This window comes from Brassica napus, chromosome C3, assembly GCF_020379485.1.
Source record: "Brassica napus cultivar Da-Ae chromosome C3, Da-Ae, whole genome shotgun sequence".
NCBI lineage: Eukaryota > Viridiplantae > Streptophyta > Magnoliopsida > Brassicales > Brassicaceae > Brassica > Brassica napus.
This window is the reverse complement of record NC_063446.1, coordinates 71,657,246-71,725,045: the sequence shown is the minus strand read 5'-3', so window position 1 is coordinate 71,725,045 and position 67,800 is coordinate 71,657,246. Positions and strand designations below refer to the sequence as shown.

The 67,800-nt window shown below is 35.9% G+C and overlaps 4 protein-coding genes, 1 long non-coding RNA gene and 1 pseudogene across 5 annotated transcripts; 5 read left to right on the top strand and 1 right to left on the bottom strand.

Moving 5' to 3' along the window:
• The first annotated feature begins 3,235 nt into the window (after positions 1-3,235).
• LOC125575448 (homeobox-leucine zipper protein ATHB-15-like) lies at positions 3,236-7,396 on the top strand. The gene is made up of 7 exons (XM_022700246.2): positions 3,236-3,360; positions 5,732-5,813; positions 6,066-6,242; positions 6,316-6,395; positions 6,564-6,689; positions 6,774-7,200; positions 7,268-7,396. The coding sequence occupies exons 1-7, from the start codon at positions 3,236-3,238 to the stop codon at positions 7,394-7,396; spliced, it is 1,146 nt and encodes a 381-aa protein (XP_022555967.2).
• LOC106428605 lies at positions 5,678-10,663 on the top strand (annotated as a pseudogene).
• Positions 10,664-16,566: 5,903 nt separating this feature from the next.
• LOC106428590 lies at positions 16,567-17,609 on the top strand. Its single transcript, XM_048750548.1, has one exon. The coding sequence runs from the start codon at positions 16,745-16,747 to the stop codon at positions 17,357-17,359; it is 615 nt and encodes a 204-aa protein (XP_048606505.1). The 5' UTR covers positions 16,567-16,744; the 3' UTR covers positions 17,360-17,609.
• A 7,329-nt stretch (positions 17,610-24,938) lies between these two features.
• On the top strand, positions 24,939-29,442 carry LOC125583518. Its single transcript, XR_007320539.1, has 4 exons — positions 24,939-25,539; positions 26,006-26,080; positions 27,044-28,287; positions 28,686-29,442. It is a non-coding gene; the product is annotated as an uncharacterized LOC125583518 (long non-coding RNA).
• Positions 29,443-36,188: 6,746 nt separating this feature from the next.
• Positions 36,189-39,490, bottom strand: LOC106428584 (protein CHUP1, chloroplastic). Its single transcript, XM_013869336.3, has 4 exons — positions 39,235-39,490; positions 38,767-39,008; positions 37,638-38,411; positions 36,189-37,080 (listed from the first exon to the last, which is right to left on the bottom strand). The coding sequence occupies exons 2-4, from the start codon at positions 38,980-38,982 to the stop codon at positions 36,325-36,327; spliced, it is 1,746 nt and encodes a 581-aa protein (XP_013724790.2). The 5' UTR covers positions 38,983-39,008; positions 39,235-39,490; the 3' UTR covers positions 36,189-36,324.
• A 21,145-nt stretch (positions 39,491-60,635) lies between these two features.
• Positions 60,636-65,203, top strand: LOC125583515 (myrosinase-binding protein 2-like). Its single transcript, XM_048750545.1, has 7 exons — positions 60,636-60,817; positions 61,063-61,286; positions 61,381-61,842; positions 61,910-62,368; positions 62,466-62,873; positions 62,968-63,699; positions 64,073-65,203. The coding sequence occupies exons 2-7, from the start codon at positions 61,083-61,085 to the stop codon at positions 65,000-65,002; spliced, it is 3,195 nt and encodes a 1,064-aa protein (XP_048606502.1). The 5' UTR covers positions 60,636-60,817; positions 61,063-61,082; the 3' UTR covers positions 65,003-65,203.
• Positions 65,204-67,800: the final 2,597 nt, after the last annotated feature.

Sequence of the window (67,800 nt, the reverse complement as noted above, 5' to 3'; positions counted from 1 at the left end):
CTCTTGTTTCTCATTTTTTTTTGGGTTAAAAGCTTTTCGTGCATCTCAAATGTTGCAGGAAAGTGAATATATGAGACGAAGAAAATCATCAAATGCAAAATTTCTCTAACTTATCGTTGTGGACCTCACAACCACAAATACAAAACCAGTAGCGGATGGGGGCCATGGGGCATAATACAAAACACTATCTGGTTTCTTTATAAATTTGTATTCTCAACAGGGGCATTATTAAAAAAATCTATACAAAATTACACTAACTTAAAAATTTCATGGTAGGCAGCTGCCCCTCCGCAACCAATATAGATTCGTCAACCAAGTCGCCTGAGTTAAGTATCTCACTAGTCTCGTGTCTTACTTTTCTAGATAAGCTTTTTAATTTTATTATTCCCACTAGGCCACTAGTTTAGTGTCTTATTGGTTTTTTTGTTTTTGTTTTTTTTTTTGAAACACACTTTCGTTCAAAACTCTTAAACAGAGTTGGTTGAAGCCATAATGGCAAGTTCGGCTGACAAAACCTTCTTTCTCTCACGTCTAGTGTATTATTGTATTCTTCTTCTTTTCAACACCCTTTCTTGTTATATATTGAGAAATTGGCCTGAGTAGCCATGAAATAAAAAATAGTTAGATATCTAACAAAAAAAAAAACTCACTTCGATATTATTTCGATATATATTATATTACCTTTACTTGCCGGTTAATAAGTGTATAAAATTTTTTTTTTCAGTTACCTACCACCATCACTATTTTTTTCAATTCACCATCACTTTCAGTAAAAAAAAAACAATTTCAATCATCTGGATTTCTATTTATCACCGTAGCTATTGTCATCATCTTTTAAATTATTAAAATCTATAATATTCACTTTCCTATTTTTTCCTTCACATCCTTCAAAACAACCCCATCTCTTTGATATCAGTCACCACTTCTTCTGCCGTAACCACCACCATTCGTATATACTGTAAGTTTTCGGTTGTACTATTCTATTTGAACAATATGTATTATACTATTTCGTTGTTACTATTCTATTTTAATAATGTTTAATATTATGTACTATCTGCATGTTTTGATATTTGGATTATGGTTTATATTCATTTTTAAGGTTTAATGATTAGTGTTTTGGGTTTAGTTTATGGAAGGTTTGAGTTGACGTTGGGGTAAACATTATCTCCTTCCTTTTATATAGACATTTCAAAATTTGAAAAATATGTACTATGCTATTTTGTTTGTTACTATTCTATTTTGATTATGCTTCAGATTATGCATATAGTGAATATTTTGATATTTGAGTTAGGATTTATATTTCCTTTTAGGGTTTAGTGATTAATGTTTTGGATTTAGTTTATGGAAGGTTTGGGTTGACGTTGTGATAAGCATTACTTCATTCCTTGCAATCATAGACATTTCAAAATTTAAAAAATATGTACTATGCTATTTGTTTGTTACTATTCTATTTTAATACTGCTTCATATTATGTACTATTAGCATATTTTGATATTTAGGTTAAAGTTTATATTTTCTTTTATGATTAAATGATTAGTGTTTTGGGTTTAGTTTATGAAAGGTTTGGATTAACAATGGGTTTACTTTTGCTATTTTTGAATGTACATAGTATATTAATATATTTAAATCATTTTATAGTTTTATTAATATATATGAACTATATCATTTAGTATGTTCTATTCTATCTACCACGATACTCAATATCATTGTGGATACCATAACCACCATCACTCCAACAATACTTTTTATTTTATTTCTTATGTAAGTGTACAAATGCTCTTTATGTGTTTACCATCAACCGGGGTAGACAAAGGAGAAAACCGGAAAGAAAAGAAGAAAATGCTAGGAGATCAAATAATGTCAACATTAATGTTATATTCTTAATTTTGCTCTCAAAATTGGCTATTACACAAATTAACCCTTGTATATTCTCAAATAATTTTTTAAAACTACACAAATCCATATATACATAAATCAAAATAAAATATTCAATTCATCTATTAAACAATATAAAAGTCATTAAAAAGAATCCATGTATTTTGCAGAAAATCCTGGATTACACTTTTTTTTTGTGGGAAAATTACCTTTTGCCATTTGGATATAAAATTCAGTTATGTGAATCAAATGAAACCTGTTTTGCAGCTTAGTGGTCTTGGCGGGAAAATATGTTTCTTCGATTATGGCAAGAAAGCTCAGTTTTTTAGTTTTGACAGAAAAACTCAATTATGCGGTTTTGGTTTTTTTGGTGAATTTGACGAAAACTCAATTTGCTTTTTGACGAAATAATTCTATTTTGTGGTTTGGCGGGAAAATCATGGTTTTGAAGTTTTGGCGAGAGAACTCAAATTTGCAATTTTGACGGGACAAATCTTATGCGGATTTGGCAAGAAAACTCAATTTTCTGGTTTTAGTGGGTAAACTCATTTTACAGTTTTGCGGGAAAACTTAATTTTGCAGTTTTTGCTAGGGGTGTTCAATTTGATAAAACTGAACCAACTAAAACAGATACGAACCAAAACAGAGAAAGTGGTTTGAATTTGATAATACTGAATATATCGAATGAATGTTATTTTGAAGAAACCACGGTATGGGGATATAGTTTGGTATATAAACCGATTAAACCGAGTAAATCGAATAATTACAATATATTTTTATAATAAAATGCAAATTATATAATATAATTAGTAATATATACATAATTCATTTTATTGATATAATTTTCATGTTTTAAATATTGGTTTTAGTAATTTAATATTTTGTTTTAAGTTAAGAGTTTTTTTTTTGTCATCAGCAAACACATAGACTCATGACGACTATGCGAACCAATCTGGTAGTTCTGAATCCATATTAAACAAAAAGTATTTTTTATTTTTTTGGTTGCAAATACGTTTGCTAATACTTAGTTATTTAATAATATTATGGATTACTAATTTTTTTATTTTTATTCTATAAAATATTATTATTATAAGTTAATATGTTTTTTTAACACAAACTTACTTTCATTAAATCTCAATATTCTTCACTATAATATAATAAAACAATGGAATTATCCGTCCTTTTTGACAATACTCATAAACTACAAAGAAGGCATAATTAACTTAATATGTTTAATAATTATTTTAAATAGTAAAATAAAAAAAATAAAAATAGTCTATTTGAAAACCAAAATATATTCATGTTTTATTCAAGCCGATATCTGATTAAAGTCTTGAAGTTGGAAGCCACTAATGCAGAAATGTATGGAATTGCGGCTGATATCCTATCCTTGTCTTCCTCCTTTGATTGTATCACTTTCTGTTGGATCTCAAGTGAAAGAAACCTTGTGGCAGATAGACTAGCGAAACATGTCTTGTCTGTTGGGTTAGGCCTTAATGCCCCACCAAACATTTGTGTTTGCTTTAAATGAATATGTGTTTCAAAAAAAAATCATCTAACCATGTGTCAATAGTATACGAGAGCATCATTATCTCTGAAACCCACTAAAGGTTTTTTAAATTTGTTTTTTTTGTCTGATTTAAAAAAAAAAGGGAACCAATCGCGGGCCGCCACGTGTTAGTGGGGCCCGCGAACAGTGCAAGAAACGAACAAAGCACGTTCTTTATTTTGCATACAGAAGAGCCGTATATCTCCAATTTCTGTGGGGCCCAGGCCTCAAGAACCCCTTTTTTATGCGATAAAGATGTTCTAAGCACCTCTCTGTAACCCCTGCCCCAGTTTCATCCTCCATAGCTAGTACGAACATCTTTACACTCCCAAAATCTCACACGACCTGCGTCGATAATACATAAACACCTCTCTTTGTATCACACAATCTATGACATATGTATTATATATATATAACAATTTCTTAAGTCATTCAAATCAACCAATGGTTGAAGACTTTTATAGGTCGACCTCTATGCTTAAGGATACTCACACTTGAACTCTGATCAATGTTGAATATTGTAATCCCCTATATATTAAACAGAAACATTTGTAATAAATGTATTTACACACTAATTGACACATGACAGCCTAACAATCATTTAAAATTAGAATGTTGACATGATCGTCTCACAATCATTTAAAAATTAATGTGTTTACACACTAAATTTATTAACTCCATCGCGTATAATTTAATGTGTCCACACACTAATTTATAATAGCTTATTTTTAATCCCTGAATATTAACCTTTGTATTATTGTATTGAAGTTCACTCTGTGAAACTACTGAATAATACCATTGTTGAAAGAAAAAAATTACAAAATCATTAAGATTCGCATTAACTAAAATGCAGGAATGAGAATGCTTTTAGAAATTGAAAGTTTCGTACCTTACCGAACTTGGCCATAGTTGAGGCTTTTGTATACAAAGACTACAAATAATTGTGATTGGTTATGATTAAGAAAACTGAGGTGAAAAACACCACACACAAAATCAAATCTTTAGTTTAGCCAAGTATTGCTTTTCTTTAAAGAGTTTTCATATCAGACCAAGAATTAGAACATAATTAAATTGCATAAAAAAATCAGAAATCATAAAAGCTTTAAAAGAAAAGAAAATTCTCGAAATCGATTGAAAAATGTATTAGACAACAAATATAATTACAGCAAAACAGTCTTACTATGTTAGTGAATAGATCACATTATTTTCGACGCAACTTTAACCCCCTTTCATTCGACGCAACCTTAACCCCCATGCTATTCAATACATGGGCTAATCTTAAACTTGAGTATTAAATAGGCTTGTAGTGTGCCTGAGGTCTTGCGCCCTCTCTATGAGTCACCGAAAGTACCTGCACAGAAGACAACAATGGCAGTAAGTGAACTTAGAACCTGTCTAGTCCTAACATTGCTTTCTGATGTTTGCAACTATTGTACTAAAAGATGTATATAACATTTTCTTAAAGGCGCTGTGGAAAAAAATAGCTCAAGACAGTTCTCAGACTATCAATAGTAGGGGTGGGCGTTCGGGTACCCGTTTGGGTCAGATGTTTTGGATTTTTGGGTATTTCGGTATAGAGGTGTAGGACCCGTTCAGGTAGTACTGTAGTTCGGGTCGGGTTCGGGTATTTTTAGTTCGGATTCGGTTATTTTGGATCGGGTTCGGATATTTAGATTTTGAAAAAAAAATATTAAAATTTTCATTTCTCAAATTTCTTGTATTTAAATATATAACTTTCACTTAACTAATTTTTTGTTTTTAATAGATTGAATGATTAATAGATTTGGACATAACATTTTCAAACTAAAAAGACATTAATTTGGTTATTGTTTTTAAATTTTGGATGTAACTTTTTGTTAATTCTTGAAATAAAAAGTTTGACATGCATTTTAAGTGAATAGCAAATCATTTTCTCCGTAATTGTATGTATATCATATGAACTTAAAGTATGTGTAGTATCAATATAAATATTTTATATAAAATGAGAGATGTAAACTAGAAATATAAGGTTAATTATACATATGTTCGGATATTTTGCTACTTCGGTTCGGATTTCGGTTCGGGTTTTTCGGATCGGGTTCGGGTGCGGCTTCGGATATCGGGTAAAGTGCCCACCCCTAATCAATAGTGTCAATGGCTGGGGATGGTGTCCTGCTTCCTTACGAGCTCTAAGTCAGAGGCTAAGCAGGTTGGATACTGTTAATTCGTTAACTCTGGAAGTCTCTTTAAGTCTCTGTGCACCAGCGGCATAGTAGGACTGTTTTGCTGTAACTATATTTGCTGTCTAATACATTTTTTTTCTTACAGAGGCTTTGATGAGGCTGTTAATGGATTCACCGATGAAGGATGGTCGCTAATAGGAGATAGCATGGATGATGTCACAATCACTGTGAATTCTTTTCCAGACAAGCTGATGGGTTTGAAGCTTATGTTTTCCAATGGCTATGTTTTCCAGACAAACTCACCAGTGTCACCTTTAATATTTTTTGACCCCACACATATTTATTCCTGGGTCCGCCCCTGCGCGAAAGCCTCCATGCTTTTACAGGTCACTGCACCATCTTTTTTTTTTGTTATAAATCAATTTATGTTTGTTTCAAAACTTTTTCTTACTAATTTGTTTTGGGTTTTGCAACTTTAGAATGTCCCTCCGGCAATCCTGCTTAGGTGTTTGAGGGAGCAAAGATCAGAATGGGCTGACAACAACATTGATGCATATCTGGCAGCAGCTGCTAAAGTGGGGCCTTGTAGTGCCAGAGTTGGAGGATTCGGAGGGCAGGTTATACTTCCACTTGGTCATACTATTGAGCATGAAGAGGTCAGTTCGAGTTTCTTTTGCACTCCTTTGATTGTTTTCTTTTTATAATGGTTGGTATGTGTTTCGTTGTTAGTTCATGGAAGCCATCAAGTTAGAAGGTCTTGGTCATTCCCTGAAGATGCAATCGTCGCAAGAGACATCTTCCTTTTACAAGTAAGTACGTTAGTTTGTTTTTTCTGCATCAGTTTTGTTTTTTTTTAATACTAGGATGTTTCGGGCGGAAGCCCATAATCCCACTGGGTCCTAAACCACATCATGTAATATTATTTTCGTCCCAACGTGACCACTGATAATACATTCCTCTTGTGATCAGCTTTGTAGCGGTATGGATGAAAACGCTGTTGGAACATGGGCTGAACTTATATTTGCGCAATTGATGCTTCTTTTGCTGATGATGCACCTCTGCTTCCTTCTGGTTTTCACATTATCCCTCTTGACTCCTCAAAGGTTAGAAAAAATAATGTTTTCCCCATTTAAGTTTTTTCAGGCTCTTTAAGCTTGTCTTGAACCTTAAAATCTGGAAGTATCTAGTCCAAACCAAGCCTTGGATCTTGTTTCAGTACTGGAGATTGGTCCAGCCAGAACAACAAAAGCCTCAACTGACCAATCAGGAAACTCCGGTACATGTGCGATATCTGTGATGACAATAGCATTTGAGTTTGGTGTAGAGAGCCATATGCAAGAACATGTAGCATCCATGGCTAGGCAGTATGTTCGTGGTATCCTCTCACCGGTTCAGAGAGTTTCATTGGCTCTTTCTCCTTCTCACATCAGTTCACAAGTCGGTCTACGGACTCCTTTGGGTACTCCTGAAGCCCAAACGCTTGCTCGTTGGATCTGCCAGAGTTACAGGAGCTACATGGGCGTTGAGCTGCTTAAATCGAACGGTGAAGGCAGTGAATCTATTCTCAAGAACCTTTGGCATCACACAGATGCTATCATCTGCTGCTCAATGAAGGTACTAACTCAAATATCAAGCACATGACTGTTTTGTTCACTGATCCTTTTATAACCTTTTTGTTTAGGCCATGCCAGTCTTCACATTTGCAAACCAGGCAGGACTTGACATGTTTGAGACTACATTGGTTTCTCTGCTAGATATCTCTCTAGAGAAGATATTTGATGACAATGGAGGAAAGGTTCTCTGCTCTTAGTTCCCACAGATTATGCAACAGGTTTTCAACAATGTTCTGATCTGATTTGTGTAGTAGTTTGATATCAACTTTTATTTGACTTTAATTGGATGTTTTGGTTTATGGTTTCGGGATTCTTCAAGGTGGGATATGTATCTCAAGCGTGGGGAGACCAGTTTCATATGAGAGAGCTGTTGCTTGGAAAGTACTCAATGAAGAAGAGAATGCTCATTGTATCTGCTTTGTGTTCATCAATTGGTCCTTTTTTTGAGATTTATGTGTACTTTTGAATAATCTGTTTTTAATTTACAGAGGGACCTTTTGCCTCGTGGTTGTTATTGCAAGACAGTCTATGTTGTTGTTTTTTGATGTTGCTGTGAAACACATTGACAGTACTTTTTTTGTAAACTCAAGAAATGCTTGCTTTTTATTTGTTTATGTTATGTGATGATGATGATCTTTTTCTAGTGCATTTAGCTTTCCAAAACTTTTATGCAATTTCTTTACAAAAGATTTGCCCAACACAATTTTTTTTCTTTCGTTTTCTTCAGTTATGGCGATTATTACACTCAACAATGACTATCTCTAACTGGTTCATGTTTCTGTTTAGGATAAAGTTGACATGTAAATCGAAAATTTTAATGTTTAGGATAAGGTTGTGATTTAAACCGTGTAGACGGTGGCATTTCGGAAGTGAAAGAAAGAAAGTAGGGACAAGGGAAGCGTCTCCGGCACCGGCGGTCACTAGAACAAACGGTGGCTCCATTAGTTTGGAGAAAGTAAGGACAAGGGAAGCGTCTCCTTCTTAGTTTTGATAATTATAGTCCTGTACTCCTGTTACTACAACAGCTTTAACCAAGTACTGAATCATTGTTAAGATATTTGCGTGTCATCTAAATTTTACGGACCAAATAGTTTGTCTTTTAAGTAAATGGACATCGACATACACCTTATGAACGTGATTAATTAAGCCAATAAACTACAACATGGATTAGTAGTAATTAATAATTGTTAGTTGAAGTTTTAAAATGTAGAATGTGACACAATTGTTTGCGGATGATAAATAATACGGGAGTGGCATCATTGAAATCCTAATAGACCTTGTTATCCTCCAGGAGTCATCAATAAGAATGCGAAAGATGGAGAACAAAGTTTTACCTCTTACATGCTTAGATCTCGCCAACTTTGATCTTCTTCAGTCAGCTGTTTCGCTTAAACAGGTCAGTCTCTATTTGTTTATTTTTTTAACAAAGATGATAACAGTTTGTGATTTGTTATGGGGGTGTCATTTTCCAGGCATGTATGGATTGTGGATTTTTCTATGTCATAAACCATGGTATAAGTGAGGAGTTGAAGGAAGAGGTTTTCGAGCAGAGCAAGAAATTCTTTGATCTTCCTTTGGAGGATAAGATGAAAGCCTTGAGAAACGAAACGCATCGAGGCTATTCACCAGCCCTTGAGCAGAATCAAATCCATGGTTCGTGTAATTAATTAGTTTAATCAAAAATTGTTGTTGAAGTATCTCAATCTTGTGGTAATCTATGGTTTTAGGAGACTACAACAAAGAAAGTTTTTTCATGGGAACATAAGGTCTTAAAGATGATCCCCTTAAAGCTAAGCCATTCTATAGACCCAACATTTGGCCTGACTCTGGTTAATTTTTGCTATATCCTAGTATACTCTTCTTTAAATGTTTTTTTTTTGAATTTATACTTTAGATATATTTGGTAGATGTTTTGCCCGGATGGCGGATGACCATGGAGAATTATCACCCAGAATTACTGTAAGTTTCTTTTCTTCAGATTTGTATGTATGGATATCAAGCCTGCTTGCCTTTTTTGTGCTGGCCTAGATCTATAATTATAACTTTGAGGCAAGATCTAGAATTCTTAGCTCTAATACGACCATGTTAAATTTATCGAAACATATCTTAAACTCAATATTTACAATGAATATATTCATAATTGATTATGTCTCTTCCAATACGTGTGACCAGGAGGTTTGTAAGGCTATTGCAAGAATACTGGCATTGGCGCTAGACTTGGATGCGGACTACTTTAATACTTCAGAGATGCTGGAAAACCCAATCGCATATATGCGGTTGCTTCACTATGAAGGTGATGTATATTTTCTTAGCCGCACGCTTTGTACTCACACTACCAGTAATCTTCATCTTTCTTTTTGTTGCCTTATAACTAGGTGGGATGTCTGATTCTTCTAGAGGTATATATGGGTGCGGAGCACATACTGATCATGGGATGATGACTCTCTTAGCAACAGATGGTGTAATGGGGCTCCAGGTACTACACAGTTTGCACTAGTCATACAATTTTTGATGTGACCAGGTTAGCAAAAATTTCTAGTATCTGATGGCAGATATGTAAGGATAAAGACATGAAGCCTCAGAAGTGGGAATATGTACCTTCGATCGATGGGTATAATTAATGAGAATTGTTGGTTTTAGGTTCATTATCTATTTTAGGTTCATTATCCCTAACCAGCTCCCATAAGAAAATGTTGTTTTATCTGATTTGCCTTTTTGTACAGAGCATATATTGTGAATCTTGGTGACGTGCTGGAGCGTTGGAGCAACGGCCTTTTTAAGTAACTTTCTTTTGTTTAAGCTTAGCCTCCCTTTTTTATTCGCCAATTCTTTTTTTTACTAATTTGTTGCATTGTAAAGGTTTTAGCTCACAATTTTCTCAAGTTCTTTTTGTTTTTTACGTACAGATCCACAATGCATAGAGTACTTTCGAATGGTCAGGACCGATATTCCGTAAGTATCAAGTTTATGTTGACTTTTGTTCACATGTCCACTTTTTGTGTTTATTGTGGAAGAACTTTTAGCCACCGTGTCGTTTTTATCAGTCTCAACAATGAAAGATTGTGTTGAACGGGTTTAATCTTATCTCATCGCAGATTCCATTCTTCTTGAGTCCAAGTCACGACTGTCTAATAGAATGTCTTCCTACATGCCAGTCCGAAAACAATCTTCCCAAGTAAGGTTTCATCAACCTCTTCACCTTGTTATATTAAGACTTTCGACCAATAAAAGTGTATCTAAAACCTTCTTTGACTATGTTTAATGAATAGATATCCAGCGATCACATGTTCAGCGTATCTCACCCAGCGATACAAAGAATCCCACAGGGAAACGAGAGCATCTCCGGAAAATAGACCTAAGTGAATTTTAGGGCCAACACCTTTCAAACAATAAATGCTTTGTATTTCCTCGTTGTTGAAAGTGTTTTGTGTTTGGTTAATAAAGATCACCAGTTAAGAGATTTATTCTGGTTTGTGTTAAAAAAAAAAGATTTATTTTGGTTAACTTTGTGAAAATTTTACACACTGAAAACAAAAGTTAAGGCTCCAACAAGAAAGTAGAGTATGCAAGTAAACAGCTCTTCTGATAAACCTCGCGACCAGACCCTGACTGTCTACCTTCTCTGACTGAGGCTATGATGCAGCGTATCATCACGTCACCGACATTGTTATGGGCTTCTTTGTTGCAGGCTTTACTTGGGTTATACAAGCTATTGATTTCTTTCCTTTTATTGTTAGGATTTGATAAAAGTTAAATCTCCTTTTCTCGTTTAGGTTTAGCTTAATTCGATTAGTATAAATAGGGGCTCTGGTTTTTGTAAACAGACAATTTTGATATATAGAAGATATTGATTTTATTTAAGAGTTTCCACAAGCACTGCGAAGAGTATTCGCGCCCCTTAAGAGCTTTAACGAGCACTGCGAAGAGTATTCGCGACCTATCCATCTTTTTTTCGAATTAACTTCGAGGACAAGAAACCGATTCAAAGATCAAACCCTTGATCTTTGCGTTAATTAGCTTCCACTCTCTATCAGTTGGTATCAGAGCCAGAACGTTTCGGGAAGAACTTCACGTTTTCAATGACAAAGAAAACGGAAACCGGAGGTGGCGACATCGAATGATCCGCAATGGATTGGACTGAGTTACAAAGCGTACTTGTGGGGATGCAGCAGGAAAACCAAGCTTCTCTCCAGCAGCTAGGTGACACGGCGAGCACGTTGGCAGCACGCATCGAAGCCTTAACCACCGCCTTAACAGCTCGTGTGGATCCGCAAGGCCAACTGGGTGTTCAAAACCAACCAGTTGCTCAAGACCAACTTCAACATCCGCTACCACCACCACAACATCACCGTCCCCCTCCACATCGAGTTCAACAACAACCCCTTACACCGCAACAACAACACCCTCGAGCTCCACCTTGGCACCAACTCCATCAACAACAACACTTTTTCCCGCCCCCGCGTCATGACCAACGTCAGCAACATAGGATCCAGAACCAATACCCAATTGAAGACGACGAGGATGATCAACATCACCGCATTTTCCTTGAGGATCTACAACAACAAGATAACTATGATAACCGTTGGGAACGAAGTTTTCGGGTTGATATACCAGAATTTCACGGTGGCCTCCGTGGCGATAATCTCGTTGACTAGTTGATTTCGGTCGAAGAGATACTCGAGTTTAAGCAAGTACCTCCAGCTCGACGTGTTCCACTCATAGCCATGAGATTCCGTGGTCATGCAGCCACATGGTGGAAACAATTAAAGACAACACGGTCCCGAACAGGAAAACTACCTGTTCAAACATGGGAGAAACTAACCAAACATTTACGACAGACCTTCCTTCCACACAACTACGAACGCACCATGTATACGCGTTTACAAAATCAACGACAAGGCAATCGTAGTGTTGACGATTATGCGGAAGAATTCGCACTATTACTTATGCGTAGTGAGATCAACGAGAGTCAAGTCCAATTAGTGTCTCGCTTCATTGGTGGCCTACGGCCCCAACTACAGACGGCTATGGCACAATTTGACCCTTTGACAGTAGGAGAAGCTCACCGGCGTGCTGCATCCTATGAGCAACAGACATGATCATCGAACTGGTCGCAATCTTCAACTCGTTCTCGGCCACAAGAGCAATCGGGGAGCAACACCTCCGCAGCAAAAGAACCTGTTGACGCCGCGTCTTCCACACCCAAACAAACCATCCAAGACGAACAACCGTTGCGTAGGTATACGCGCCCCAATGCCATCCGTTGCTACTCTTGTGGTGAACAAGGGCACCATCAAACGGCTTGCCCACATGCTACACGCCGTGGTCTCCTTATTGACGATACAATCGATGAACAGGAGGTTTATGATTCACAGGAGGAGGAAGACAACACCGACGACCACACTGACCAACAAACCTCCGGAGATCATGGACGCCTTCTCGTCCTTCGTCGAGCATGCCTCGTACCAGTGACTTAGGATGACAAGTGGTTGCGCACTAATATTTTTCGATCCACTTGTACGATTAAGGACCGTATTTGCAGTTTTGTCATTGATTCGGGAAGCTGCCGTAATGTAGTTTCTGAAGAAGCAGTAGACAAGCTCGGCATCACGCGAGAAAAACACCTGTCACCCTACAATCTTGGCTGGCTTAATAATACGGAAAATATCCGTATTACGCAATGGGCAGTAGTACCATTCTCCATTGGGCCACATTACCGAGATCGCATGTATTGTGACATTGCACCAATTGATTTTTGTCACTTACTTCTCGGCCGTCCATGGGAATATGATCGACGAATTATACATGATGGCGCAAAGAATACTTACAGATTCATCTGGGATTCACAAAAGATCGTTCTACTTCCGTCAAAAGAGCCGTCAGCATCACTACCATCCCTTACTTCTCCAGCGCCAGACCCGCTTCCTACACCTTCTCTTCCTCCATCTCACTCGATACCGACCACCTCAGCAACAACTACTCTCCTCTGTTCTTATACAACATTCATGAAAGAACTTCAGACTGAAGGATACACATTCGCCATAGTCCCAACCACGGATCAACGGCATGCCCAGTCATCACCTCCACCGGCGTTGACATCAGTGTTTACTGACTTTGCGGACGTCTTCCCTACTGAACTACCGGAAGGACTTCCACCACTTCGAGATATTCAACATCAGATCGACTTGGTTCCAGGGGCGACATTACCAAATAGACCACAGTATCGCATGAGCCCACTTGAGCATGAAGAATTACGTAGACAGGTCGAAGATCTTTTGCGAAAGGGTCACATTAAGGAGAGTCTCAGTCCTTGTGCCGTACCTGCTCTCTTAATACCAAAGAAGGATGGTTCGTGGCGTATGTGTGTGGACAGCCGCGCAATCAACAAAATTACAATTCGTTACCGGTTTCCGATTCCGCGCTTGGATGATCTTTTGGATCAAATTGGTTCGGCAAAATTTTTTTCCAAAATCGACCTTAAAAGTGGTTATCACCAGATACATATTAGACCCGGGGACGAATGAAAGACGGCTTTCAAAACCCATGAAGGCCTTTTTGAATTTGGTCTTTCTAATGCTCCAAGTACTTTCATGCGCATTATGAACCAAGCATTGAGACCATTCATTGGACGGTTCGTCGTCGTCTATTTTGATGATATACTTATCTTCAGCTCTTCCATCCCTGACCATACGGAGCATCTTCGCCAAGTCCTTACTGTCTTGCGATCGAAAAAACTATTTGCCGCCAAACAGAAGTGTGAATTTGGTGTGTCAGAAGTACTTTTTCTTGGCTATGTGGTGTCTAACCAGGGGCTAGCTGTCGATCATGCCAAAATTGAGGCCGTTAAATCATGGCCTATACCGAAGACAGTCTCGGAGGTTCGAAGTTTCCATGGCTTTGCATCCTTCTACCGGCGATTTGTCGACCACTTTAGCTCGATTATGGCGCCAATCACAAGTTGTATGCGTGACGGAAAGTTTGAATGGACACCCGAAGCAACACATGCCTTTGAGTTGATCAAAGAGAAGCTCACCTCGGCGCCAATACTCGTTCTCCCCGACTTCTCTTTGCCCTTCGAACTCCACTGTTACGCCTCCAAACTCGGCATCGGTGGCGTCTTAAGTCAACAAGGACGGCCTGTGGCATTTTTAGCAAGAAACTAGCAGGCGCGAGAGGACGTTATAGTACATATGACGTGGAGTTTTACGCGATTGTCCAGGCAATCAAACATTGGCGTCATTATTTGATTCATAGAGAATTTGTCCTCTTTACGGATCATGATGCTCTACGGCATCTGGATAGCCAAGCGAAAGTTTCAGCTCGCCATGCTGGTTGGATTTCCTATCTCCAGCAGTTCACTTTCTCAATACGACACCCGTTCGGCAAAACGAATCGTGTCGCCGATGCACTGAGCCGTCGCCATAGCCTTCTCACCACCATGCATACGTCTGTGACAGGGTTTGCATCATTCGCTGATCTTTATCCCACAGATCCTTTTTTCGCTCGTATTTTTGGTGACGCTGCACAAACGTTAACTGGAGATTACACAATTCAAGACGGTTTTCTTTTTAAAGGTCTCCGTTTGTGTGTGCCTGAGTGTAGTCTGCGCCAGAAAATAATCGCGGAGCTCCATAACGAAGGACACGTTGGACGCGATCAAACTCTCCAGCTAGTCACTTTGTCATATTTTTGGCCATCCCTGCGCCGGGATGTTGAGAGATTTGTAGAGCGTTGTCGGATTTGCCAACAGTCGAAAGGAAAGGATTCTAACGCCGGTCTCTACCTACCTCTTCCTATTCCTACACAGCCTTGGACTGATGTCAGCATGGATTTTGTCTTGGGTTTACCTCGTACCCAACGGGGCCATGACTCTATTTTCGTGGTCGTCGACCGGTTCCCCAAGATGGTTCATTTTATTGCTTGCAAGAAGACAACAGATAGGGTTCATGTGGCTCTTCTCTTCTTCCGTGAAGTATACCGACTCCATGGGCTTCCTTCTTCGATCGTCTCCGATCGTGACACCCGTTTCTTAAGCCACTTTTGGCGTTCTTTGTGGAAACTCTTGGATACTTCTCTTGATATGAGTACTGCGTATCATCCTCAAACCGATGGTTAGACCGAAGTCACAAATCGCTCCTTGGGAAATCTTCTGCGATGTCTTGTGGGTGATAATATCAAATCGTGGGATACTAAGCTCGGGCAAGCGGAGTTCTCCCACAACCACGCTCTTAATCGAAGCTTGGGTTTTTCACCGTTTTTTGTGGTGTACGGCTTCATTCGACGGGGTCCTCTTGATCTGTCTATTGTTCCAGACAAGACTCGCCATCACGGTGAAGCCATTGATTTTCTTACAGATTTGCAGGTCATCCATCAACAAGCTCGCACAAACCTTGAGGTTTCCTCCGCAAAACATAAAAGTGCAGCTGATGTGAAACGTCGTGAGGTTATATTTGCTCCTGGAGATCTCGTTTTGGTCTACCTTACCAAGGAACGTCTCCCTCTCCGAGAATACAATAAGCTTAAGTCTAAGAAGATTGGTCCCATTGAAGTTTTAGAGTGCATCAATCCTAATGCATATCGTGTGCGTCTTCCAGATCATATCCACACTTCCAATGTCTTTAACGTGAAACACCTTACCCCATTTCATAGTGACAATGACGATCCGGATTCGTGGACGAATCCTCTTCAACCAGGGGGAACCTGATGCTGCGTATCATCACGTCACCGACATTGTTATGGGCTTCTTTGTTGCAGGCGTTACTTGGGTTACAAGCTATTGATTTCTTTCCTTTATTGTTAGGATTTGATAAAAGTTAAATCTCCTTTTCTCGTTTAGGTTTGGCTTAATTCGATTAGTATAAATAGGGGCTTTGGTTTTTGTAAACAAACACTTTTGATATATAGAAGATATTGATTTTATTTAAGAGCTTTCACAAGCACTGCGAAGAGTATTCGCGGCCCTTAAGAGCTTTAACGAGCACTGCGAAGAGTATTTGCGACCTATCCATCTTGTTTTCGAATTAACTTCGAGGACAAGAAACCGATATTCAAAGATCAAACCCTTGATCTTTGCGTTAATTAGCTTCCGCTCTCTATCAGGCTACATGATTAGCCTCGACAGGGTTTGGTTCCCAACTGATAACAAAGCAGATTACGAAAGTTAAGACAAATCCAATGCAAAATGATAAACAAATTAAGGAAAGACCTCTGATTTCGTTCTTGATCATTTCAAAATTTAATCAGAGGCTACAACAAACATACATCCTAATTAAGGAAACTTGTAAAATAAAATATAATTAATCCATATTAACAAAGTTTGTTTTCTTTTAAAGTGACATGGATTCAATAATTATGCTCCAATAAGCTTTTGCTTTGTCTTTATAATCTTTATTATATAATATCTTGCACGTTTTAGCACCTCTATTTCTTCCTTTATAAAACGTTCACATTTCTTCTCCTTAGCTCACAAGTAATCAAATCTCAAAAACCAATATTACAATATCCTCTCTCTTTCTTTCTCTCACTAAAAACCCTCTAAAGATCTAATGGATCAAAACGAACCAATAAGCAAGAAGCTATGGAACATCGTACGTTTTCTCTTGTACATGATCCGTAAAGGCGTCTCAAAACACAAACTCATCGCTGACTTCAATGCCACTCTAAAACGCGGCAAGAACCTCATGTTCCACCACCGTCGCCGTGTCCCAGCCGCCGCCACTTCCTCGTCGGCCGCCGCAAACGCACCTCAACGACAAGAATACGAGTTTAGCTGCAGCAATACTCCAAACTACTCTTTCCCCTTTCCCAATATTGGTTTCATGAAGAAAAAGAGCCACATTAATCTCTTCGCGTGTGGTCAAACGCCTCAGACGCTCGACGACGACGCTGCCGCAGCTAGAGCAGTTCTTGAGCTTCTTAACGGCGTTGGTGACAAAGGAAACGTTACTCCGGCGTATTTGTCGGCGGCTTTGTCTCCTTACTTTCCCGGGTTTGGTCGGACTCCTTTGGTGAGGCCGTTGAGAGTAACGGACTCACCGTTTCCGTTAACACCGGAAAATGGTGACGTGGCTAACGGACACGTGGACCAAGCGGCTGATGATTTCATAAAGAAGTTTTATAAGAACTTGAATCAGCAGAAAAAAATGATTGAGTTCAGCTAAAAACTAATCTGATTGTGTGCTTCTTCATATATTTCTCTTCTTTTTTTGCTGATTAAATGCTTGATATGTAATGATATTTTGGGGGATTTTTATTTTTACTTTTCTTGAAACAATTGGATGTTGTCAGTAAGAAGAATATCATGGGCTTTGTCAATAAAACTAATGTTTTTGTAAAAAAAAACAGATGCATGGAGGCAATAATACCTTCGTAAAACAATTCGATGAATTTTCATAAATATTTTTTTGGTAAGTGACAATAATCATGATCATATATGGACAATATAAATCTGTTCATATGATTTTTAATTTGCTTTTATATCTTGTTTTTGTCTCACATAATATTATACAATATATTCTCCGTATCTTTCTTTGATTAGTATCTACCATTTCGTACGGTTTGGATCTTCTATAGCCTTTTAATTATTTGCATGACTCATGAATACATCTGAAGGTTACAGTCTCGTTCATTTGTTACTCACTTAAAATCCTGAATTTTTTGTATAGGCATCATATTAATTAATTTTATAGTCTTTGTGCAGACTCACTTTCCAAAACATCTACCACTGAAAACATGCTTAGAAAATTATATTATGGTGATATCTTGGATATATACTTTGATGAAATGAAACACGAAACTTAAAGTGGTCACTGCAAGCTGTTTGGCTCTTTCCCTAAAGCAAAAGAGAGAAAAGTACTTTTTTTTCAACTTTTTTCTTTAATTTTCTTTTAGTTCTTTTAATTTTCTTTATAACATATTCACAAGTTTGAAATCATAGTCATAGCGATCAGCCAATTACCTATCAAAACAAAAACTCTACCACTATCAAGAAAAGCTTAATTATATCTGACAAAGTCAATAAAATCTTCTTTCGTAAATCACGTTTGTTTTCGTCTTTATAGATGATTTGATTCTAAAAAATCAAGATTGAAGAGCGAGGTTGTAAACTTTTCTTTCCTTAGTTGGGGTATAAAAGTGATTAAGACAATTAGACAAATATGCATGTGTTTGATACACACACATATACAAACATGTAAATATATTCATATTCTGAAATTATGATGCGCAACGTACTAAAATATGTTACCTGACGCTTTAATGGCTGTAAAATCTTTAAAAGGAGTAGTCTCTAGATAAAATTATATAGAGGAAAGTAAGAAAATGGTGTTTCATGTATTCTGACAATTGCAATAGGATTCCGAAACGAAATCAGATCGGTCAGAATATAGACAGGTTTATTTAATTTTGTGTATGTTTGTTGTATTTATAAAGTAATCGATATTGTATAACATGGCTAAAATCAACTTCTAAAAAGAGGATCATGATATATAGAGTATACTGTATACATATGTAAGATCTATCATAAGTTATATTGGCCGGAATTAACATAGAATTGTGAAAGCTATATATATTAAATGAGTTCAGAAACAATTAAAAGAAATAATATCCAATGATTCAATATAGAGCTGCATATATACAATTGCTACTTAAAGAACTAAGATGAAGCTTTATTAAATCATATTTGGTTCATCACAAAGAAAAATAGTTATCGTCTCAGCTTTTGTGTTGGTAGAGCTGCATATACAACTGCTACTTGATCAAACGTGTGTGAGTGAATCAAAGATATGCTTCCATTAGTCTGTGGGATTCTCAATTGATAAGGAAGTCGTCTTTCTATTACTGTTGTGTGTTTATCATCGGCAAGTGAGTTGTTTTTTTCTTTAATGGATAACTAGGATGATATCCACGCTTTGCGTTGGGTGAGACATGCATAAAAATCATATATTTAAAATAGAGTTGTTCAATCCGGATTTTGGTCTGGTCTCGACTCAGTTTTTCGACATTTTGGTTTATAAAAATTAGATGCTATATTAAAATCATATATGTTTTAGTTTGGTTTCAGTTTATATACAACCAGTTTTTGTTTTATTAAATTTTAGTGTGGTCTCAGTTTGATTTTTTAATATTTTGGTTACAAAAACTAGATACTATATTAAAGTTATATTTATCATGGTTTGGTTTGGTATATATATTGTCGATTTTTGGTTTATTCAATTTTATACCAAAAAAACTTAAAATATATTTATCTTTTATAACATTTTGTCAATTTAATTTTGTATGATTAAGAATCCATTTTATTAAATACAATATTAATTTTTAAATAGAATGTTTTTTTCTATTATATTGAACTATTTAAAATAATTTTTAAATAAATTAGTTATTATAGATTCATAAGATGAAAACAAAAAAAGATTAAGACAAATATATGTTAAAAAGGCCTTTACTTAAGAATAACCAATTATTCATATTAACGTCTCAAATATCAAAGATCATATAAATAAACTAAATTACATGTATATAATTATATTATGTAATTTACATAAAACTATACTACTATATTTTAATTAATCAGTTTATTCAGTTTATATTGTTTGATTGGTTTATATACTGAACCATATCTATATATCATGGTTTCTAGAAATAACATTTATTCGGTTTATACAGTGTTACCAAATAAACTAATTTTTATATTTCAATTTGGTTCGGTTTTAGTTGGTCCGGTTTTTACCGAATTAAACACCCATAATTCAAATTACTAAACCGTAGATAGTTTGCAAACATGTTTTTTATACTAAATCGTACGTAATATAATCAAAAGGTTTTTGTATTTTATAATTAAATCTAAAAATAATTTGCAAAAATAGATCTCATTATTCAAAGCACTAAACCAAACGGGGTTTTTGGCTGATTTGCTAGTTGGAAATATGACGGTATCGTTAGTGATACTTATCGTTTAAATATGATTAGCTTATAGGTTAACATCGTCTATAATTACCATTAACTAATACAATTTGTATTTACTAAAAATTTTCTTAACTCCTCAAAAAATATTTTTAATTCTTGACTTGACAAAGTTTTTGCATCTTAAATATAAAATTTCCATATTTTCCCTTCTATTCTACCTTTATGGGAATTATATTGGGTATTTATGTATAAGAGTATTAATTTAATAGTATTAAATTCTATATGTAATAAGGAAACTATCATTTATACGTAATTGTCGATATTTGAGGTAGAAGATCCACATTCTTGGTAGGTTGCTTTCCTAAACAATGATTAAAAGTATTATAATAAGGAAACTCTCAATTATATGTAACTATCGATATGCAGTGAATATGGTCTCGAGCTTGGTTTATTTATACTTTTTATCATATACTTTTATGTTTGGGTTAATATAAGTTTCCCTAGCGAGTTGACTTTAGACTTACATATTATTAAATGCTTGTTATGCTGCCACGTAAGGTCAATTGATATTCTAATTAAGTGAAACCTAAGTAAGGTTTTTTTAATTAATACAAATTTAAGGTTACAACTTTTTAAATATTTCTCAATTAATACGTAGGGTATGATTGATGATTATTATGTGACACGTAATAATGTGTTTTACAATATTGATAGGAAAAAAAGTATTTTAAATGGATTCCCAACATGTTGAACCAAGTTACTAGTACAACCAAAATGAAGTGTAACAATAACACCAAGTAAGAGTATAGAGCATTTCTTTAATAACATTTATAAAAAAATTTAAGCCCTATTAACTTATTATTTTTCAACTTAGCCCTATTATTTTAAGAAATGTAATTTGTTATACGATCATCAGTTACTTCAGTTTTTTTTAAAATATACCTCTATTTATTTGTTAATAGATTCTACAATAGTAAATTATTATAATCAATTATAATTGTTTCTTCTTTTCTTGATTCACTTTTAAATTTATTTCCGTATCTTATACGAGAGTTTAATATATTTACAGATAATGTAACGATAGTAACGTGTCTATTTATAGGCTAATTAAATGTGAAGATTGCTAAATCGAACAATACCTATGAACAATATTGTTTCTACAAGACAAACACATGAAAATTTATATTAACATATAAAACAATATAGAACTATGTGAATGTTCAAATATAATTTTAATTAACATAATAAAACTAACTCGAGAACATTTTCAATTAATCAATATGTGTTCACTGATATTAATTAAGATTTTACAGTTAGGGGTTAAGATTTAGATTTAGCTTTTAGGATTTCTTTGAGATATCACACGGTTATTTCATTATTCAAACAAAAAGTGGTATAAAAAATTAAATCGGGATAAAAAGTCAACATAAAAAATTGTCTATGCTAAGATCTTCCACTTCTAGCTAAAGAATCATTAGTTGTATTCTGATCTCGAAGAATGTAGAAAAGCTTAAAATGTTAAATCGTCTTTGTAACGTCGTAATCTCTTTCATGTATGTTAATTGGACATACTTGTGGTTCCAAAATCATGGTGATCAAATCTTTGTAGCCCCTTCCAAAGTTTTGATACATAGAATGCAGTAAGATACTCTCTATTGCCCAAATTGGTGTATCTAGCTCCAAATATAAAGAAGACTCTCATCTTCTTTGGTTCTTTGTTCCCATTATTTGAATATTTCCAGATGTGGCTTTCGAAACCCATCAATTGTGAGGTAAAAGTCCAAGAGCAATCCACAAAAGATGTTTTGTAAGCATACAACACGTTCTCATATTTTGTTTCTTCGCTCTAAGAAAGGATCCCCATAAAAAGACATACATACCCTTATTCTATCAATGACTGCCTCAACATCAGTCATTCGATAAAGAGAACATTAAATTGGAAATCATCCATAAAAACAGAACTAAACTTCCGCTTTGGCCAAGTGACATTAAACAACTTATCAAATCATAGATTACTTTGTCTGCAGCAAAGGTTTATTTTTTTTTTTGTCTCTTAAAGGATTATCTCTTGGACGATGTTTTCTGATACATCTCTTTTAGAATTTGGACTGTGAGTTCATTCATAATCTCTCGACAGTTCCAATTAAGTGCCTTCATAAACAAAGACATGATAATGTCTTGTATTCTACAAGACCAGTACCATTCGCGCATAAATGAATCTTCATGTTATGTCGTACCATTATTTAACTAGAATTCAAAGAGAATTATTTATTTTGTATAACCGCTTTCTAACCAAAAAAAACTTTTAGGATTTAGTATTAAAAATATTGTTTAGTTACAAAAATTTGAATTCACTAATCTTTAATTATGATTTAACATGTATGGTTTATATTTTAGCGTTGAAGTTTTATAGTATATGTTGTGACATGCCAAATGCCTCCTTAGCTCGACGCCTTATTAGCCGGACCAAATGTCTGTGCTGGAGATCAAACGTTCTATTTAATCCAGATGTCTGTCACCAGATGTCTAACCCTTCGCTTATTATGATATTGATCGATTAGGACGTAAATTTTTACACATTTATTTTAGGATCGGTTGCTCTCCAAAAAGTCTCGTTCTAAGTGGAGTTAGACTATAGATATATATTGTATATTATACTTTGTCTAGTCTAATATCCGATGTAGGACTTTGGTTTCTTATTTATCCTAACAATCATTCTTTCCAACAAAATACCACACAACCTTGGCTCTGATACAATTTTGTTGTGACAGACCATATGCCTAGGGGTCAGACGTTGTATTATGACCATATCATATGCTCTGTTCTGTGAACTAGATGCTCTGCCAGAGATAGATTTATGTCACAAGATGTCCTACCCTTCGCTTGGTAAGATACTGTCAGTTTTAGGCGTAAACCTTTACGGATTTGCTTTTGGGTCGGTTGGTTCCTAAAAATCCTCATACTCAGTGAAGTTGACCAGAACTTGGATTGCTTATTTATCCTAACAAGCATCCTCTCAAAGCAAGGACCACATAACCTTGGCTCTGATATTAATGTTATACCGAACCAAATTCTCTCATGGACCAGATGCTCTACTAGAGCTAGACTAGATACTCATGGTGGGGGTTAGACACTCTATTAAATCCAGATGTCCGTCATCAAATGTCCAACTTTTCGCTTAGTACGATAGTGTTCATTTTTGGTCCAACCACTTACAGATTTGTTCTTGGATTAGTTGTTTGCGAAAAAGTCTCATATATACTAAGTGGGCTTCGACTGTGATCTAATATCCACTGTGAGAATTAGATTGTTTATTTTTCCTAACAATTCTCCTTTGAAATCAAGAACCACAAAACTTTGGCTCTGGAACCAATTTGTTGGTGACGAACTAGATGCTCTCTTGGATCAAACACTCTACTAGAGTCAGACCAAATAAAAAAATATATCTATAATATCAAATAAATTAAATAATCATAATTAAAAACATCTATAAATATTTAATTCAATTTTGAGTGTTGTAAAAATTTCTGAAATATTTTAAATAAAATATATCTTATTTACATATCACATTTTAAATAACAATAAATTTTGAGAATTTATAAAAAAAATATTAATATAAATTATTTAATTGATAAAAAAATAATTATTTTATATATACATCACAGATTTTACATATTTTATTTTAAAAATATTTACAGCCTATAATTTACAGCTACAACAAATTTAACTACAGCAAAAATATCTAAAAAAAAATCTACAGTAACAACTTTACAGGTACAACCAATTTACATACAGCTAAACTTTTACAACTAAATTTTTAGAGCCACAGTTGAACCAATCATCACCGATGTATCATCAGTTATCTTAGTAAAAATAGAAATAAAAATATAACATTAGTTTGTCCAGATGTTTTTTACCGGTGGCACAAACATTGAATAAATAATTTTTAACTTCTTTTGGTCTAACGCAGTATTTCATATTGGTTAAGTGGGAATAGTTTTAGGCATAGTGTATTAATTACGTTTATTACTTTACTTAATTGACATTATCATAATTGTATTAATATTACTTGCACAATGGGAAATTAATGGGTTAAGGAAAGTATAAAATTACTGTGTTTAAATCAATGGCATTAGATTGTGATTATTTAGGAAAATTTATGATTAAGTCTTATTTGTATTTTTTTTTTAATAGTTTAGATGATATTGTCTCATTTGAGTCTAAACCCTTACAAATTTATTTTTGGATCAGTTGCTTCCCATAAAATTTTATTTTAACTGAATTGGATTATATATATATATATATATAATTATTTATTTATTTGGCTTTCTTTTATTTAATATCTGATGTTGAATTTAGATTGTTATTTATTCTAACACTAAAACATATTTCTACTATTGTTATTAGAAAAATTTATTATTACACAGAGTATTAACATTTATATCCAAATTAAAATGCTATGTAACAACATCAATTACAGTAATATTTATAAGAGACTAGTGTTATTTGCGAAAAAGACTAAATCGTTTTAAGCAAAAAAAAAAAAAAAAGCCTTAAATCGTCATCTTGTTGTGTTAATTCATTTTCGGTTGAGATTAGTTTCGTAAATATTTCTAGTCAGACGTCATCTGCAAAAGTCCATAAAGGATCTATTGATTTGAGTTTTGTCTCCTTTTTTTATATGTTTGAGCATCAGCATTAATTGAGTCAGTTTCTTTCCATTAATTTCTCATCATATAATAATAATACTGATGATTAATTTAATAAGTTTTAAATAAAAATATAATCCAGCCAGTAATTATATGATAAGTGTAAAAACCTTTCTATAATCGATTCTTCGCAACGGTACGTTTCTTGTCTTTTTCTTTAGTTCCACCTTCTCTATCTTAATTTTCTTATTCACTGCATTTTTTTTTTTGAGAATTTGGGGAAGAAACCTCAACTAAAGATGCTCTTAGACCATGTTTATCACGGTCGCTTAAGGTGTTTCTTAAGCATATTTAGCATTAAAAAAAAAGAAGAGAAAACACTTTTAAGCTAAGCAATGTTCCTTAATTAAGAGGCAGAAGAACCGGTTCCTCTTGGACACGCGTCAGAGCGAGAGGTGTTTTGGGAGGAGAAAACGAAAGGTGAAAAAAATCAGTTTCATTTTCGAAGCTTTCATCCGCTTTCTCTCTTCGACGGCGAAGAGGCGAAAACCGTTGTCTCGACGAAGCTAATCGATGAAAATCGAAGGTTCTTCTCCTCGACGAAGTGATTAAACTCCCCGGGTGGTCTCCTCGACGAAGTGAAGCAACAAATCCGGTTGCGATCCTCGACGAAGTGAAGAAAGGAAACTGGTTGCGGTCCTCGCCGAAGAAGTGAATCGAAGCTAACCGAAGGTGGCTCAGTTCGACGGCAAAGCTAATCGTCAGTTGCTCCTCCGTGGAATCGAAAGGTAAAGGTTTTTACTTTTAGGGTTTTGCATCTCTCTGATTGTGGTGTTGTTGTTCGAATCCTCTATGGTTTTGCATGTCTCTGATTTTGGTTATGTAAATGATTTGTGTTTCTGTTAAAGAGATGTCCTTTTCGAGCTTTGATGTGTCCATTTTGGTTCTGTAAATGATCTTCTAGGTTCTGTAGACATATAAAGTTTGATCTTGTAGGTGTTGTTGATGAAGAGCTTTCATGTGTATTGATCGTTTGAGCTTTCATGTGTATTGATCGATTGTTTCCTTTACTGGATTTGATTAATTTCGATTCAATGAACATCAAGTATATTACTTCCTGTTCTTATTGGTTTAGATGGCTTGGTGTTGTGATGTAGATTCTTGAGATTGAATAACTGTTTTGATCAATTAATATATGAATCCGCTGATTGTTTTTGAAATGTTTCTGTGTTTTGTCTTATGGATGGAACATAGAATGAGCAAGTGTTGTCAAGCAAAAGGAGGAGAATAGCAATACAGAGAAGATGAATGCGTCTTCGAACAACAGAGGTAATACATTTCTCATTGATCAGTTGAATTGAGTAAAGTATTTAGTATTTTGAATCCGGTTATGGTTTAAGTTCGGTAATAAATGTTTTGTTAGTGATTGATTATGGTTGAGATAGGTAATAAATAGTAGTTGAAGTATTAAATAGAAGTTGATTTGGTAGGTTGTGATAGTTATGTTTAGATAGAAATTGATGCTTTGTTTGTCATGAATGTGTTATAGATATATGTCTTGTCTTTATGGTTGGTTGCTAATTTCTTCTCCTCTATTAAACACATCTCATTCTTCTCTATCATATCATCTCTTAAACCTTTCTCTTCTCTTCCTTCTTCTCTTTGTGCTCGCCTTCTCTTCTTTCTAATTGTCGGGTATGGATTCCTAAAACGGAGAGAAGTTCTAAAAAAGGAAGTGTGACGAGGCTGCACAATCATCAACCTCTGAAGCTGATCACGCAACCACTCGTCCCCCGGGTGTTAAGGCATCAAAGGGGATTGGTAAGCAAAACACCAAGACAGAGGAGAAGTCGGTTTCTGAGTTTGAGAGCATGTGGAGCATCAAGAAGGAGGATTTGGCTATCAAAAGAGAGGCTGCCCAAGATGAAGCTACTTGATAGTCTAATTGCTAAACAGGAACCGCTGGCTGACTATGAAGAAGCACCGAAGAAAAAGCTTATTACTGACTTGTTGTCTTAAGCTTATGATGCTCTTAAGTACTCTCTGTTTCTTAAGTTCATTGTCTTTGAACTCTTTGTTTCTTAAGTTCTTGTTGTCTAAAAGTAGTTTAAGTTCTAGGCTTTGTACTCTATGTATGTGTTTACTATGTTAAGTTCAAGTCTCTGTACTCTCTGTTTATTAAGTTCAATGATTATATACATGCTGTGATCGAGTGGAGAAGTGTGTTGCTATGTTTATTAAGTTTCATCATGTTTGTTGCTTATGTTTATTAAGTTCTGTCTTTACTTGCAGGTCAAAAATGCTGTGATCGAGTGGAGAAGTGAGTTGTCTTCTCTAGTCACGGACAAGAATAATGCAAGGCAAGCTGTTTGTGTCATCGAGTGGAGAAGTGTGTTGTCTTTTCTGGTCGCGGACAAGAATAATGCAAGGCAAGCTGTTTGTGTCTTCACATGTTTTTGTATTGTTGTGGACAGTAGAGAAAACACATGTCTTTGTAATGTTGTGGTCAGAATGTCTTTAAACACATGTCTTTGTATTGTTGTGGTCATGTACTATAGTGTGGTTCCTTTTCTATATATGTGTTTGAATCCGCGAAGTTTTAATTCACAAAGTCATTCACTCACAAAGACGTTCTTCTCTCCTTCTCACAAAGACATCACACAAGTTCTTCCTCCTTCTCACAAAGTCATCACTCGTTCTTCTATCCTTTTAACAAAGTCTTTATCTTATTCTGCTCTCCTTCTCACAAAGACATCACCCAAGTTCCAAATTTTATTCACAAATAAATCAAAACACTTTTTTCGTTTTGATCACATATATGGCATCTTCTTCTCTTAACACTTTTGAGGGAGTAGATGTACATGATGAAATGCTTGATCAACAATTTGATCAAACATTCGAGAATTTATCCATTGGTAATCAAGAAGAACAAAGGAAAAGAAGGAAAAAACGAGTTCATATCGAAAGAAATCGTGAAGAAGGCGATGTAGGTTTATGGAATGATTATTTCAGTGAAACTCCAACATATCCTCAAAATCTATTCTGACGACGATTTAGAATGAACAAGCCATTGTTCATGCGTATTGTCGATCGACTCTCCAACGAAGTTGAATTCTTTCGACAAAAGAAAGATGCTCTCAGAAGGCTTAGCTTCTCTCCACTTCAGAAGTGTATAGCAGCCATTCGTGTATTGGCCTATGGTATTGCGGCTGATGTTGTTGACAAATATCTCCGACTCGGTGCAACGACAACTCGGTCATGTGTGGAACATTTTGTGAAAGGAATAATATATTTATTCGGCGATGAGTACCTAAGAAGACCGACACCGGCTGATCTTCAACGTCTACTTCATATTGGTGAGCAACGTGGATTTCCGGGGACGATAGGAAGCATCGATTGTACGCATTGGGAGTGGAAGAATTGTCTCACCGCTTGGAAAAGTCAATATTCACGTGGTTCGGCAAAACCCACAATCGTTTTAGAGGCGGTTGCTTCGTATGATCTATGGATATGGCATGCGTTTTTTGGACCTCCAGGTACCTTAAATGATATCAATGCTCTTGATCGCTCACCTGTTTTTGATGACATAATAAAAAGTCATGCTCCGCAAGTCACTTACTATGTCAGTGGAAGAGAGTATAATTTGGCTTACTATCTCACCGACGGTATTTATCCCGAATAGACAACTTTTATCCAATCTATTCCAATACCACAAGGGCCGAAAGCGGCTTTATTTGCTCAACATCAAGAAGCTGTCCGAAAAGATGTCGAGCGTGCTTTTTGAGTCTTGAAAGCTCGCGTTGCCATTGTTAAAAATCCAGCACTTTTTTGGGATAAAGCCAAAATTGGGAAGATAATGAGAGCATGTATCATATACTCCATAATATGATAGTAGAAGACGAACGAGATGGATACACTCAATTTGATGTTTCAGAGTTCCAACAAGGAGAAGACACCGGAAGTTCACATGTCGATCTCAATTTTTCTACAGATATGCCGACAAATATCGCCAATATGATGGGTGTTCGAACTAGAATTCGTGATAGACCAATGTACTAACAACTGAAAGATGATTTGTTTGAACATATATGGCGTAAATTTGGACGTGATGGAGACAATTACTGAGCTCAGATGTTTTTTTCAAATTATTCTCGATTATTGTACCAATCTTTATTTTTATGTTTTAATTTTAAAATCTATGTTTAAAATGTTATCTTTTGATAAGTTTTATTTAATAAATCAATTTTATCTTTATAAAACAAAGTTTAATAATTTTGTTTTAAGAACCCCTTAATAAGAAACTTGTATTGGAACAAAACAAAATGGTGTCTCTTATGACAGTCTCTTATATCACTTTTACTAATTAAAAATGTTTAAGAGCCCCAAAGTGAGTATATGAGTTAATCATGCTCTTGAGGGCATAAAAACACATGTTAGTTTCTCAAAAATTATATAAAAAAAAAATTGTTGTATATTTATTTTTAATATCATGAAAATATATAAACCAATAGATTTTAGACAAGTGTAGAATTGCTGTTTTAATAACTAGTGAGAGTTTCTTTATAAAGAGATTCACTCTCTTTTCTCTCTTAATTTTCATTTATTTATATTTCCTTAATTATGAGAGACTCTTTGAGAGATTTGTCAATGCTAGTGCTTAGAGTCTGAAACCATTAATATCCGCAAAGTATTTTAATCTCCTGCGTAACGAATGAAACGGGTCACGTTACTCCACTATGACATGCCTATTCGAGCATGTAAAAGGCAATACATTCACACCTTGCTAAATCCTATATCAACAAAGTACAACCCATCTTTGTTAATATACTTCTCATCACTTTCCTTTTCATTTTTAGTTTCATTATTTAGAAATTTAGATCACAGACTTACAAAGTTGACACGATCTATTTCTATCATCATATTCAAATCGATTCCCAATGCCACAAAAGTTTGAAGCTAGAGGCGGAAATGGAGGCAACCAATGGGATGATGGAGCCGAGCATGAAGGTGTATCAAAGATCTATATACGTGAGGGTTGTGATGGCATAGAGTCCATCAAGGTTGACTATGTTAAGAATGGAGAACCTAAAGATGGACCAATCCATGGTGGCTCGGGTCAAAGTTTCACCGAGTCGGTACATGTTCAAACTCTCATTCATATGATTTAGAATCAAAGTTTGCGTGGTTTTGCTTCGATCTTTGAGTTTGTTAGATCGCACGCACCAATATAGTGTATTTGATTTTTGATTTTTTTTTCTTCATTCATAGATTATATATTATCGTTTCTCTGTCACCTAAATTCGAAATTATTCCTTTTTTGAACTGCGACTCGATCAAATCCTAATTCTCATACTATTCTTGTTCTTGTTATGAATATTATGGTGATGCCATTATGACAATTCTTAAATATACTTGTTCTCCAAGCTTTACTTGTTCTCCAAGTGGCTTTGTCTACAAACTATTGTAAATGACTCATTACTCATGGAATAAGACACATCAATTTCTCATATTCTCTTCTTACTTATAACACGTTATCAGCACGAATCTTTACTGATCTTGAACTAATAGGTATATATTTTATTTTATACTTTTAGTCTATGTTCAATCCTTCTACCGATCATGTTTATTATCAATTCATGGTTTGTAAGATTGGGATTCATAGTTCATCACATGTTAGATTGAGTTTAAAAGTTTTAGTCGACAATATTGATTTCCCTTGTTTCAAGGAAAGAAAAATCCTTCGATCAAAGTGAGATCTTATCGACTTTATAAGCTATACTCAATCTCGCTAGTTTTGATATTCATATTCGTATAACCATGATTATTGCTTAACAAGTTCATATAGTTTGTTTATGCATATTGTTAATTATAGCATCCCATTATGGTTCAGTAATAGCAGATGACTATAGCTCCAAAGTTTGAATACGTCTCATTACGGCTGCATATTATTATTACGGTTGCATATAGTATCGATACAGTTGAACGTATAAATTAACAAATTCATAGATTTAGTGTTGCAGCTACATCTTATATTGTTATTGCGTTTGTGATTGCATCCACTTTTATTCCTTATGGCTGCGCATTGTTCAATACTTAAAACTATATCATCGAATTGGATTTATAGGTTAATAACTATTTACTAGACTTGATAAGATATTGCATGTTGGCTTAAAATTTTGGGCTGAGTGCATGTAATGTATACGAATACATATAATATAGTAATCAAGTGTTACGGTTGAGTGCATGTAATATATTATTTCTATTTTACTTGGAACATCACATGATATGGTAATAGTTTTGGTTTGCATCGGGTTTAGAAACCGTTGGTTTGCACATTCTGCTTAATGCTCGAATGATTTTTATTGTAATTATATATACGCTTGATTTAAGTAGATTTTTTTCGGATGAATTATTACTATTTAATATGGTCTATGTTATATATTGATGTTTACTAATACGTTATCCATATTTATATGAGCAAATTTTGAGTATTTCAGAATTATTTATCCTCTTTAAAAGAGAAGAGATCATGCGAAATTATATCCAACCAAGATACATGAGCAATTCAAATTCTCATCTCCGTTGCACTTTTTACTGAGATAAGTATTTTATTTTCATGCTTTATATACAAGGGTAATAATTTACATGAAATTGATAAATGTGATATAAGATTTGTTTAGTAAGTTTATTAATTCCTTGTTCAATAGCATGAAAGTAAAGAAGTAGCACATATGATGATTACTATAGAAATATTATCTATTTCTTTATATAATAAGATCTATGTTAATACATATTTTATATAATTTGAAATAGTTTTATTATTATATTTCATTGTGATTGTATATGTGAGAGTTTTAAATTTAAGGCTTGACCTTAAGATCCCATAAGTCTTGGAGAATAATCTAAAGAAATGTACAATCACCTGAAGTGATTACCTATAGCTCATTATGTATTTTGCATCTAAAGATTACAAGACCTGAAGTCTGTAATATATCTCAACTATGTTGGATGTTAAGTTTAAAAGTAAAATTCTTGAATTTTTTTTTTAATGATGCATATATATGGGAAAATATATATTTTTCACACTAGTAATGTTGTCCAGCAGACACATGATTGGGAAAATAGATTAAAAAAATTTATACTTGTATCTTGTCTCTTTAAGACTCAAAAAAACAATGAGCTATTGAGTTAAGATAATAAATCACATCTAGTTGATTATGATCTCTTCTTTTAAAGAGAATATGACATTTATATTGGGAAAGAAAATCCACACAAATAGTATTGTTCAAGAAAATGAACATAAAAGTAGTTGTAAACGTGAATGTGGATATAAATAAGGTCAAGATCCAAAGAGTTTCTTTTTAGAACTCATACTCTCACTTGAAGTTGAGAAATAAAGATGGTAATAAAGAAAGACCCAAGAGTTTCTATTTAAAACTCATTCTCTCACTTGAAGTTGAGAAAATAAAGATGATAAGAGATATGATTCAATCATCCAAATATGAAAGAAAATTACTGTGAGTACAATACAAGGTAGTAAAAACTTATATAATGTTCAAGAAAATGATATATATGATGCTCCAGAAGAGTACATAATATTATTACACATAAGAATGCAATTTAAAATCTTTATTGCATCATATTTTTATAAGTCTCAAAAGTTAAAATGATTTGAGAAAGAATACATGATCCATGTAGGGTAGGTTATTGATTCAAAAATGAGATTCATTCGAGATTGATAAACCTATAGTAATATCATCTTGAGGGGAAGAGTTAAAGAATCTCACATTTCACGATAAGTGAAACATCCAGAAGATTATGTTTGCACTAAAACTAAGACTGATGAATCATTCTCAAAGTAATCTCTGGAATTTTGAGACACTTATGTTGAGACAATAAGCAAAAGAAATGCCTAAGACAGTATAAGTATTTTAGAGAAAGTATCTATAGCCTTTTTGTACTACACAAAGATTATTGTAGTGGAAATAAATATATAGTAAACCAGAAGTTTACAAAATATTTGGCATGAACGAGTTAGACCATTTTGGTTCAGTAATGATGCGAAAAGATACATAAAGATTTAGTGAATATTCATTGAAGAACTAGATGATTCTTGCGAATGATTTCACATATGTTGCTTGCTCATAAGATAAAATGGTAATACGGTTTTCACCAGCCAAATAAAGTAATTGGCATGAATAAAGGAGATGTTAGTGGACTGATCACCCACTATGCATCTTTATAATACCGTTGAATCCACTTCTTAAAGTCTCTCACGACTATAGAAAATCATTGGATAAGTGTTAAACATTTTGAGCAACACTAATTCGCATCAAGCCAACAAGTAATCATTGGTTCTCCCCGTCATTGGTATTGGGTTAGAAATCAACCATTTTCCACCAAAGAATGTTCGATGTGCGATATACATTCCATTTGCTCCACCATAGAGCTTTAATTAAGATGGATTCTCAAATGAGGTTGGAATTATATGTTGGATATGAATCTTCATTGATACTTAAGAATCCATAGCCATCCCTGAAGGATATAAGTAAGGCCCGATTTGAATGCTAAAAGTGAATTAGCATTTCCAACATAAAGGGGAGAAAATAAACAGCTGAAAAAGAAAATAAGTTAATATGAGTTATCGTTGATCCTCAGACTAAAGAAAATGTAAAATACAAGTCCAAAAGATAATTCAATTATAGTGCTTAGTAAAGCAGTTACCAGACAAATTTGCTGACCCCAAATAAATATAGTGATCGAGTCACATATACCAGCTGTAAATGCTCCAATAAGAATAGATGTTCTATAAGAACAATATCAAACTGCAAGTCACGCCTGAAGCGTGGTAGACATGTGGTTCCAAAGATAAGAATCCTCACAAATGAAAAGGAGCATAAATTAATAATGGTCACGAGGAAATAAAGTTTTTGAATGATCTCCAGAAGAGACATTAAACATGACTGAAAGAAATTCAGGTACCTGAGACTATGAAGAGATCTCAATAAGTTATGTCATGTATAGAATAAAATGGAACGAATCGACAAATCGACGTCGATGATATTTATGCATGCAAAATAGCAGTTGATATGATAAATGAGAAAGAGGATCATGAAAGAAAGTCTATTGAAAAGTGTACACAAAGAGATGATTGGCCAAATCAAAAAGAAGCAATAGACAAAGATAAAAACTCATGTGAAAGAGTAAGGTTTTTGGACCAGTAGTCCATACACTAGAAGGTATAAAACAAGTGGGATAGAAATGAGTCGTTGCACCAAAGAAAGATCAATATGGAATTGATTGTAAAGAGACATAGTCTTATGTGTTAGGTGCAACTACTTTTATGTTCCTTATTAGTCTGACAATAAAGGAAGAACTTGAATTATAAAACCCACTGGAAACTGATAGTCTCTAAGAGATAGAATCCCTAAAAGATAGAATCCCTGAAGGATTGATGATATCAAAATCATATTCGATCGAAATATGTTTATGGGATATATGAAATATTTGAAGTTTATCAATGTATCTTTATATTTATCAAGAGATTATAGATCAATAGAATCATTGATTTGAATATAATCAAAAACTCTTGAAGAGTTATAGAAAATTATATTTTGGAAGAAAGCTCTTGACAATACAATATTGTCTTTATGTATTCCAAATCGGAGATCTAAAATTAGATGTTATCATAAAGATCCTTAAAGGATTTTATTTAAGATGCTCATATATGTTTGGTCTTGAAGTACCATATTTAAAGTGTTATTGAGCAAATTACTAATCTTTTTCATAACCAAAAAATGTAATTTCATATGACAAGAAAGAGAAAGTCATAATAGTAACTTTCATAGTTACGAATGAGTTATTCGTATGTACGAGACGAATGTCTAGACGATTGTATGTAAGAAGTTTGGTTTGAAGTCCAAATAGACCAAGAAAATATTGTCTATATCAAATAAGAATTGTGGACCAGAAATCTATAGACCTTGAATACTCTAATGGAAAGAGTATTACAATATTCTCAATTTCAAAAGGAAATTTCTCTGATTGGAATGCATATCCTGAAGATATTGCTTTCCGGAGAAGAAATGTGAAATATGCGTGGTTGTACTCTTTTCCCTCATCATGGCTTTTATCCCACTGAGTTTTTTCATGACAAGGTTTTAACGAGGCAACAAAGAATACACAAAAGATAGACACCCAAAGAGAATGTTACAATTTGGGAGATGAAAATCTATCATTGTTCTAAAGTTTTGGAGATAAAAAGAATCCAAGAAATGGTCAGATCATGAAGACTCATGCACTACTGAAGAATGGCGAAGTTCGTTTCCTACAAGTTCGTTCGAGTAAATATTTGGTTGTTTCATTCACCAAGACGCTACCCCTGCTACTTTCAAGAAGCTCACTCATCTTATTGAACTACGTTGTTTCAAAGATCTCGACGTATGTACACATGAGGGGAAGTCATTGCACGCTGCACTCTTTTTCTTTTAACCATGGTTTTTCTTATTGGGTCTTCCTGGTGAGGTTTTTAACGAGGCAGCATTTTACGCGCATAATGGACATCAAGGAGAAGTGTTATGAATATTATGGTGATGCCATTATGGCAAGTCTTAAATATACTTGTTCTCCAAGCTTTACTTGTTTCCAAGTGGCTTTGTCCACAAGCTATTATAATCCTATATAAATGACTCATTACTCATGGAATAAGACACACAAATTTCTCATCTTCTCTTCTTACTTATAACAGCTCCATTCAATTTCTTTGGAATACCGGTTTAATGTGTACAAATATACTGATTCGTAAGCTAGATCCGGTTTAGGCTTTGGTTAATGGTATCAACTTTGTATACATGTTTTATATGATCATTATCTTCTTTCGATCAATCTGATTTTCTCATGTGGATATATGGATATATATATTTCGCAGTTTGATCTTAACCATACTATTGATGAACATATCGTATCTATTAAATGTTACTACGACGAGGGCGTGATACAAGGTCTTCTGCAATAAAGCAATGTAAATTTTTTCCAGATCAATTCGATTTCTCATATAATAAAAGAATAGTTATGTCATTTTATATCACTATTTTGAGTTGCTCATTTTGTAATATGATTTTTAGTGTTATCCCTATCTCTATCATTGACTTATTATCAAATGCATAATTAACAACACATATAATGTAGTTGATATCTTATAAATAGACCCTTTAGGCTTGTAATGAGAACATACACCGGATTGATTTAACAAAGAGTTTGTCTTCACAAATCAGAGTTTTACAAAGAAGTGCATCCTTTAAAGTCTCAAACCTCTCTTTTCAGCAAAGCAGAGTTTCTCCTCTACTTTTCATGAAGAAAACATAGATCTGCCTTGTTTCTCTAGCTTCCTCCTGTGAACGTGAACACAATTCTTCTTCCCCAAGCTGAAAATAGCACATTCTCACAAAATATTTGGTTCTTATGTTTTGGTTCACAAAAATTACATTTCTGAGTTATACACATACACATAGTTATAGAACTTTAGGCAATGCGTGTTATACAAGTTAAAGTATATTAGTGCTTTCTACTTGCTCTCAGAAGAAAAACGAGACAGATTTTTTATGCAGCTTCTTTGTGGAACGAGACTTCCTAAGCGCTTCTGCGTATTTAATCAGCTCTTTCTTCCTGTTCTGATCTGATTCCATACACTCTTCTTCTCCATAGTTAGAAGCATCTGCTCCTTCACTCTTACGATGCAACATCTTCATGTGATCCTTGAAGTCCTCCTCATCTTCTCCACGCAGCAACATTTGGAAGTCCATTGAACGAAGCCTCCTAGGAGTTGAATGAACACCTGTGCTTGAGCTGCTCGGTTCAGAAGAACCAGCTCTCTTCTTCACCTCTTGAGTACTATCTTTACCATGTAAGATCTTCATCAGCTTATGCATAAGCTTCTTCTTCCCTGACTTTTTGGTTTTCGTTGCGAACAAAGTGTCAACAGAGGAATCATCCAAGAACATTGAGTCAGTGATCATTGATGATGACTCCTCCTGAGAAGATGACCATTGATCATAGTCTGTATGATCTTCCTCGTGTGCGTATTCAAGAATCAGTTGCTTAGCTTTCTCCTCTGAACTAGGGCTTAGAGTAGTACTTAGATCCCTAGCAACGGTTTTACCAGCAGGTGGTTGGTATGTTCTCAGCTCATATCTTAAGCATGCATTGATCCATTTGAGATAAACAAGCTGTTCCAGGTCAGTGCATCTATCTCCTTGAAGCTGCTCTATCTCCTTCTTCAGCTCTTCGTTTTCACTCTTCAATCGGTTACTCTCTTGGCGTAATGTCTCCATCTGCATCAGAAAACAAAGTTTCACAATCAAGATTCAGTTTTCCTATTAGAGAAAGTTCAAGAACTTGGACAAGTTACCTCCTAGGCATGGGTTTTCGTTTCCGGTTCGGGTATTTCGGTTTTTCAATCTAACCGTTTGGTTATTTCAGTTTTTGGTTCGGACAGAAAAGTTGGGAACTCGCTAATATCCAAAAAAAAATTCATAACATTCCGGTTTTCCAGGTTTCAGATAATATGGGTAAAAATGTTAGACAATTCGGGTTTTTTAGGTTAAATATTGAATAATTCGAGTCGTTCAGATATAAATGTTGTGTAATTCAGATAATTTTAAATATTTTAGGTAAAAATATTTGGGTAGTTACATTTTCTGATAATTTGGTTTATAAATAACTTTTTAGGATATTTGGTTATTTTGAAGCTAAATAAAATTGATATTTTAAGTTATATAATTTTTTATTTTTAGAAAATTCGGTTTCCGGTTTGGTTTCGGTTTTTGGTTCCAAATATACTATAAAATTCGGTTATTTTTGTTCGGATAAATGTGCCTAGGCCTATTACCTCCTCTGGATCCTCCAACTTGGAACTCGCTATGATCTGAACAGACTCCAGCTTCTCAGCTAGTTCAAAATTCTCAAACTGTAATCTCGTGTTGGAGTCTCTAAGCTCGTTGATCTCTCCTTCCAAATCCCTTAGCCTCTGCACCATCTTATCCGCATCACGATCAGGTAAAGTAGCCTTGATCTCATCTTCTTGAAGCTTGGCCACTCGTTCTTTAAGAGACAAGAGCTGCTCCACGTGTTGTTGTGTTTTGATGTTGAGCTTCTTTTTCAGCACATGAACCTCAGACTTAGCCAAATCCAGCTCCATAACAACCTTAGAATGCTCAGAACACTGAGCCTTGAGTTTCTCGTTCTCAGCTTGCAAAGACTTGATCTTGAGGTTGAAGACTTTAGTCTCCATCTGGTTTAGTTTCAGTCTACTTCTTAGCTCCATTGCAATCTTTTGCTGCTCCTTGAGACTGTAATACTCCAACAACTTATCCTCAAGACACCTCTCTCTCTCACGCAACGCCCTCACAGTGTTTCTCAGCCACTTAATCTCCTTCTCTTGATCAGCTTCCTCTGCACTTGGAAACGCTAAAGGAGCTGCAGACATATCTGATTTTGTAGATTCACATTCACCATCATGGGCCAATAAATCTAACTTCTTGACTTCATCTTCGAACTCCGGTAAAAGAAACACATCTTTTTCATCAGCGTCACTTTCACTTCTTGGCGAAAAACCGAGTAAAGACTCTTCCTTATTAGTCCTATGCGTTTCTGAATCTCCTCTCTACAGAAAATAAAATCAAAATTCCAGAGTTAATGTGAATCAGAAGCCAAACAGCCAATCTACATATTCTATAAGTCAAAGTATAAATAGTAACTTGTAGCATAAACGGTTCTTTGAGATCAAAAAGTTTCCTATGCGTTTCTGAATCTGCTCTCTATAGAAGAGAAACACAAAAACAATTCAAGATTCAAGAAACATTATTAGACCACAGAACACCATTAGTATAACAAAACGACTCAGAAGCCAAACAAATTAGCAATCAGAAGAAAAATCAATCTAAAAATTATGCAAGTCAAACTATAAATAGAAACTAGTAGCATAAACGGTTCTTGAGATCAAAATTTTTTTAACTTACATCGATGGGTTTGATGGAACCTGATGATTGAGGTCGAAGAGGAGGCAAAGTGGGTCTGATTGTGCTTTTAGTATTCTTTCTAAACCGAGAAAAGAGAAACCCAGCGAATGTTACGGCTAAGGCGGCTCCTAGTTGAAGCACGACCAGGTTTACATCTCTTTTGTGTTTGGTAATAATCATCATGTAAGAAGATTCTGACGAAGAAACCAAAGTCATATGTGTTCTTCTTGATCTGACTACATCTGCAAGTTCAGATTTTTAAAATCAAAAGACGGAACTTTGATGATGGGATCGAATAACCCACTAAAAGGATCAAGTTGATCAAACCAAAGAGCTGATCAAACAGAACAAAGAAAGACAAAAGTTTTGATTTTTATGTCTTTTCCTCAAAAGAGACAAAAAAAAAAAGAAGATCAAAACTTTGTCGTATTCAAATAACAGAAAAAAAAACAAGTGAGGAAGACTCACCAGAGACGCCATTAAAAGATTGATTAGCACGAAACCCTTTATGATTTTGCTCACGAGTTGGGGTTTTTAAATGGAAGTTGGTAGCAGATGCGAGATCACTAGTGGGTCAAACAAAAAAAAGAAGAAGAGATTTTGATTCTCTTTTGGGTGGGTGTATATCGCTGTCGGATGATAAAAATGCGTTAAATGTTGATATTAACGGCGAAAATAATGTTGATGTGTTGGAGAGATAATGAGCATAGGATAATGGTAATGGAGGAGAAGTCGATCACGAGACTGTTTCTTTGGAATCGAATGAACTTCATCGCCAGATGCGTTTCAGTAAATATCGTATTCTAATCAAATTATTTTATTTAATTTAATTTAATTACTCGTAGTTTACATTATTTACGGACTTGCAGGCGTGCGACTTCTGTTTGAATGGGTTTGGTTAATTCAATTTTAGGTTAGTTCGGTTCATTACTGAACAAAACTTCGGTTCATGTTGAGTAAATCATGGTTTAATTTGGTTTAAAATCAGATGATTTTGTTTGATTTCAGTTAGTTCATTCAAAATTTTAAATTTTGGTGCGATGTAGTTTAAATCAGTACGATCTGGTTAGAATTTTTAATAAAAACCGAACTAATTAACTATCAAACCGAATATAACCCAATTTTAAACTTGTTGAACTAAACCAAATTCATAACCACTCAAAACCCATCTGGTTAAATCCAGCTCATTTTCGCAGGCTTAGATTTGCTCTTTAGTTCAGTTATGTTTTAGTAGGCTTCATGGTTGTAGCGTTTAAAATTTAATGTTTCACTGATAAAAGATCTGTGTCAATATCATGGACTGATTCGTGGTACGTAAGTCATCAAAGAGAAAGAATAAGATTTAGAAAAATAGTCCAATACATTTAGAAATTTTTTGACCCAACATGTCCAAGTCGAAGGCTAAGAAGCAAAGCCCACAAACTAACATTGTTCTTTAGTCAAGCAAAATTCAACTCACAAGTCAAAAAAGTTTGGAGTCTTCTTGTTTGGCTGGTGAAACTTGAGTATATATGATGTGGTAAATGGCACTGGGACACTCGTTGGTGTTGGATGATCAGCCCAAAAATATAATCCATCGGCTAAGAAAATATAATAAGTAATAAAAAGAGAATATAAGCCTCAGATAAGCTGTCCACGTAGGATAGAAAAATCAACCAATCAGAGAGCCCGAAGTTGTCACGTCATCTCATTTATTTTTTCGTAAAAAATGAAAAAAACAATGCGAAGGAAAAGATCGAACCTGGGTTAGTATGACATAAATATATGACAGTCACTACTAAGCCATTGAAACTTTCTTGGACACATATACAAGAATCACTAAGTATGTAATCACAAACTCTTATGTACAGTTACAATAATATGAATTCAACTTTCAAAACTACGATACTTTGTTTTGTAAAAAAAAATAAGTAAGTGACTAAGCTAATATATTCTTTGAAAGTGTGAGAACATTGACAAATATGAAAAATGATAGATTTTTGTTTTCGTGACAAAGTTAAGAATTTTGTAAAAGTAAGTTTAACATATAAATTTTCATGACAAATATGAAAAAACATAGATTTTTGTACAATTTTGACAAAATAACTCAAAACAAAGTTCTCTAATGTCTTAATAAAATATTATTTAAGGATGTAATAATTAAATATACCAATTCAATAAATTTTGTAATTTATAGACAAAACAATAACACAACAAATTTTGAAACATTTGTTTAACCTATCGATTTCTTTTCATGAGAATCCAACTAAACAAGATAAAAAACAATTAGATTTACAAATATTTAATTATCATTTTATTCAATTTTGATTAATTTCAAATTGTAATAATGTATATTTCTTTATTACACTAGCATTATATATAGATTCTATATACACAAATAAATATAATATAACAGCATAAGCTTGCTTTTTCCGATTCATACGAAAACTTTTTAAGTTATCCACCAAAGCAAATTAATTAAATCAGTCAAATTGTTAGAATAGATCAAATTAATATATAATTTTATTTTAAATTAAATTATTTAAAAAGTGTATTTTCATTAAAAACAAAATAATAAATAAGTAAAACTGATTTGATGGTAATTTTTATGACATATATATATCTGTGGAAGAAATAGAAGTTTAATATGGAAAAAAATCTTAAATACAAAAAACTTTAAAAATTAACAAAAAAACTAATAAAAATTAAACTATGATATCACTTGAAAGCTTCTTAGACAATATTAATAAAATATTTAAGCGATAGTTAGACAAATTTGATTTTTTTTTGCCAGCCAAAAGTTTATTATTAATTTGCATCAGTTATTCAAGATGTTTAAGAAAGGATGGACAAAAAATATAATGGGCATGAATGATATATGAACTATGATTAGTACTTTGTTAAGCTGACTTAGATAACACATCTGCACATCCATTTCCAGTCATTTTTTATGTCTAAATTCAATTTCTTCAGAGCAGTTATTCCACAAAGAGATCGTATGAGATATTGTTTTGATATTTAGATTTGTTTCTTGACTGTTAAAAAGATTGATAACTGTAAAAATGTCTCCTTCGAATATGATATGTCTATAACCGAGTCCCCAACATTAGACAACTTTGTTTAAAAAGTAAATAATTTCATTTTTCTTATATTATATAATAAATATATATTATTTACTGATAATAAAAATATAGTTATTCATCTATCACAAATATCTATGCAAATACGTGAATCAAGTACAACAATCAAACAACATAATGATTTCCACAAAGAAAATTTAAAAAATATATTTATGTTATGTAGTCTTATTTTATATTCTTTAAATGATGTAATACAATATTATACATTATTTTTTTAGAATTGAGAAATACATATAATATCTTATCCGCGCGTAGCGCGGTTAAAAAATCTAGTTACTAGAAAAAGGGAAGATGGATCAACAAAATACGTCTAATTCATCATAATGAAACCTAAAAAAATTTGTTCTGAAGTTGTTCATCCTTCTAATTTAATTGTTGTATTTATTCATCGGTAAATTTAATAAACAGCGTAGTTAATTTAATTTCTTTACGTTCAGGCCTAGAATGTTTTGAAGAGGGTTATAACCTCAGGCAATTTATGAATTATTTGGTTTAATTAAGAAGATCTGAGATGTTGCATCCACAAAGTAGTGTTTAATTAAGAAGATATGAGTCTCTGGTAGATTGAATTGCAAGTGGCAACTCAATAATCTTGCATAACCCTTTATCAAACTTGTCTAAACAAGTTTGTGTTTCTGTCTCTATATTCTTATGAATTTTATGTCTTAACTTCAGTCTTTGGGCTCACATATGGTGTTTCGTACGATGTTGCTATTAGTTATGTAATCGCTTAAAATTAGTAATGAAGATTTGGGTGAACAAGAAAAAAAAACAACTGTAAAGTTTTCAAATATAGTTTATTTCTCTTTATTCCACACGCATATAGTACAAAAGGACAGATGAATTGGCACAGAGTGTTCAAACTTTTCCATTTGCTATTTTTATGTAAAATTCTCTATTTATGATTTGATTATCTCGATTATTGAATGTGTTTCCTGGAATAAAAATTTAATACAACATCGTTTATCTATCGTGACTACTAGAAGGGTTGTTTATCACTTGAACGCTTAGACATGAACTGTGAAAAATTGTTTGACCATCCGAATTGATTACCAATACGTCTGGTGTGGGACAATAGTCCACTATCAATAATAAGTACACGGCAAACGTTTTAACAATGAAGTACACACTAGGAAGATAAAGGTAAAGACTCAAACTCTAAGATGATTCTTCTTGCTTCTCTCTCAATTTCAATCCCTTTTCTTAGTTCACCTCTGATACCTTTATATCTTTCTTTTTCTTTTTCTATTCTTCTATCACCGAAGTGACCCTCTCAAAATCTAGGAGCTTACGAGTTCATCTTGTTTTTTTCTTGGAAAGAATGTTAAAATATATTCACCCCAAAAATTGTTTTAGAATGAATGTTACTTCATCTTGAGATGAGGCGATAATAGCTTCCTCGATGGAGAAGAAACAGCTTCTTGAGATCACGCGATAATGTCTAATACCACAGCTCCATAACTTATGTTAAACTCAAAGCAAACTGTCTCTTTGGATACACCTGAAAAACATAATAAAAAAACAAACTAAACTCAAACAAATTAGCAGCGGTTTGAGCTGGGTCTTCTCGGGGCCAGGTCTAGAAGCTCCAATCCACGGATGGATGGTTGAAACCCCCATCGGTTCCCCCTCATCACAGAGGCTTTCGTGATCCAATCAGCCCTCTGCATGGCGCTCACCTTGGAGTTCGACACTCTCGAGGTCTTCTCTGAGAACTTAACGCTCATTCGAGCTATCTCCGGAAATATCTAGTCAAGAAATCATCAGTATTGTGAAAGACATCCGATCAATATCTTCTGAGTTTGCAACAATTTATTTCTCCACTTTTCTCGTTCAGAAAACTCTATTGCTGATGAATTAGATAAAAGGGCTCTTCAAGCCTTTCTTATTTTGTAATGGACATCATTATCAGTTGGGCTGTAACACCCTGATCCGGCCGCCTAGGCCGCGGTCGAAGCCTTACGTCGCTCGGTCCACTTCCTGGCTGAAGCTCTTAATTTTTCGCCCTCCATTTATAATATCGCCCTTAGGCGTGGGCAATCTTAAACCATAGCTAAAGACTTCTTTAGTCATTCATAGCTTAGATCCTTTCAAAACATATATGAAGCAGAATATTCTCTAACTAACCATTGGACTAAATCCAATCTAATACTTGTTCGGTCTCATCGACTATGCCTTGGCCAGTTCACTAACAACCTTTCGGCTTATAGATCGATACTTTACACGGTCCAAGTCATACAAATTCGAGGTTCCATTTCCCTAAACCATTCTATCTAGATCTATGTAAGTTAATGCTAAATCATACCGTTGCCACATCCACGGAACTTGTTAGCTCATCGGTCCTCTAGTGATCCGAATTGCTCTCGATTGTCTATTGGACCACGATCACTCAATGATCTCACTCAAGGTCCTTATCTTGGCTCCTGCATAAACAACCCCCTTAGGTACTTAGTCATTCAACCAACCATCCCCACAGACAAAAGTAACCTTTGAGAAGTCTTCGAACTGATAAGGATATGCATCTGGCTCTCCTCGGCTCATGCACCATCCAACATCCTGTCGCCTTATAGGCTATGGTACCAAGTCTATCTTCTGGACTAACGAATCCCATCAGATCCTAAGTCAATCAACCAACCACCCTACATGACTCAGAACTGACGAGTCTTCACACTTGCTCGACCGGACTTAGGACTCTAACCCACTCATTACCGACCAGTCTTATCTATCAACCGATGCATCTCTGATCAAGTTAGAACCGGCCCTTGATCCACCATCTATGGATCAGGTCGTCCATACTCAACCACAAAAAAGATCACACTCGGCGCCCTGGTATAAAGACATGACCCCAATCATACTAGTGTTTGGCCCTCGAACCATCGCTTGTTGATAGACCATGAATTTTACCCACTTTTAGCCCTGGTCTATAAGTGTTTTAAGATATATTTACTACGATATAGAGTCTATTTAGAGTGTTTACAGGTTCACGTACGTTCTGGATAAATATGGTGATTCTGGAGCCTTTTGAGTGCAGAGCTGCACAGACGTGTCAGATGTCTAGCTATGGATGGAGACCTTACCACCGTTAGATTGGACCCATATTTTGACACAAGATATCTCTTTGAGTTAGCTTTTCAATGCCACCGGTTTTAGGTCAATCAGCATCCTGTAGCAGACGTTATGCTTGTTTTACTGAGGAGTGGTCAGTCTGCCTCGCGAGAGGAAGCTGTTGAGGAGATGAAGGACTGTCGATGGATGACACAGCATTGGTGTCGATCGACAGTGATGCCAGAACGTGGGCCAAGCATATTTCAAGACCGTTTAAAGCCCAAAAGCCACACCAAGTTACCAAAATACCCATGGACGATCAGAAACTCTATTTATGTATTTCTAAGCCATGTTGATGGCTACGCGCTTTCTATTATCCTATTCTATTGTTTTCTCTTAGGTTTGGAGAGAAGATCAATTCTCGTTCAGAGATTGATTGGAACTCCATTGATTTTATCATTGATTTCTTATCTATTATATTATTCAGACTATGATTTGTGTTATTGCTTGCATGTCTGAGTAATTCATCTTGTTAGGTTTAGGGATTTCATGAGCTTAATGTCAAACTGAATATCAATTAGGATTTCTAGGTTATATATAGATCTCTACACCAGGGTGATTTGTAATACTAGGATCTGGAATAATTAGAATAGCACTACAGTGTGACTAATTGTTTGAACCTAGAATCATAGGATAGTTGCGAGGCACGAAAGTGCAATCAATTAACGGAACCCGAACTCTGCTGGATTAGATACCTAGGTGCATACAAGAGTTGGTCTAGGAATCTAGTTGAACTAAATCGATTAGGTCGTTAATGCTTGTTTAAGGAAGTATCGATCGACGCTCAGGCCATAGCATCGATCGACACTCGCTCCATGTCAACAAGCTACAGCTGAAACTGGACTTAGACATCTGATTAGCAATTGCATGCGAAAGCTGGATTGCTTACTTATTAAAATCGAGTTCTAGAATTGAATCTATAAACCATTAGCATCCTTTAATTTTAGTTTTTAATCTCTTGATTGATAAATCCCTAGGTCTAGCTATTTCTCCTAACTGTTTATAACCTCAATCAACCAATCGAACAAATACTTTATTCACCTTGCTTTCATTTATTTACTGCAGTATAAACTGTTTGCCTAGCTTAATCTTGATTTCTAGTCTATTGTGTGCCCTAGCTCCCCGATGATTCGATCCCTAAGTACTACAATTGAACCTCTTATTGGAGAGAGTAAAATCACTCCTTAGGGTATTTTGAGTGATATCAAATTTGGCGCCGTTGCCGGGGAGCTTTGATCGCCATTAGACTTGATTAATAGGTTTAGTCTAGGTTTTATATACTGTCATAGTTACTTACATAAAAAAAAATTCTTGTCTTTCATGTACATGCTTATAAGTACCAGAAGCAGCAAAGAGGAATTACTTTTCTTCTCAGACCCATCACGTTTTGAACGCTCGATCCGCAAAGAGAACCGCACATCATCGATCGACACGACCTCTACTTCATCGATCGACACCACCTCAACTACGTCGATCGACATTTGTGACATAGAGACGATCGATAGTTCAACTCGAACATCGATTGATACTAATCCGCGAGCAGACATGGTCGCGACACTTGTGCTACAGAGGGATGAGAATGTAGACATGCATGACCCTGGAGGTCATCTGTGTAATGCAGCAGGTCAGAGGATAGATGGACAAGGGACTGCAATCCTTGAGCCATCTGCTGCCACCGAGGATGCTAAAGTTCCTCTTCAGAGATTGTTAGCAGATTTGACCAGGCCTAGTCAGTTCTACACCAACAGGTCTGCGATTCAACCTCTAGAAATCCAGGGATTTCAGATACACCACACACACTTCTCTCATATGGGTCAGCACCCTTATCGTGGTCTTCTTGATGAAAATCCCTCGGATCATATTGAGACACTCGAGGACTTTGTGTCTGGCATCCAGAAGGATGAAGCAACCAAAGATTACATCATCTGCAAGATGTTCAAATATTCTCTCCCTGGGAATGCTAAAAATTGGCTGAGAAGCCTACCATCAGGATCCCTCACTACATGGAATGATGTCAGGACTGCGTTTATGACTGAATTCTTAGATGATGCAAGGGCTGAACAGATGAGAGATAAAATTTGGACATTCTCTCAGGGACCTACAGAAGCTTTCAAAAGCTCTTGGGAAAGGTTTAGGAGATACCAAAGGGACTGTCCAAATCATGGTTTTACGGAGATTCAGTTCTTGAAAAGGTTCTGCAAGGGTATTGATGTGCGATATCATGTGATGCTGGATACTGCAAGCGAAGGAAACTTCGAGACAAGGACCCCAGAGGAAGCTAAAAGACTGATTGAGAACTTGATGTCTAGCAAAAGTTCCAAAAATCCGGATATGCACAAGATAAAATCAGCTGCAATGGATGGTGACAAGATCGTTGAGGCTGAGATTGGTTCTGTACATGAAGTCTCGTCGGTAGAACATGTTGTAGAGAAGGATGAGAATCAGAGCTATATAGAAAAGATGGAATCTATGATAGAGAAGGTCCTGAAAATTCAGCAGAAGACGAATGCATACTTAAATCTGAGGTTGGATGTTCTCTACAAAGAGCTGAATGGAAAACTTGAAACCTTAGATGCCCATGTCATGATGCTAGATGCTCAGGTTTCTCAGACTGCAGAAGCTGTGAAGAAGCAAGAAGCTCTGGTCAAAGGTAAAGCTGTGGAAAGTGAGAGGCATCTGGTTAATGCCATCTCAGATGATGACTTTGGGGAAGTGCTTGAGCAGGAAAAGCTGGAAGAAGATGCTTTCCTAGTCGAAAGCTGCATGTCCATAGGCAGCTCGTACTGGTGTCGACCGACACCAACAGCTGAGCATCGATCGACATCATCAGCCGGGCATCGATCGACACCACTTTTGGGATCAGACAAAACTGTTCGAATTCAGAGCCACTCAGATTTTGCCGCTCGACACCCTCATCCTCCCACCCTAATTAAAAGGGAGAACATTGAACGACAACAACACAATGCAATCGATCGACAGCAATAGAACATCAGCGATAAACAACCGCCAATACCACACCAAGTACGTTTACCAGATCTTGATGCACCCCGCTTGAAGACCTCTCGAAATCCATCTCAGACCTCAGTTTGCTTGGAGACAACAGAGAAGGTAAGTCACCAATCTTCAGAAGCACTTGAGCAAGAGCAAACCCTAGCTGAAACCTCTTTCGTTGAGAGTGTCGATCGACGACATCTACCAGGTATCGATCGTCGACAACTACTAGGTATCGATCGACACCAAACAGACGGATATGAACCTGCCATGGAAAAGCATGCAACGAAAGAAGAAATTCTGGTTGAGAAGAGAGTGAAATCTAGGAAACCTTATATCCCCAAACACCTCAGGAGAGAAGTTAAAAAAGAGGAACTTGAAGGATTTCACAAGAGGGTGAAGAGGGTTCCTAAGGATATGTATTTTGAGGATGCATATCATAAGTATAGACTTGGTGGTTTCTTCAGAGAGAGCAGAGAGACTGATAAGGATATTGAGCTCCTATTCAACAAGGTCAGCCGTAAACCCAAGAGGACATTGAAGAAGGAACAAGATCCTGGAAAGTTCCTGATTCCATGCTCTATACATAGCCACCATTTACCAGCCCCCCTATGTGATAGTGGATCTGCAGTCAACATCATGGCCATCGACACTGCTGAGCTATTAGGACTAAAGATGGAACCTTCTAAAGATAGTTTCACTTTCGTGGATAGCTCCCGAGTAAACTCAGCAGGCATGATCAAGAATGTTAAGGTGGAGATAGGGGAATGCATTATCCCTGTGGACTTTCATGCTATGGATATCAAATCAGGAAAGACATCTCCACTCCTTTTTGGAAGAGCCTTCATGGCTACAGTAGGGGCAGTTTGTGATCTTAAGAGAAATAAGATGTGTTTGACTAATGTTGATGAAGCTGTCTTCTATGATCCCATGGAAAAGAAGAAAAGTGAGGAGCTTATTTCATGCATATAGATGTTTGAAGATCCATGACCTACAGCTGATTTCAATCGCGAGCCCGCAATACCAGAATCACCATCGGTCGACATTAGAGTTGCAGCATCGGTCGACTTCCAGTCCTCAGAATCGATCGACATGAAGCTTTCAGCATCAGTCGATAACCTCCGACTTTCAGAACAGCCCGAGACTGAAAAAAATTCTAAGTCTGGGGGAAGGAACAAGAATAGAAAGAAGAAAAAGAAAAGGAATACAGATGCAGATTCCCTATCAGTAGTTCCTTTGCAATGTCAAGAGGGTAGTCTTGAGTATAGAGTGCGCTGCAGAGGAGGTTCTGAATCCTTTACCAAGGAAAGAGTGCTATGTGATCCAGAACTGAGAGACAAAGGGGAAGCTTTTGCAAGAGCTTTTATCAACTGCATCAACAAGATGAGAAAGATAGACACTGAGACTTGTTCTGGAGCAAGTTCACATGCTCATCCAGAATAAATCAGATCTCCAAAAGTCAAGCTAATGACTGAAAATAAGCGTTGAGTGGGAGACAACCCACTTTTAGGTAGTTTCTTTCAGTTTAGTTTAGATTTTTATTAATTAAAGTTTTTAATTATTGCAGGTCAAAAAAAAAAGAGGAAGACGAGTTTGCACGAGGATCGACGATGGCTGCGCAACATCGATCGACATAGCATCACTAGCGTCGATCGATCGCCACGTAACAGTGTCGATCGACATAGCTTCAAGAGTTTTGATCGCCACTTAACTGTGTTGGTCAACACTCACATCAAAGTCAGGTATACCATTTTTCCTTGTTAAATATTGTCCTTATGATTTATTTCCCCACCAATCTTAGACTGTATAACACTAGAGATAGTGTTGTTTAAGTCTGGGGGAGGTTCAACTAATATTGTGTTTTAGAAAGAAAAAAAGAAGAGAAGAAAGATCCGAGTAGACGATTCCTTTTAGCACATCGACCGATGAGACCAGCTCGATATCGATCGACAACACTTCAGATCCAACGATTGATTGTCACTTCATTGTGTCGATCGACACTGACATTAGCGAGCAGGTTATCGTTTTTACTTGTTAAATTGTGTTCATATGATTTATTTATCACCATAACTCCGACTGGATATACACCGGGGACAGTGTAATTTAAGTCTGGGGGGATGTTTACTGATATTAGTGTGTTTATGAGTCTTATCAAAATGTTTTCAAAAGAGTTTTATTGAGTCAAGAAGGGGATAATGAACTTATTAGATTTTTACTTGTTTTCTAACCACTCTTTAGCACCATTCTAGACTTATTGATTGCAGATAGTACTAAAGATACTAAAGTGGATCAACCTGTCAACTATCCACACTTGCTGAGATTGTTTGAAGGAACCAAAGCTGACCTCCAACACTAAACCTGACACAACTGCTTGTCTTGGGGTTTGGTATACATGAGATCGGATTCTTCAAACAAGTTCGAACGGGACTTGGTGGCTACAACCATTAAGGCTTGCTTCATAAGGATTCCAACAAAAAGAATTCGAACGGGATTTGGTGGCGGCAATCATCAGGGTTCGACTCATATGAATTCTTAGATATAGGTCAAAAAGAAGTGAAAATGATTTGGTGGCAACCACCATTAAGTTTTGATTCATGGAAGCCTGTCCAATCTTGGTCAATGATCTTGCAATATAAGCAGACTTTGACTAAAGAGAGAAATTAGTAGAGAGAAAAGATAGGAACTAACTTTTACCTGCAGATCCAGATACTTGTTTGAAATCCTTGCATCCTGTGATCAATACTTCCAAGGTAAAGCCTGCACTTTTATTTATGTTAAGAAATGAGGTTGGTAGATGAGAATGTCAGACATGATTTGCTAAGTTGTTGGCTATGTGAATTTGGTTGCTAAGCTAGGATATGGCATAATGTGCTTTTGTGATTAGGACTGTTTAGATGTGGATGCAATATTGTAGAGGCTAAGATTTTAAGTTCTAAATCATGCGAGTCCCTGCTGTTTTCAAACCTCTTTCAGAGAGACTGCCCGTTTATTTTGCTTGAGGACAAACAAAAGGGTAAATCTGGGCGAGTTGATAGACCATAGATTTTACCCACTTTTAGCCATGGTTTATATGTGTTTTAAGATATATTTACTACGATATAGAGTCTATTTAGAGTGTTTACAGGTACAGGTACGTTCTGGAGAAATATGGTGATTCTGGAGCCTTTTGAGTGCAGAACTGCACAGACGTGTCAGATGTCTAGCTATGGATGGAGACCTTACCACCGTTAGATTGGACCCATCTTCTGACACAAGATAGCGCTTTGAGTTAGCTTTTCAATGCCACCAGTTTGAGGTCAATCAGCATCATGTAGCAGAAGTTATTCCCGTTTTACTGAGGAGTGGTCAGTCTGCCTCGCGAGAGGAAGCTGTTGAGGAGATGAAGGACTGTCGATCGATGACACAGCATTGGTGTCGATCTACAGTGATGCCAGAACGTGGGCCAAACATATTTCAAGACCGTTTGAAGCCCAAAACCACACCAAGTTACCAAAATACCCATGGACGACCAGAAGCCCTATTTATGTATTTCTAAGTCATGTTGACGTCTACGCGCTTTCTATTATCCTATTCTATTGTTTTCTCTTAGGTTTGGAGAGAAGATAAACTCTCCTTCAGAGATTGATTGGAACTCCATTGGTTTTATCATTGATTTCTTATCTATTATATTATTTAGACCATGATTTGTGTTATTGCTTGCATGTCTGAGTAATTCATCTTGTTAGGTTTAGGGATTTCATGAGCTTAATGTCAAACTGAATATCAATTAGGATTGCTAGGTTATCTATAGATCTCTACACAAGGGTGATTTGTAATACTAGGATCTGGAATAATTAGAATAGCACGACAGTGTGACTAACTGTTTGAACCTAGAATCATAGGATAGTTGAGAGGCACGAAAGTGCAATCAATTAACGGAACCCGAACTCTGCTGGATTAGATACCTAGGCGCATACGAGAGTTGGTCTAGGAATCTAGTTGAACTAAATCAATTAGGTTGTTAATGCTTGTTTAAGGAAGTATCGATCGACGCTCAGACCATAGCATAGATCGACGCTCAGGCCATAGCATCGATCGACAGTCGCTCCAAGTCAACAAGCGACAGCTGAGACTGGACTTAGACATCTGATTAGCAATTTCATGCGAAATCTGGATTGCTTACTTATTAAAATCGAGTTCTAGAATTGAATCTATAAACCATTAGCATCCTTGAATTTTAGTTTTGAATCTCTTGATTGATAAATCCCTAGGTCTAGCTATTTCTCCTAACTGTTTACAACCTCAGTCAACCAATCGAACAAATACTTTATTCACCTTGCTTTCATTTATTTACTGCATTATAAACTGTTTGCCTAGCTTAATCTTGATTTCAAGTCTATTGTGTGCCCTAGCTCCCTGAGGATTCGATCCTAAGTACTACAATTGAACCTCTTATTGTCCTTATTATTTATATCCCCACCAATCTTAGACTGTATAACACTAGAGATAGTGTTGTCTAAGTCTGGGGGAGGTTCAACTAATATTGTGTTTTAGAAAGAAAAAAAAAAGAGAAGAAGGATCTTAGTAGACGATTCCTTTTAGCACATCGACCGATGAGACCAGCTCGATATCGATCGACAACACTTCAAATCCAACGATTGATTGTCACTTCATTGTGTCGATCGACACTGACATTAACGAGCATGTTATCGTTTTTACTTGTTAAATTGTGTTCTTATGATTTATTTATCACCATAACTCCGACTGGATATACACTGAGGACAGTGTAATTTAAGTCTGGGGGGATGTTTACTGATATTAGTGTGTTTATGAGTCTTATCAAAATGTTTTCAAAAGAGTTTTATTGAGTCAAGAAGGAGATAATAAACTTATTAGATTTTTACTTCTTTTATAACCAATCTTTAGCACCATTCTAGACTTACTGATTGCAAATAGTACTAACTAAAGTGGATCAACATGTCAACTATCCACACTTGCTGAGATTGTTCGAAGGAACCAAAGCTGACTTCCAACACTAAACCTGACACAACTGCTTCTCTTGGGGCTTGGTATACATGAGATCGGATTCTTCAAACAAGTCTGGAAGGTAAAGCCTTGTGTAGATTTATCACATTTTCTCTCTCTATTTCGACCATAGATTTATAGGTAAAGATATTTATTTAAAAAAAAAAGATATATATATATATATATATAATATGTGTTAGTTAGGTGGAATCTGAATAAGACTTGGTGGCTACAACCATTAAGGCTTGCTTCATAAGGATTCCAACAAAAAGAATTCGAACGGGACTGGGTGGCGGCAATCATCAAGGTTCGACTCATATGAATTCTTGGATATAGGTCAAAAAGAAGTTAACAAGATTTGGTGGTAACCACCATTAAGTTTTGATTCATGGAAGCCTGTTCAATCTTGGTCAATGAACTTGCAATATAAGCAGACTTTGACTAAAGAGAGAAATTAGTAGAGAGAAAAGATAGAAACTAACTTTTACCTGCAGATCCAGATACTTGTTTGAAATCCTTGCATCATGTGATCAATACTCCCAAGGTAAAGCCCACACTTTTATTTATGTTAAGAAATGAGGTTGGTAGATGGGAATGTTAGACATGATTTGCTAAGTTGTTCGCTAGGTGAATTTGGTTGCTAAGCTAGGATATGGTATAATGTGCTTTTGTGATTAGGACTGTTTAGATGTGGATGCAATATTGTAGAGGCAATATTGTAGAGGCTAAGATTCTAAGTTTTAAATCATGCGAGTCCCTGCTATTTTCAAACCTCTTTCAGAGAGACTGTCTGTTTGTTTTGCTTGAGGACAAGCAAAAGGGTAAGTCTGGAGGAGTTGATAGACCATGGATTTTACCCTCTTTTAGCCATGGTCTATAAGTGTTTTAAGATATATTTACTACGATATAGAGTCTATTTAGAGTGTTTACAGGTTCAGGTATGTCTTGGAGAAATATGGTGATTCTGGAGCCTTTTGAGTGCAGAGCTGCACATATGTGTCAGATGTCTAGCTATGGATGGAGACCTTCCCGCTGTTATATTGAGCCTATCTTTTGACACAAGATAGAGCTTCGAGTTACCTTTCCAATTCCACCGGTTTGACATCAATCAGCATCCTGTACCAGAAGTTATGACCGTTATACTGAGGAGTGGTCAGTCTGCCTCGCGAGAGGAAGCTGTCGAGGAGATGAAGGACTGTCGATCGATGACACAGCATTGGTGTCGATCGACAGTAATGCCAGAACGTGGGCCAAGCAAATTTCAAGACCGTTTGAAGCCCAGAAGCCACACCAAATTACCAAAATACCCATGGACGACCAGAAACCCTATTTATGTATTTCTAAGCCATGTTGACGGCTACACGCTTTCTATTATCCTATTCTATTATTTTCTCTTAGGTTTGGAGAGAAGATCAATGCTCCTTCAGAGATTGATTGGAACTCCATTGGTTTTATCATTGATTTCTTATCTATTATATTATTCAGACTATGATTTGTGTTATTGCTTGCATGTCTGAGTAATTCATCTTGTTAGGTTTAGGAATTTCATGAGATTGATGTCAAACAGAATATCAATTAGGATTGCCAGGTTATCTATTGATCTCTACACCAGGGTGATTTGTAATACTAAGATCTAGAATAATTAGAATAGCACGACAGTGTGACTAGTTGTTTGAACCTAGAATCATAGGATAGTTGAGAGGCACGAAAGTGCAATCAATTAACGGAACCCGAACTCTGCTGGATTAGATACCTAGGCGCATATGAGAGTTGGTCTAGGAATCTAGTTGAACTAAATCGATTAGGTCGTTAATGCTTGTTTAAGGAAGTATCGATCGACGCTCAGGCCATAGCATCGATCAACACTCGCTCCAAGTCAACAAGCGACAGCTGAGACTGGACTTAGACATCTGATTAGCAATTGTATGCGAAAGCTGGATTGCTTACTTATTAAAATCGAGTTCTAGAATTGAATCTATAAACCATTAGCATCCTTGAATTTTAGTTTTAAATCTTTTGATTGATAAATCCCTAGGTCTAGCTATTTCTCCTAACTGTTTACAACCTCAATCCTTTGTTCACCTTGCTTTCATTTATTTACTGCATTATAAACTGTTTGCCTAGCTTAATCTTGATTTTTAGTCTATTGTGTGCCCTAGCTCTCTGAGGATTCAATCCCTAAGTACTACAATTGAAACTCTTATTTGAGAGAGTACAATCACTACTTAGGGTAATTTGAGTGATATCACTTGTGGTCGATGAACTCCACCCTAATCAAGATCGACCATCATCCTTTATATCAAGCATTGATTCAACCAACAACCCATTGCCATTGTGTGGGTCCACGCCTACACAATGCAAGTGGTGTCCTTTTATCAATTACACCTCCTTGGACCCGAATCATTCGTACACTTTCAGTCCCAAACCGTTCGTATCCTTTCTATCATAACCCGTTCGCATGCCTTGGATCGCGACACGTTCATACCTCTTGGATCACGACACGTTCATACCTCTTTCAAGACTACCATAGAGCAATCGGCCAAGCCTAGACCAAGTCCAAGCGAAGCCCAAACGACCACAATTCCACCATAGCCGGATCACTCATAGTCTCGTCTAACCATCCGGTTAAGGTCTAGGTTTGATCGGCCATTCATAAGTCCAGTCCAAAGGCTCACAGACCTTCTTACCTGATCCGGCCCAAGGCCTGGATCCATACAACCGAGTAAGGCCCAATCCCAAACCGGATTGCCTTGCAACCGATCGGACCTTGAGACACAATAGTTCGTTTATTCGGCCGCAGACTGTCCGCTTGGATCGGCCCAAGCCTTGATCCAGTGGCACCGTTTGGAACTCACACCCTTTGGAAACTTGTACCCTTTGGACACACGTGCCTCTTAGCAACACATGACCTTTGGCAACTCGCACCCATTCAGATGTTCCCACTGTTTGATCTAACCGTCTGTATGGACTGTCTGATCCGTGTGTGTGTCCGGCCTATCGCCAAAGGACCACGCCTTAACCTACACAAGTCATGAACCATTGTGACTGTTGATGGAAGGGTTGCAACCGTTAAGAACAGAACAGAACCACCCCAATCCAATCGGATCACCTGAGGCCGGTTTAGACCATGCGCGCGCCTAACTCGTCGGTTATGGACCGCGACCGCATTACTCAACCAGAACCACAGTTATAACCAATCCCAACACATAAACAAAGACACGCCAATATAAGAAGGAGTAGAAGGAGAAATAGATAAAAGGAATAAAAAGAAAAGGACATAATCCAACCGCCCATGACTAGACTGGTTCGGATTATCCGATTGTCTTAGCCGATGAGTCGGTGGTTACTCCACTGATATTAGTTGATTGAACCACGGGTTTTGAGTCCTTCTCCAGATCTTTCTCTTTGCCTTTAGTATCCATAACCACACGGCCTCCTCTCTCTTAAACTCTTCTCCTTACCGGAGATACTAAACCACCACAACCGAGCCTTTTATAGCCGATTTCTCTCTCTCTCTCTTTCTAGTCGGCCTTTGCCTTTTGTTTCTCACGAAAAATGATGTCTAGAATGGACAGAGAGGGCCTATATTTATAGATAATGGGTGGCCAGGACTACACACGAACAAGTACAACTTGCTAGGCGAATGGGCATGACTTGACCGAAAGGTTGCAACCTTCGCCACTTGCACCCCAGCGCCCATAACTGCCCTTTCTTGGGTTGGTCCTAAGCCAAAGAGATACCCAGGCTTTATGTACATATCCCAAGGCCTAGCCCAAAGACCTATCAGTCCCTAGCCCACATGGGCGGCCAACCAGCCCGCCACCGGCCTGGACCCGGTCCAACTGCCTGAGATCCGAACACTCTGTCTAGCTGAGTTGAGCTGACTCCCAGCTGACCCAGCTGAGTGATCTAGTAGTCCAGCTGGTTGAGCTGACTTAACTTGGAACGATCTAGGTTGAGCTTGACTGAGCTTCGTCCAGCTTGATCGAGCTTCCCGTAAGCATCGCCCAGCTGATGTACAGCTCGTCCAGTTTACTTATCCTTGTTTCCTTCTTTTTTTTTGGTTAAGTCTCAGTATCATGACGTCTTTAACCTTCTATCTTGGCCATGGAACGCTTGCCTTAAGGTCCTAAGACCGGCTGGTACGTTTTCCTCGAACCATGGCCCGTCTCGACGATCCTATCTACGATCGTGGATGTTACATGGGCCATCTTGGACTCCATTCGACTTTAGTTTCTAATGAAGTATTTCAGTGACAGAAAAAACTCAAACTATTCGTTCTTCTAAGTTATTTTTTCTATATTTCTTTCACTACAATTTAGAAAATACTTGTTCAATTTGGACTTAATAAAAAAAAGTTAAAAACTTCTTTATTTACTTTATCCCATAAGCTGAAACATCATGCTTCCCGTTTATTCTTCTTTATACATATTCACATACTTACCTTGAGTTTTTGAGAAACTTGAGGCTTTAATGTCTTTGTCATGATAATGATCACTGTTTTTTTTTTGTGTAGAACAATATTCAAGCTGTATTATTCTCATACTTACCTTAAGTTTTGAGAAACTTGAAGCTTTATTAGTGTCTTTGTCATGATATTGATAACTGTTTTTGTATAGACCAATACTCTTTTTTTATATATATGCTCTGATCCCATCGATTTTGAGAAAAAACACATTTAATACTATAGAGTAGGTTAGCTACCATACTAACTGATTTGAGTTTAGAATGCATTCCGGGGACTAACCAGATCGTTGGTTAACAAACTGCCAAATAACTGACTAGGCAAAAAAAAAAAAACTGACTAGGCCGAAACTCAAGACTTAGATTTCGTACATAACTGTGACTTTTTTCCAAAAAGGCTCAACCCCTAGAGAGAATGTTGTAACACATTCTCAGGTCTTGCCTACCATTTAACCACAATCATGCGGGCAATGTAGACCAATGTAGACCAATATTCAAGCTGTGTTATTCTCATACTTCCCTTGAGGTTTGGGAAACTTCAAGCTAATTTGTCATGATATTGATAGCTGTTTGTGTATAGAATACCAAGCTGTGTTATTCTCATACTCCCCTTGAGTTTTGAGAAAAATTCAAGCTAATGTCTTTGTTAGATGTTGATAACTTCTTTTGTGCAGAGTAATACTTTGAGGTATTATTCTTCCATTCACCAAATAGCTTTCAGCTAAATGATACTTTACTTAATATGCTTATTAGTTCTTTCACGTAGCACATGGTTCTTAGACAAGTTGATTGTAAAATTGTTTTCAGGGTATAATATTATTTTCTTCAAATATTTTCTTGAGTATTTTTCAGCCAAACTGGTTGATATCGTCTAGAATATTTGTGTGCATGGTACGATCAAGATTTTAATTTTTGTAATTAAAATTGCGTAAAACTACTTTGGAGAATACCAGAGGACTACATTTCATTTATTTTGACGGTACTTAAAAATTCATGATTTTCTTTCATTTAGTTTCCCCTTTCGTTCAAATGATACTAGTTCATATGTACGTAGGGATACGGCCCTAAGTATATACAACTGCATTCGTTTTTTTTTTAATAATATTTGTTCACATTGCAGGTTTTCTCTTCATTCATTATTTTTGTTCTTTTGGTTATCGGTTTTGATTATAATACTTGATCCAAGAAACAATCTTGTTGCCTTGCATTGTCAACCTGTATATACATGCAACACACGCACTATTCTTCAGGTCAAGGTGGGCCAATAATGTATCTTGTTCTAAAATGCAGCCTTCTATATCATTCGGCGGGAGGTGAACGTGGCAAATTTGACCGACTGGAGAGTATAGAATAACAAAGTCGTTTAATTAACCAAACTCGCCTGGTTCAAAATGTTAATTCCTCTGTTTAATTCATATAAATCCAAATTGACAAGTTAGTTAGTCCATCCATATTAATAGCCTACTAGATTGTTTTCATCCTAACTTCCAAAACACGAAATTGTTTTTATTTACAGAATTTTAATTTAATGAAATAGATATTATTTTTAAATTTTCTAAATGTAAAACAGTTGAATTTATGCAATAAATACCTTTAACTTTGTTTGAAAGAAAACTATTATGTTTAAAAAATATAATAGACTCCGTCCTTAAAGCATCATTATCGGTAAAAGGTGTGATGGGTTATAAAAGAAATTTAATGTTATAATTATATAATTACCTATTTACTTTTTAGAATCTGTTGACAGATTAATAAGGTGACACCTGCTCTTTAGTTTCTTAGATCTTCTCCATTGGAAAGTTGTAGAAAAGCTCCTAACCAAAATGTAATAATACAAATATAGAGAAGTAGGAAAGAAAAAAGATAGAAGAGATTCTTTAAACGTTGGTTTTAGAACCGGTTACTAAGTTTTAGTGTCACATGTTGTTTTTTCATTTGCCAATGTCTTTTTAAAATAATTAAATTAAAATATATAAATATGATAGATTAAAATATTAATTCTTTTTTGTTTAACACCTCAAACGACCAACCCCACTGATGGAGATGCTCTTAATAGGTTCCAAAAAACTGTGATTTGAGAGTACGATCAATGAGAGGTTCTTAAGGTGGAGTTCTTCGCGGAATATAAGAAACCGCTTCTTAACTTTTAACTAAAAGAACCAGCTCTTAAATATCTTATTTAAGAACCGGTTCTTAGTTTTTTTAATTACAAGTTAAAAGACGGTTTCTTATATTCTGATAAGAACTTCACCCTAAAAACTCCCTTTAATCATGTTCTAATAATTTTTACATTTTCTCTTTCATATTTTTTTATCATTTTTTTTTTAATTCGTAGAACTCCTCCAACAAACTACCGTCGGAGCTACTCTTATATTTTTATAATTTATTATAACACTCACATGTTAGAATTTAATAAACAGGTTGTTGAACAAAAATACATTTAATAAAAAGTAACACATATGTGTTAAAAATACATATGGTAACACATATGGATGTGAAGCTTTTTTTTCAAAAAAAAAAACATATATGGATGCGTTAAAAAAAGTAACACATGGTTTATTATTTATTTTAGTATTTTATAAATTTTAAAAAAATGATATTTAATATATATATATATATGATGTATTTTTACGTACAATAATATATTTTATTATACATAAAATGTAAAAAAAAATCATTTTCAGAATATTTCTAATTATTCTCACTTTTACTTTAGGCTGGACCGCACACTGGTGCGCCTAAAGAGTTTTCGAACAAAGAATGTATCTGTGCATAAAGTGACGTTTTTTTTATCAAAGCATAAAGTGACGTTTATTTGACTCCAACTTTATAAGAACTGCGACAATATTTTCTCAAAAAAAAAGAACTATGACAATAATTCTTCCTAGTTATAAATCTAAATCAATTCAAAGTTAAATCTAAATAGAACAATGACAGTTATTATTACGTCTGTTTAGAACGCAGAATTGTTATGGTGTTTATTAAATGCAAAATGATGATCTTTCTAAATATGATATTGAAAATATTATGGATGATGCCAAGGAAAAAAAAACAGGTTCTCGATCTTAAATCGGGAAATTTTCATGTAAACTAATACAAATATTCGATGATGGCAGAAAATGAAATATTAAAAAGCAACAATAATTAATGTCCGAATAAAAAGGGAGAAATGTGAGCATAGTGTGTATAACGTGTGGGATGATATATATTTTTTTTTGGTTTAAATGTGTACGTGAGAAAGTATAAGCAAAATTAAAGCAGTAAAATTTACATGGAGTGTATAAATAGAGATTAGCACCTCTAATAATACCATATCTCGCTCACTCATACCTCGAACCCTAAGAGTAACACAAACCCTCAAGAGTCAGGTCTCTCCCTCTCCCTCTATCTCTCTATATGTTACTACAAGTTTTCTGATTTTCCTGTTTTAAGTACAATCATGTCAAAGACTCAAAGGAAACATATATACGTTGTCCTGTAAAATTATTCCCAATAATAGAAACACTAACTCAGCGGAGACATTTTCTTCTTTTTTTCTTTAGTGATATATATAAAAACAGAGTTTGGGTTATTCTTAGTGTGTTTTGAAAGAAGAATTTCACTGCTTTTCCAGGTTTTCGTTGAAGTTAGAAGATGAACACAACGTTTGAAAAAGTGGGAGCAGTGGGTGGTAACAAAGGCGGACCATTTGACGATGGTGTTTTCGATGGTGTGAAGAAAATAACTGTCGGAAAAGACTGGGACTGTGTTTCTTATATCAAAATTGAGTACGAGAAGGAGAAGGACGGAAAATTTGAAACCCGTGAACATGGAACCATTCGTGGAGAACTTCAAGAGGTTATAGATCCTGACTTTGTTATTCTTCAATATGTTCTTATTATACCTTTATCGCAATTTACATTTGTTGTTTCTAATGGAAAATGAAATCTAGTTCACGGTGGATTATCCGAACGAATATATCACATCTGTTGGTGGAAGCTACGAACACGTTTTAAGCTATGGAACAGTGCTGATCAAATCTTTACGCTTCAAAACCTCATATGGAAGGACCTCTCCGATACTCGGTCGTACGACCTTATTTCGAAACCCAGCTGGGAGAGAATTCATGCTCGAGGGTAAAAATGGTGGAAAGCTTCTAGGTTTCCATGGACGTTCTGGTCAAGCTCTTGATGCCATTGGAGCTCACTTCTTCGCTGTGAAGTCTCCTCTTAAGCACTTTAACCTTCAAGGTGGGAATGGAGGGAGTGCTTGGGATGATGGCGCTTTCGACGGTGTTAGAAAAATACTCGTTGGACGAGGTGGTAAATTTGTGAGTTATGTGAGGTTTGAGTATGCAAAAGGCCGAGGAATGGTGCCACATGCTCATGGGAAGAGACAAGAAGTTCCCCAAGAGGTATTAATTGTTGACATAAAATATATGTAGTTTTGTGCTTGTTGAATTTTTTTAAAAAATGTTGCAGTTCGTGGTGGATTACCCTAATGAGCATATTACGGTAGTGGAGGGAACCATCGATGGCTACCTTACATCGCTAAGGTTTAAGACATCAAAAGGAAGAACCTCCCCTGCTTTTGGCAATGTGGTTGGTAGGAAATTTGTGTTTGGGGAAAAAGATTTCAAGCTTGTCGGGTTTTGTGGTCGGTCCGGTGATGCTATTGATGCTCTTGGTGCACATTTTGCGCCTCTTCCACCTCCACCTCCAGCTCCAGCTCCAGCTCCTACTCCGGATCCCTCTACCACAAAGATGGGACCGCTAGGTGGTGACAAGGGAAAAACGTTTGACGATGGTGTTTTGAATGGTGTGAAGAAAGTAACCATTGGAGCAGATGAATACAGTATAACTTATATCAAGATCGAATATGAAAATAATGGAAAAGTTGAAATCCGTGAACACGGGACTAATCGCGGGGAGCTAAAAGAGGTACAATATTTGTAAAACATATTTTTAAAATATTTTTGTTAACATATTCAGTTGGTTCACTGTTAATTGGTGGTTTCTATTTTCATATGAAATACAGTTTTCGGTGGCTTATCCGAATGAATATATCACAGCCGTTGGTGGAAGCTACAAGCATATTTTCAACTATGATACAACGCTGATTACATCGCTATACTGCACAACTTCCAAAGGATCTACCTCTCCATTATTCGGTGAGCTAAAGGGAACAGAATTTGAGTTCAAAGATGAAAATGGAGGAAATCTTGTTGGATTCCATGGACGTGGTGGTTATGCTATTGATGCCATTGGTGTACATTTTGGTCCAGCTCCAAAATCTTCTACACCGACTCCTCCCAACAAGTTTTCCAAGGTCTACATTACATCTGGAAATGAAGGAATTGAGGAAATCAAGTTTTATAATGTAGAAAACGGAGAGACAAAGGAAGTGTTTCTTCATGGTGTGAAGGGTAAAAATCTCATTTCAACGGTGCGTTTATTACATTTTTACACTCTGGGATAAAAGTTTATTTATGCATTAATTAATCATATTTTGATCTGAGTTTTGCATGTAATTTCTCCAGCTTGTTATTAGCAATCCTCCTGATGAGTGTCTCGTTTCTGTCGAGAGTTGGTACAATTCTTACGATGTTTCTCAAGGAATTAAGTTTAAAACTGAAAAGAGCGGTTCCGATTTCTTTGGATATAAGTTTTCTGAGGATGTTGGTAAACCATTTTCTCTCCAAGTCAAGGATAAGAAGATCATCGGCGTTCAGAAGTTCCATGACTCGAATCTCATATCTCCTGGAACGTACTTTGTACTATCCCGTTCCTCTTCTCCCAACAAAGTGGAAGCTATAGGAGGAAAGGGTGGAGAAACATTTGACGATGGTGCTTTTGATCATGTAAGAAAAGTTTTTGTTGCTAAAGGCGATTCCGGTATAGCTTATGTCAAGTTCGAATACGAAAAAGACGGCAGAAGAGTGACACAGGAGCACGGACAAAAGACATCTCAAGAAACGGAGGTGTTCGAGGTAGGTCAAGACGATGACATCACATCTGTGAAAGCTTACTACGAAAAACTCGATGCCTCGAAGACAGAAACTATAACGTATCTTGCATTCAAGACTCTGAAGGGAGTAAACTCTCAGCCGTTTGGAAAGACCCCTGTTATTGTAAATGAGCAAACAAAATTGTCTTTGCTTGAAGGTGGCAAAATCACTGGTTTTCATGGAAGCTCGACGGACGTTCTTCATTCTATCGGAGCTTATATTTCGACTTCTCCTCCGACGATGTTGCATGGCAAGTGGATCCAGGTACGTACGTAGTATGGATGGTTATACGGATCGGTATGGTTAGACATATTCAAATTTTTCGATCATTCGGTTAGGAGATTTCATATATCAGTAGAAATCAATCAGTTCGTCTTTGATTTTTTGAAACATAAAGGTAAATATTATTTTGTTACAAAATATAATAGTATGCAAATTTGTTGTATTATATCAAGTTTTCTTATAGGTACTGGTTCAAAATTCAAAATTCTCGAATAGATTTTGGTTCGATTCATATATTCTTTAATTAGCGACCTAGTGCGTAAGTAGTAATACTTCTCGTGAAAAAAGATTATTGTTTCATGTGTAACCGTGACATTAATTGTGTTAAGAAACATTTGGTGACTATCATTACTAGGTGGAACAAAATGGAAAGACTCCTGGACCAAGATGTTCACATGCTATAGCAATGGTTGGAAACAAAATGTACTCTTTCGGGGGAGAGTTAAAGCCGAATTTTCACATCGATCGAGACCTCTACTTCTTCGATTTCGAGACTCGCAGATGGTCGCTTGCTGATCCAGACGGTGATGTTCCTGAGCTCCCTTGCTTAGGCGTTTGCATGGTAGCCATCGGCACTACACTCTATGTCTTTGGTGGCCGCGACGGCTTCCGTAATTACAATGGCTTCTACTCTTACGACACGGTTAAAAGCGAGTGGAAACTCATAACTCACGTCAACAATGGACCTGCACCGCGTAGCTTCCACTCGATGGCTGCTGATGGCAATAATATTTATATCTTTGGTGGAGTGACTACTAAGGAACGTGTCAACACACTTCATGCTTACAACATCGTTGATAAAAAGTGGACTGAGCTTCCGAATCCAGGAGAGTCTTGCAAAGGGAGAGGTGGAGCGGGGCTTGCGGTTGTGCAAGGGAAGATTTGGGTTGTTTATGGGTTTATTGGGGAAGAAGTCGAAGATGTTCATTGCTTTGATCCAGTTGAAAGTAAGTGGACTAAAGTGGAAACAAGGGGTGAAAAGCCGTGGGCGAGAAGCGTGTTTGCACTAGCGGTCGTTGGGAAATACATAATTATATCCGGAGGTGAGATCGAGATGGACGTAAAGGCTCATTTGGGTCCGGGGTCATTGACCGGTGGGGCTTTTGTGTTGGACACTGAGAGTTTGGTCTGGGAGAAACTTGAGGAAGGTCATAGCCCTCGTGGATGGATCGCATCCACGAGTACGTCCATTGATGGGAAAAAGGGGCTGTTGATGTATGGTGGGAAGGCTCCGACCAATGGTCGTTATGAGGACATCTATTTCTATGGCATAGACTCTGCATAAGACCGCTCGTGTTGGTGAGTTTGGTGCATCATGGGGAGGGACTGGTTCGTGACTTGTGAGACTTAAAAGTTAAGAGCTACTACTACTGCTTGTGTGTTCTAATAATGTCATTTTCTTGGTGTTTGGTTTGTATGAATAAGAGCATAAATGCGATTTCAAATAATATATGTATGTGAATAAATAAAAAGATGTTTGCAATAATTCATAGCAGTATTTTTCTCCCCTAAATTGAAACATTTTAGTTATTGTCTTTGTCATGATATCTCATACCTGTTTTTGTCTAGAGCAGTATTCAAGATGTATTAATCTCATACTTCCCTTAGGTTTTGAGAAACTACTTCAAACATATGTCTTGGTCATTATATTGATAAATGTTTTTGTGTAGAGCAATACTCAAACTGTATTAATCTCATGCTTCACTTCCGTTTTGAGAAACTTTATGATATTGACAACTGTTTTTCTGTAGACAAGTATTCAAGCGGTATTATTCTCATGCTTCCCTTAAGTTTTGAAAAATTTCAAGCTACTATCATTGTCATGATTTAGCTCTTTTTTTTTATGAGGAATATCCAAGCTATATTTTTCTCATAATTCCCTTACTTTTTGAGAAAATTTAAGCTACTGTCTCCGTACCTTTTCCTGCTCCTATGATGTTTTGTTGTTCTTGGTTTATGATCTGTTTCCTGTTTGAATTAGCTAGATTGGTTGCTTTAGTTTGTTTCTGATTGCTGCGTTTTACCACATGCTAATTAACTAATGTCCCAACAATACCATAATCGAATGGTATGTCATTGTAGAATTTTAGGATCGAGTCCATAAGGAACTAATGATCCAGAACACTAAGAATACACAAACTTTCCTAATCTAAGCAAACAAGAAGATGAGAGATTGTAACAAACTAATATCCTAGAAATATAAATAAGGTGATCTCAAATCCAATCAATAAATAAGTGCAAGAACTAAACTTTCAATCAAATGCTAAGGATAAATCCATGGGTAAGGATAATTGATATAATGTGATCAAAGTTCAATCTAGGATATTCAAACAAAGCAATCAACATGTCTATAGGTCTAGAACACTAATAAAGATCATCATTTCCCAAGCTAGAGATCCCTATGCAATCATGAGTTAAACATTCTTTCCCATTGGTTCAAATCTTTCAAGCATGCATTATGTTCAAGTCTACTAACCATCTAGCAATACTAAATCAAATCCATTTGGTTATTCAAGCTAGAGCAATATTAAGTTCATTCAACCATTTTAACAAACACTTTCCACACATAAAATAGCTTAATATCAAGATGAGAATGATCAAGTCAAATCATGCATTAAGAACACCTAACAAGCATAGAACAATGCTACCCAAGCAAGAAACGTCCTAAATATCCACCTAATTACCCTAATCCACATAACCCATGAGTCACAAGGTGACTACTCACTAATCTCTATGAGAAACCTTAAACCCATGTAAGAATCAAGGCTAATCATGTTAATGAGCAAGAGAAACACAAATATAAGATGAAATACTTCTTTAAATTATCAAAAGGTTCAAGATTTTACAAGATTAGACAAAGTTTTGAGAGAAAATGAGATAAAATCTAATAATTAAGTCTAACAAGTATTTATATAAGCTTAAAAACGAGTTGGGTCAACCCAACAAACCTGGTTGACCCATAAAAGGTTGGGTCTTTTCATCTGTAGCGACATTGTCTTGTCGCTATGGTCTGGTCGCGACAACACTTAGAAATATTCCAGCTTCTTAGAACTCGTACCAGGAGACTCGTAAATCATCCTAGCGACTTCTCCATGTCGCTACACCGGGGTCGCTATGATACTTGGTTGTTTTTAGTCTCGTTCTTGGTCTTCTCATAGCGACCACTTATGGTCGCTACGCACGTCACTAGGAGGACTCACATGATGTCCTAGCGACTTGATGAAGTCGCTACAAGGTTGATATGCCTTCAGTAGATAGATCATAAATCCTTCCTTACGGCTCCAAATGACTTCAAACCACCTCCATTGGAAAGCTAATTCAATTTCTCATGTCGTTCCAAAAGATGAGTTTCAAAAAATATCTTTAAGATCTTCATCTATGTTTATCTTTCACCCTTTTGACTCAAAACCACTCAGATGCCTTCAAACTCACCAACAGATATCTCTAACCAGTACCGGCCTTGAGGGGAAGCGGCAGAAGCATTAGCTTCCGGCCGTCAACTTCATAAACAAAATTTCGGCCTTCAATTCTGTTTAGCGCCTTTGGTGCAGTGGCTAGGTATCAGTGCACACTTACAATTCCCTGGGTTCGAACCTCCCTTATAGCCAAATGTTACTTTTAATGAACATACATAGCAGCCCATTTTTTTTTCTTGCTTCTAGTCGTTCTAAACTCAAGACCGGCACTGTCTCTAACATCTGATATAGACATATACAATGCAATGCAACCTAAATATGCCTAAATGGTGATATATATGATCAATATGTACACAAAATGATGGTTAAAATCATGCAAATTTATAAGATATCAGTTTCTAGAGATTTACTCTCAATCTGCTAGCTTTTGGCTCTGATTCGTTGTCCGTTCGGTTTTGTCTCCGAGAGTTTTTGTGCAAACTCGTCGGCTTAAAAGGTTCAAGTTGTGTATTATATCTGCTTATGACCCTCGAATTCCTCCTTTGTATGGTTTGTTGCTGTTTTAATGGAAATTCAGTGGAAAAAAAGTATTTGTCATGATACTGATAACTGTTTTGTGTGGGGCAACATTCAAGATGTATTATTCTTTCATTCACCAAATAGCGTA

What these genes read in the sequence shown, in the direction of transcription:
- LOC106428590 (XM_048750548.1), top strand. Translation starts at nt 16,745, where the DNA reads ATGGATCAAAACGAACCAATAAGCAAGAAGCTATGGAACATCGTACGT.
- LOC125575448 (XM_022700246.2), top strand. Translation starts at nt 3,236, where the DNA reads ATGTATGGAATTGCGGCTGATATCCTATCCTTGTCTTCCTCCTTTGAT. An exon ending in GAGACATCTTCCTTTTACAA is followed by an intron (nt 6,396 to 6,563) that starts GTAAGTACGTTA and finishes TCAGCTTTGTAG; the next exon opens with CGGTATGGATGAAAACGCTG. An exon ending in TCATCTGCTGCTCAATGAAG is followed by an intron (nt 7,201 to 7,267) that starts GTACTAACTCAA and finishes CTTTTTGTTTAG; the next exon opens with GCCATGCCAGTCTTCACATT.
- LOC106428584 (XM_013869336.3), bottom strand. Translation starts at nt 38,982, where the DNA reads ATGACTTTGGTTTCTTCGTCAGAATCTTCTTACATGATGATTATTACC. An exon ending in GTTCCATCAAACCCATCGAT is followed by an intron (nt 38,412 to 38,766) that starts GTAAGTTAAAAA and finishes TATTTTCTGTAG; the next exon opens with AGAGGAGATTCAGAAACGCA. An exon ending in AGTTGGAGGATCCAGAGGAG is followed by an intron (nt 37,081 to 37,637) that starts GTAATAGGCCTA and finishes TTTCTGATGCAG; the next exon opens with ATGGAGACATTACGCCAAGA.
- LOC125583515 (XM_048750545.1), top strand. Translation starts at nt 61,083, where the DNA reads ATGAACACAACGTTTGAAAAAGTGGGAGCAGTGGGTGGTAACAAAGGC. An exon ending in TTCGTGGAGAACTTCAAGAG is followed by an intron (nt 61,287 to 61,380) that starts GTTATAGATCCT and finishes AATGAAATCTAG; the next exon opens with TTCACGGTGGATTATCCGAA. An exon ending in TGCATGGCAAGTGGATCCAG is followed by an intron (nt 63,700 to 64,072) that starts GTACGTACGTAG and finishes TATCATTACTAG; the next exon opens with GTGGAACAAAATGGAAAGAC.